Raw genomic sequence first — 65,748 nt, 5'->3', positions numbered from 1 at the left:
GAAAGACAGAAAAGGAGATGCCAATGGAATATTGTATATAGCATCAATTGCCCTCTCCACTGATGAATCCTGCCTGCTTCCAAAGTCCTACAGTTAGGTGGAATAAATCCAAGTGTTTATATCTAGCTTCATATCCTGCTACATAAAAGTTTATTTGAGCCTGGTGCAGGCATGAATAATGCAGCTTCTAAGAACCTGAATCTGAGTGGCATCCAGATGAGTTTCTGAGACCTTGCAATCTCAAACCACAAGATTCCTGCCCTGTAGTTGCTATCATCTTTGTCTTTACTTCCTTTTTTATAAACAGGTGTAGCTCGAATGACTTACTTGAACATTTCTAGGTTTATACCAGCCTAGAAATCCTCACCTGTATCTGTAAAGTGGGCTCTCACTCTTTGCCTACACTAAATTGAAAGCAACACATGAAGAAACAAATGTATGGAAGAATCAACACCAGCAACAGCATATGCTGCTTTTAAATTCAGATGTGAGGTTGTAACTAAGATATTCATGCTCATACTTTCTAGGGATGGCTAAATACTCCATCCCTGAGAGCTTTAGGGGATAAATCTAGGAGCTCCTAATTTAGGATTGTGAGAATACAGGTAGCAAAGGGAGTTTATGGGGGATTTTTTTTGTAAACTTGTAGTAAATGTGTAAGATTTCACATGCTGGTTTGGAGATGAGGAAAGTGTCCACTTTTAGATAGACCTGATCTTTGCCGACAGCATTACTGCAGATTAGCAAAGCCCATTTATAGGAAGTATCACCTCAGGCTTGCACCATACACCTACCTTATTCTAGTTCAGCTTGATACCTTTCTTGATTAACTGCTGGTACGAGATCATAACAGCAAGTTGTATCAGTCTTGTTACCAACTGGGGAATAGCTTAAGTATAAAAAACTTCAAAGGTTCTAACTTGCACTGCATGCAGTGTCCACCTTCTCACAGCTGGGCCTGAGACAGCAGCTGCCTCCAAGGTTGCCATGTATCTCCTTCGTCACACAAAAGTGGGTGTGATTTTGTGTGTGTGCGCGCGCGCGTGTGTGTGAGCTTAACAGGAGTGGCATTGATAGATTTGCCTTATTTCCTGAGTTGTGAGTCACCCTGTGTTGAAAATGATAGGCATCTTGTGTAGCTATGACTAGGAAAAAAAAATTGAGAATTGTTATTTATGATATGCTAGTACAATCCCTGCTCTGCTCTTCAATATTTTGAGTGCCGAACTTAACCAAAACGTTACCTTCACGGATTATCTTAGCCTCATCTCTTCATGAAGATGGGTATGAATTCCCAGTTACTGTTTCTGGGTGCTCAGTGAATTCTGGGCCAAAGGTAAGACAGTTGCAGTGGGAAAGATTGCTGTGGCAGCCACTTATTGACAACTTTATAGATGCGTGAAGCCATTCTGTTTTCTGACACCCTTCCCATTTTCTCAGTGGATCAGCATGGTCTTTGAGTATCTTGATGGGCATTGTCAGCCACTGGAGGAAAGATGGGAGAAGCTCACCACCCAAGAAGGGTGAATGTAGCAAGTAATCAGCTGTCTTGTCCCACAATAGTTTCTTTTTAGTGCTTAATTTCCAATCAACATTTGTATCTTCAGTTATTATTTTACCATTCAGTATCTTGAGGTGGTATGAGCAAAAATATATGAATATATGTAATCTAAAAGAAATATAGGCTTGTATCATGCCTTTGTAATTCTCTTCAGCTTCAGTATCTATAAGCTATGAGCAGACAAACTTCTTCCCTCTTTTGGGGTGTTCTTTACTACATAGTAGCTGATGGCTTCATTAATACTGGCTATTTGAGTCTTCTGGGGCTAACATTTATATTTTCCTGGGTGAAAATGCCATAGTATTCTCACCAGACATAAGCACAATGCCATATCACTGCTGCATGTTGTCTTTTTAGCTTCTCTCTACATGTGCTTGCATGTTGGAAATCTAGAAATGCTGCCGTATAAACTGCTACATTGATTACCTAATACAGGTGGTTTTCTGCATCCTTTCCTGCTCAAAACTCCCACTATCTTGAAAGTTAGCAATGGCTTTTAAAAGGGGGTATTGGAAGCACAAAGGATGCAGGGGGCAACTCTTCAGTAGTTTACAGGCTGCTGTAAATTAACGTCTTCTCAGCAAAGAAATGTAGCATTTTAGCAGTAACTTCCTAGTGAAAACACTGAGCGTGCTTATCACTTGAGATTTTAAGGGGGGGGGGGGTAAAAAAAAAAAGAAGTGTCAATCTGTGTAATTGTAGTCATCTAATTTTGACACTTAACCAGTAATATTCCACAAGGTATGAACCTCAGTTTTAGCTACGTGTTCATGATACGCCAGCCGACGCAGAACCGAAAGGTGAACAGCCATGTTTTAGCATTGCAGCTACACAAGAAATCACAGTTTTCAAGAGGTTCTGTTTGGGTTTTATTTCTTTATCTCTTAAAATTTTGGTTTTAACTGCTGAAGTATTTTTCGAGATAGTTTCCTGAGGCTTCCTTTCACCAACCAAAAGAGTCTTGTAGCCTTCTGCACTGTGAAAGGCAAGCCCTGTGGAGAAATACAGGCTTTGTGCTTGCCCAGCAAATTAGCAGAAATTTCATCCAAGCCATAAAAGCCTCTTACGTTATTCTGTGTTGAAGTAATTAAAGCAATTAGGGATGGGAGCTTCAGGAATAATGAGGTGTCTCTATCCTCTGTTTTACTCTCTCCCTGTGTTTCGCAGGGATCGAAGAGTGCTTTTTTTTTCAAGGCTCAGCTCTGTCTCTTTAAACCCATGCAGTCTAAGCATCATGTGAGATTGAGTTTATGGAGATAGCTCTGGAGTGTGAAGGATTTACTTTTGGTAGCAAGGAGTAATGCATGTCCCTCTGGGCATGGACACTTGCAAGCAAGTCTGATACCAAGAATTAAAACAAACCACAAGATGGTACCAGTACATCAGACTCTGTAGTACAGTGGGGTTTTTAGCTGTTGTCACTTGTGTTTTATTCTGCGGGAGAGGAGTTGGGGAATATCAGATCACATGGGGAATTTTAGAAGTAATATCACTCAAGAATCATTTTGTCAAGTCTAACTTCAAAGTGCACTATGATTTGTTAACAAAAATGTGTTTTCTTCTGTTTGCCAACATGGTTGTTCCATTCTGTGATAAGTTAAACTCAGCAGTTAATTTGTTGCACTGCCTAGCTGCATGAATTCATCCAGTGTACACACGTACCTGTGCAGCATTTCTTTGGGTTTTGTATTTGAATTTGCAGTATTGATTATTATTTTTGTATTTTACTTTGCCTCTGTTATTGGAATTGTAGTAAACATAATTTATACATATGATTTTACAACTGTTTTGCAACTGAAAAGTCTTCTTTAAATTGTAAAGTTTTATGGATGGATACTCATTAAAATGGTATAAGAGTTATATTAACAATTGTTTTGTGTTTTGATGCTCTCTGTACATAAATATATGTCTATTTATCTGTTTAATGGTGCTTGTGTCTTGCAATTTTGGATACATTTTAGAATAAAGTTTCATTTTACAAGAAGTATTTGTATTTTCACCAGCTGTGTCAAGAAAACAACCCTTTTTTTCCCCCTAAAATAATTAGGGTTACAAAAAAGTAGCATGTGAATCTCTGAAACATTTAGAACTTAAGGCAGTCATACATCTTTTTCAAGAATATAGAGGTATACAGTCTACAAAGGTGCACAGCGACACGTTGTAGTTGATTTACTGCAGTAACTGACACCTGTATACATTCTGGAGGCCTGTCCTACAGCTGCTGACTCCATTAGTAAGAAAATACTGGTTGAAGTGTTAACAAATATCACATTAGTCTTACTTCCCACAGAACACTAAAGCTCTGCAGTCATGCACTCAACTGTTCAAATACAGAAGGCATTTTGTTAGAAACCCAAAAGCCAATTCTAGATTACATGCTTCTGTGGAATTTTGGGTCATAACTGGATCTTCTTTGCTACCCTCTTGTTCTATACTGTTTCTCAGAATGAATTCTGACCTGGATGAAAAGCAGGTCTGGGACAGTTACACCACTAGTTGAGGGGACTGCTAGCTTGCCTTTGTGATGTATGGTTGAATAGTACTTCTTACTAGCCATAGTGGCTTTACTTTACACAAGATTTATTCACATCTAATACTGACCTCGTCTTTTATTAGTAAAATGACTTGCTTCTTCTGGTACAATTCTACAGGCATTGCACTGTGGCTTGCTCTTCACCATGCTGGTGAGATACACTACTGCACAGCACAAAGCTTTTTTAAAGTTAACATTAAGTACAAATGCATGTTATGAGGAGATAACCTAATGTTCATTCTGGTTTTGCTTTGTAAATGTATTTAAAACAGTCCTTCATATTTCAGTTCTTGTCCTCAGTATTTCAGTTCAAAAGGAGAAGCCTTATGTATTGACAGTACTTTTTACAACTGCATTAGCAAGCCAGCAGTTGTGAAGGGAAGTCAGTTTCTTAGATGGTTAACCAGACTTCAGAAGTTCAGTTCTTTAATTCAACATCTGTTCTCAGCTGAGAATAATAATTTCACCAAAGTTAGTGACTGAGTGGTGTATGGGCTTGGATGTAGAGGAGGTAAGGTAGCCTCCATCTGCCTTTGACCATTTGTTCCTCTCACCACTAGGGGCATCAGTAAATCGAAATCTTGATGGTTCACAAAGATGCTTTTCAACCCTCAGCCATGCAGGGTTGATCCAGCTACTTTTACCTGGTGGTGATACCAGAGGTGCTGGTATAGCCTACTGTGCTACAAAAGGTACTTTTCAAATGGGAAGTCATTGAATGGCACAGATCTATTCTGTGAACTTAGACCAGTAACACGTTTGCTAATTTTTCAGCTGTGAAAGGAGATTTATCTTGCAGGTATTTTCTGAGGACAAATACACTGAAAACTGTAAAATACTCAGTTACTCCAATGGAGCCAAAGGAGTATAAGGGACACAGAAAAAGGAATCAATGAAGCCAACTGGAAAGCAGGCTTTAGAGACAGTTACCTCAGCAGACTGGGTCTAAGAAGAGGAGAAATGCAGCTTAAAAAAGCAGAGGGTTATTTGCAAAAGGTGCATTTTAGTCTGCGAGGTTCCTCAACTCACTCTCCAAGTGTGTCTGCCAAGTGTCCAAAGCAGTAGTGTGCATTGCTCATTTGGGCCCTGGGTAGCCATTCCTGTTCTTGAAGGGTAGCATCTGTTTCAACGGAGGTACTTCAAATGGCATCCTTCCCCTCAGTAAGTATGTGCAGATCTGAGGTGTGTGTTCCAAATACCAGCTTTCCCTTACACCATCAGAAGTGAGAGAAGTTACCTATTCTATTACTCTAAAACTCCTCCATATGAGGAGTGGTCAGCTCAGCTGACCACTTACCCTCAATCATACTTCAGAAAGTTTAAATATGTGCAGATTTAGACTTTACTTTTACTTCTCTGCGAAACTAACACCTTTGTAGCTCCCAATCTCACAGCAGACAACAGATACATTATGGGCTATTAAGGGCCATTATCCAGAATCCATGGTGTGAGAAGTTGATACCAGAGTTTTTGTCATATGGACTAAGCAAAGGAGAAAATACTGTTTACAAACCCTATTCAGGTAGCAGGACTGAGGTATGACACCACCACTTCCAAAACAGTGTTTCTTTCCTTCACAGCAGCCAGTCAAAGAAAGAAAATCAGTGCAAACTTTTTTTCTGAAGCAGCAGAATAGAAATAAATCCAAGGGGATAACACAGCATGCTCATTTTCAGAGCCAATATCCTCTGAAATGTAACTACTGTGTTGCTAAAAGAGTATGTGACAAAGAACCAGAGATCTGCTGTAGTGCAATGATAGTAACAGACCATGGGAGAAGAAAATCCCTACTGCGCTATCTTGGTGAGGTAGGTTTGTTAAACCCCAGATTTTCCTGGATGTTAACACTGGATCTTTCATGGTATAAATTCATTTCTGTATGCTTTTAACAAACTTGGGAAGCCTGTCATTGCAATAGTGGGTGACAAGTCATAGCTAGATGATAAAGAGGAAAGGCTGAAAACAGTCTTGGTGCTCTACTGAAAACCACACTATTGACAATACTGGGAATGGGGGGTGAGGGGGTGTGTGTGCAATGTATCACAAATATAAGTCACAGTCTTTCCTTACAGATCATTTGCAGGTTACACAACACTGCTATGTTGAAGCAACAAGTTTGCTCCACTGAACAATCCTGCCTTAACACCTGATAAACCCTGCTGGTGAGCATCTCCAACCTGCTCTCTTGACATAGTTGAGCCTTCCATAGTAATAAAGCTGTATCCATAATCATAGTCAAAAGTTGACATTCCTGATGATTCAGAAGCATTTGCTCTACTATTCTTCAGCAGTACTTGTTGATGCACTAAGTCTTCATTGTATTGTCATAGTTTGCAAGACCAGCAATATCCTGCAGTACTTTACCAGCCATGAGAGGAGAAGGAGGTAAGAAGTGGCGGGAACCCTCTGTAAGGTTTCCAGTTATTAACTTCTGCAGGAGCACCTGACTGGAACTGCGACCACCGAGGCAGGTGTCAAAATGTGGCAGCAGTGATGGTGATTCACTAGGCCATGGAACCTTCCTGCCAGGCTCAGCAGCGTCTGGAGATGGGAATGTGTCATCTCCAGGCCCATCTGCCAGGCTCTCAAGTTGGTGACAATATGAGAGAGCAAGACTTTAAAAAAAAAAAAGAAAAGAAAAGAAAAAGAAAAAGAAAAAAAGAAAATAAAAGAAAAAAAAATAAGGGGGGGGAGGTAAAAAATCGTCTGAGCCAGATTACAGTTATTTCAGTGGTGAGGTGCGTGCCAAAGCCCAGCAGCACCACAGGCTCTGGGTGGCTGACGCCAGGCCTCAAGGGGTCCCGGAGTAGGAGAAAACCGCACAGGACGCAAACGGGAAGCAGGGCGGTAAAACTGGGCCACAGTCGCGCTGCCGCCCTGCTCTCACCTTCGGGCCCCGCGGACGCGCCGCGCTGCCCCTGTTCGCGACCCAGCTGCCCAGGCACCCTCCCCGGGGGGATCCTTCCCTCCGCCTGACAGCGGCGGAGGCCGGGCCGGGGCGATTCCACCTCAGCCCTGGAGCGTTGGGGCGGGACCGACCCGCCCAAGCCCGGTAGGCAGTGTCGAGGCCGGGCTCTTGCCGGCGCTGCTGCCTCTCCGTGCCCGGAGAGGGAGCTTCGGCCGGCGCTGCTCCCCTCACTCCCGGCGCCATGGAGCGGCGCGGGGCGGCAGCGGCGGCGGGCGGCGATGTCTGCATGTGCCAGACCGTCTGCCCGGCCCACGCCAACCACCGCGGCGAGCTGAGCGCCGGGGAACTCCTCAAGTGGATGGATGCGACTGCCTGCCTCGCAGGTAGAGGGACGGCAACGGCCCCGCGGGCGGCCGGCGCCGAGGGTCTGAGGGCGGCGGCTGGCGAGGAGAGGTGCTTGAGGGCGGCGGGGAGAGGCCGCCCGGTGACCCGCCTCGGCCCCTCAGAAATTTTCCTTAAACTCGTGGGCTGTGTGAGCAGAGCGTCTCCTTTGCCGAAAACCCGTTGCCCCGTCCCTATATTGGCCGATGACAGGAGAGGAGGGGGCGAGATTTTGTTCCTGGGGAGCTGGGAGGGAGGGGGGCAGTGCTGGAGGGGAAGATTTCAGGGGGGGAGTGCGTGAGATTTGATGGTTCAGATTAGGAACCGGCATCAGATTAGGAACAGGCATCAAGGGAGTGAGAAATTTTGGGGGGCTGGAGAGGAGTGTCACATCTCAGGGGAGAGTGAGGAAAAGAGAGACAGGGGCGGTTAGGATGAGAAAAAAGCCGGAGAGGGAGAAAGGGGCTAGGGAAAAAAATCAGAAAGGAAAAGTACTAATTTAGGAATATTGGCACATGGGTAGGAGAAAAAAAACCCAACAACCACAAATCCAATCAGTGTGCAGAGCACTGTGTGCCTGGTTTAACTCGGCTTCGAAAACTTTTATAATCTCCTCAGCTAACTTCTGGAAGCGAAAGCGGCATCAAAAGCACGAAGAAAACCCAAGGCTCTGCCATGGGTCTGTCACTGAACTCCGTTTCCAAGTACAGCTGCATACATTAGCAGCCCATAATGAGCCTTGCAGAGAATAGCGGGTGTATATTTGGGGAGCTCGTGTCTGCACGGCGTCTCCATGCGACGCGGTGACCGCGGAGCACACGCTGCGTAGGTGTGTGCCGCGCTCGGTGCGGCTTTATGTAATCCGCTGTTCCTACATAGGAAGAGTTGGGATCCTGGAGAGCTTGTCCCACACAATAACCCAGAAACTACCTAGCACGCAGCGAGTTCCCAGTATGATTTTTTTTTTCCTTTATTTTTTTTTTGAGATTTATTTTAGCATGAAGGAGTCATTGGATTTCAGCCCTTCAATGATTTACCCGTTAACTGCTTTTTGGCAGAGAGACTCTGAATTGACCTCAGCATCCCCTGAACTTGAATCCCTGCTCTGAAGTGGCACAGCCCCAGCTGCCACAAATTTGTCTTTGCTCTCTGGACCTCAGTTAAGCTGTGGTGATCTAAATCAGTTACAAATCTGCCACCAAAGATCACCTTTATAGTTGCTTTTAGTTAATTAGGCTTAGGGCAGCAGCAGTCATCACTGCCAATCCTGTTGCACACAATGGATTTTTTTAACGTCTTTCCTCACCTTTTTTTTCCCCTCCACAGTAAACTCAGCATACTAGGCAGGAATTTGTGTGGCTTTGCCATCTTTCACCTGCATTACTGCCAGCAAGTACAGTTTTGAGTGCCTGGGATTTGCACCTTCTTCATTTCATTCCCTGGTGCTCCAGGTGTGATCCACCTTGCTGGCTGCTTTCTGACTTTTAAAGCTGTTTATGATTATCTCCACCTTACTCATCACGTTGCACCTATCACAATGCCAACTCCATCCTCTTAGTTGTTAGTGACCTCCTCTCTTTCAACACATCTTTCTGTGTTTCTAGTAAGTGCCTTCATATATTTTGCTCTCATATTTTCAAAGGAAACTGCTTAGTTGCTGAGACAACTAATGCACCATCCTCTAATTCCTCCAAATCTTTTCTTAAAATGCTCACTAAAAATACTGCTGCTTGGGAGAAGCACTCCTGCCTATTGTGTACTGCTGTGTTCTAGCTTTCCTGCTTGTCCTCTTTTTTTGCCTCTTTCACTCAGGAAGCTCTTCTGGAGCAAGGGCTCCCTTGCTGTAAAAAGGGGGCTGTTAAATATTAGCAGGAAAGATGTTTAGCTTTTCCAGATTAACTTTCATAATTAATACAAATAGGGTGCATTATTCTTCACAATCACATGCATCCTAGGGAGAGGAAGAACACAACTTGAACTTTGTTAAATATATTTTCCAGTAATAAATACTTGGGTTTGATGTTTCACATCATGTTGGTTATTTGTTGTTATTTAATTCCTGTGGTTTTAGTACAGCACTGGGGGTGCTTTCCACTGCTGTGACCACACTAATGATCCAGTAGACATTTCTCCTATGTCTGAGAATCCTCAACTGACAAAACTTCTACACTGGTTTAAGATAAACAAGATTCATGATACCCTGTTTTGAGGGAGATTGCTGAGATTTCTGTAGGCTTTTTAATGCTTTGTGGCTCTTTTTCTCTTGCACCATGCTTGTCATGGCTGTTTTACTGAAATGTTCATTTTTAAAGACCTGAAGTAGAGCTTTCCAGAGTGAGTGGGATCATTGTCATAATTTATTCTCATCTCCTAATGTTGCCTTTATTTCATGGTAAATATTAACTTTAATCTTATTTAGCTTCTTTTTTCCCCCTAGGGGTCCACTGCAGACTTGCATTAAGGTGATCAAAAGAAGACCTGTAATCTACTGTGTTTTGTCTCTGTTTCTCCTGCACAAGTGTACAGGGGAATACCTTCCTGCAAATGCAATGTGTTAATTGTGTGTCCATGTGTCTCTTTTGAAGCTGAGAAACATGCTGGTGTATCTTGTGTGACAGCATCTATGGATGACATACAGTTTGAAGAGGCTGCCAGGTACAAAAACCAGCTGACAACAGTCAAATGTTTGCATTCTAGAAATTCTTTATTTGGCAGAGGTAAATGGAGGCATTATAAAATCTGAGGTGGCACTCTGGTGGACTCACCAGAGTCACAGGGTTAAGTGTCAAAATTGGTCTTTTCAGTCTGTGATAGCCTCACCCACTAAGAAAACAGATCAATTTCACAGGTCGTGTTACGTTGATGTGGCAACCTAGATGCCTGGTGAAAAACTCATGGCCCAGTGATCTTTGGTTCTACTTAAGAGAACGTTTCAGGGCATTACTTATCTCTGTTAAATAAGGAAGACATACCTATAACAGTCATTGTATAATATTTTTTATTGCTGTAAGTGTCCAGAGAAGGGCAACAAAGCTGGGGAGGGGTTTGGAGCACAAGCCCTGTGAGGAGAGGCTGAGAGAGCTGGGGTTGCTTAGCCTGGAGAAGAGGAGGCTCAGAGCAAACCTTATTGCTGTCTACAACTACCTGAGGGGAGGTTGTAGCCACGTGGGGGTTGGTCTCTTCTCCCAGGCAACCAGCAGCAGAACAAGAGGACACAGTCTCAAGCTGTGGCAGGGAGGTTTAGGCTGGATGTAAGGAAGAAGTTCTTCACAGAAAGAGAGATTGGCCATTGGAATGTGCTGCCCAGGGAGGTGGTGGAGTCACCATCACTGGAGGTGTTTAGGAAGAGACTGGATGGGGTGCTTGGTGCAATGGTTTAGTTGATTAGATGGTGTTGGATGTTAGGTTGGACTCGATGATCTCAAAGGTCTTTTCCAACCTGGTTAATTCTATTCTATTCTATTCTATTCTATTCTATTCTATTCTATTCTATTCTATTCTATTCTAGTGTTCTTTCAGTTTATTCCTTACCATCTCTTCCTTTCAGCTCTTTTTAAAAGATGTGTTCATGTAACAAAACAGAAATCTTTTGCATTATCACTGAATAGTGACTCAGTCTTCAAGATAAAAGAGGATTTTAGTTTTTGTTTTAACCATTTTTCACGATTTACCAAGAGATGAAAGACTCTGTAAGAAGAAACAGAACATTTATTCCTAAACTATATTTTACAGAAATGTTGTTGGTTTTCTTCTTCTTCTTTTTTTTTTTCCCCCCCACACCTTGCAGTCTAGAAATTAATGAGTGCTTAAATGGGATGGACTCAGTTGCACAGACCAGTGCACATGCTGTTGTCCTGACTGTGAGCCAAGCAAAACTGTGTGTTAGATGTACAGCAGATGTCAATCTAAAATAGTTTACAGTACACAAGTGTAAAATAGGCATTCAGTCACACTTCTGAACAGAAGCTTTTGGGAGTAGTGTCCATTAGCATGAGAACTAGAACAGGAAACAAAAGTGAGCATGGTCATACTGAATCTAGAACTCAAGATAATTGCTTGGTCTGTTTTACAAGTGTTTTAAAGTGCTTGTCCTGCCTGTAATTGTTCTCTGGTTTTAAGTTTGTCCTTAGGAAAAAGCCCTGTCTGTGAAAAGTGTAATCAGAGTCCTACAAATGAATTCAGGGTGATGGTTTTTCTTTCAGACATTGTATTTCAGACTTCAGTAGCTTCAGAGGAATTTTCTCTCTCATTTCTGAGAGCAGAACAGAACTTCTGAAATACAATGAAAATACTTCCCTTACAAATTTGTTTCTAAGTATGTCTCTACTTATCCTTGCACTTGGAGTGGCAGTGTTTCATTCTTGACACAAATGTAAGCTACAGGTGTGTTAACAGTGATGTGGTTTCATTAACTATTTTTTCAGCCTCAGGTCATCCCTAACATCCCCTTTTTAACTTAGTGTGCAGTTTCCTAAATTTTGCCAGATCTTGTTGATTACACACGTCTTGCATACACAGATTCATTAAGAAGAGTGTGTCCAGCAGGTTCTCCTTCTCCTCTATTCTGTTTCTGGAGTATTGTGTCCAATGCTGGGCTCCCCAGCTCAAGAGAGACCCAACAGAGAACTATGAGAATGATCAAGGGGCTGGATCATCTGTCTTATGAGGAAAGGCTGAGAGTCCTGGGGCTGTTTAGTGTGGAGAGAAGACTGAAGGGGGAATCTTATCAATGTTTACAAATACCTGAGTGGTGGGTGTCAAGAAGGAGCCAGTTTCTTTTCAGTGGTGCCTTGTGATAGGACGAGGGACAATGGGCACAAACTAGAACACAGGAAGTTCCACCTCTATGTGAGGGAAAACTTTTGTGTGGGGCTGAAAGAACACTGGAAGAGGCTGCCCAGAGAGTTTGTGGAGTCTCCTTCTCTTTTTCAAAACCCACCTGGATGTGTTCTGTGTGGCCTGTCCTAGGTCAACCTGCTTTGACAGTGGGGTTGGATTTGATCTCCAGAGATCCCTTCCAACCCCTGCCATTCTATATGTGATTCTGTGAAATAAGAGAGCTCTTGTATCTCACTATAGTGATATTAAAAGATGGTTCTTTAAGTCACCTGCTGTAAGGTTTCATTTACCTAACTCAGGTTACCAAATGGTAAGCACTAGTTCTGCATATATTTTTCCCAGTTGACATGGAAACAGATATTTCCACAAGTCTGTATATTGCAAAACCCGGTTTTATGCCATGACAACAACTAAGTCCTTCTTATTTGTCTTTTAATGTCTGCCATTTCAGTGGTATTAAGAACATCTGATTTTAAATTGCATTTATTTAAATTTCATTACTACTCCATATATCAGGCATATCCAGTTCACTCTGATACATTTCAAAAGCTTTCTGCTGGTTACAAGTGAAGGTGTGGTGTTCTGTGACTTCTGTCTGCCCAAGCTGATCAGTTCTCTTGATAAATAAATCAGTATGACCAAAGTCAGATGTGATACAGTGTAAAACACTGAATTTTGAAACATTTTCTGAAATTTTTCCCTATCCTACTGTCTGACCATCTGAGCTCTGACATCTTTATTTTCTGATATGACTGTGGACCTCAGAGGGCTACACTTTCCTACAATAGAACTTGAGTCCAGCCCTGTAGACTGCTCAGAACACCAGGAATTATGGAAGCCAGTCAGGGAATCTAATGTTTGTGGAATCCAAATCCATGTTATGTGTATCTCTGCTGAGTGAGATCACATCCAGCTTTGATCTTTTGTTCCCACTCTGCAGTTTCCTCAAAGACAGACAGACCCAGACTTACCTCTCTCAACGTCTCTTACGCAATGTTATTGCACAGAGGAAAAGAGGCCACCAGGGAGGTTTCTCTGACAAAGGTGAAAGAAACAATCTTTGTACAGAAGAATAGTGCCCTGCTGGTAAACCTGAGAGTGAGGCCTCTGCAATCCCTTCTGGGACTTCATGGACAATCCAGCATCATGATGTTCTTGACAGGAGCTGTGATGTCCTCTGCAAGCATCTGTAGAGACTGAACTCCCCACCTGTCAAGGAAAGCCTCACACTTGCTATCAGTATTAGAAGTTATCTAATGAGTATGATCTTTCTTTTTTTTTACCTCACACTTGTCATTACCTCTACTGCTGTGTTACTGTAATCCTCTTGGGAGTTATGTGACAGATACAGAGTCTTCAAAGATGTTTCAGGGTACTTGACTGAGTTCTGTCTTTTAGGATTTTGAAAGCCTTTTTACAAGGCTTGTTAACTTTGAAGCAGGGACACTTACTAACTGTTTTTCTTACAGTTAGAAATTTTCCCTGTAGTTGAGTGAGATTGCCCTCTAAACTTCTAGACCAATAATGGTGAGGCCTTGATCTGGCTAAATTGAAGAAGGTAAGACACAGCTGCAGAGAACAAAGGGGCTAAAGTAATAAAGATTCATACACTAAGAAGCTGGCTTGAACATCACCAAGAGACTGTAATATTCTTGGAAGGTCAGAAAGTGACAGCAGAGACTGAGAAGTAAAAGGGCTTTATCTATTTGATTCCATGCATATGTAAACAATTTCCCAGAAATTTAATGGGTGTGTGTTGCTGTAAGTGTGTATAAAGCATGTAGAGACCATCTTTGGTTATGCAAACTGGGAGTGCTACCCCTTCACGTCTGGTGCCACTAATAAAGGCAATACCTGCCTTTAATAGCTATAGGCTATTAGGTTTTGAGTGATCTCCCTGTGTCAACTTCTATTCCAAACTTAAATGTGAATAATGTGTTAGTGTTCTGATCACATTCTCGTTTTTGTAAATGAGCTGGTGCTTCTCTTAGCAATGCAGTTTAGAACCATTACATTAATGATTGTGCTTTTTGTTTGCACTGAATGATAAAGAAACTCCTTCTGAATACATTCTTCAGAAGCTGTTAAAGGCTGTGTATCTGCAGATGGTCTTAATTCTTTCTTTAACCACTGTCCACCCTCATATATTCAAAGGCTTCCCCTTGTCTTCTTGAGTGTGATCAAGAAAGAGAAAGTTTCTGTGTAGTTGCCTGTTCCTGTCTGGTACTGTAAAGGAGCATGATTCCTATTCCCCATTCTAGTGTTTGTTAACAATGTGTTTGAAGTTCTGGCATTGAGAGAAGCACTCTGAGAAAAGCCTTACCTTTAAATGTCAAAATCTTATTCATTAAATTAGGAAGAAAAGAGAAGGCTTTTTCTTGGTTTTGTGTGTGTGTTTTTCTGGGTTTTGGTTTTTTATTAATAAATACAGTCGTAAGTGTGCCAAATCCTTAGCTGTAAATGCCTGCTTTATAGGTACTCAAGTGGTCTGAGTTATATTATCCTGTCTCAGATGTAGCTAGATGCATTTTGCCTGCTGTGGGACTGATCATAGCAGGTGTAAGGTAGTTTAAATTCTCTGAAGACAGTGGCCTGGTGCCCACTTACTTTGTTATTCTGACTTGCCATGTACATCATGTCCTTTATACTGCTCTGCTCAACAGCACAACTTGAGGAAGAGCAGCTTTTCCAACCTTTCATCATTGCCTTGTCTTAGGATATTAGGGGTTTGAAAATAAGGGTGGCCAACATGTAAGAGGTAATTTAGAAATTCCAAAAGGAAATAAATGATTTTCTCAATTAAATTTCATTCATGTTAGTAAAAAGATAGGATCCTCTTCAGAGAGTCCATGTAGGTAAATGGGGAAGAGTAGTTCGCAGAATCACAGAATGTTAAGAGTTGGAAGGGACCTTGAAAGATCATCTAGTCCAACCCTTCTGCCAGAGCAGCATCACCTATACCAGATCACAGTGGAATGCACCCAGGTGCATTTTGAGTATCTCCAGAGAGGGAGACTCCACAACCACCCCGGGCAGATGTATGCTATTAGGATGGAAGGGAGATCTTGTGGCCCTGTTCTTGGCCAGATCTTGGAAACTGGACTTTATTCCTGCCCCTCAGATCAGAACACTTTTTGTGTAGGATTATTTATCATAGTATCATCTTAGTATCATAGTATCAGTCAGGGTTGGAGGGACCACAAGGATCATTAGTTCCACATCCCCTGCCATGGGCAGGGACACCCCACACTACATCAGGCTGGCCAGAGCCTCAGCCAGCCTGGTCTTAAACACCTCCAGGGACGGGGCCTCAACCACCTCCCTGGACAACCCATTCCAGGGCTTCACCACTCTCACAGTGAAGAACTTCCTCCTCACATCCAGCCTGAATCTCCTCAGCTCCAGTTTCATTCCATTCCCCCTAGTCCTAGCACTACCTGCCATCCTGAGAAGTCCCTCCCCAGCCTTCTTGTAGGCCCCCTTCAGATACTGGAAGGCCACAATAAGGTCTCCTCAAAGCCTTCTCTTCTCCAGACTGAACAGCCCCAACTCTTTCAGTCTGTCCTCATAGGAGAGGTGCTCCAGCCCTCTGATCATCCTCATGGCCCTTCTCTGTGCATGTGTCTGTATGCTGGAGGACACAGATGGAGTGTATCTTGTGTGGTTTTTGCAGTGAGATACAGTCAGTGCATGATTAAGCTGCATGATTACATATTACAAGATGTTACTCTTCTTAACAGAGTTGGACAAATTATTAGCATCAAAGCAAAGGTGAACAGAGCATTCAAAACCAGCATGGAGGTAAGAGATCATCACTCTTATTCCTAATGATGTTTAAAGAATAGAAGAGGGGTGGGAGGAACGGAAGAATTCAGTGTTGGTTACTTGTTTGAGAAGGAGCTTTGTGCAGTTACCTAAACAATAACACTGCCTTATGAAACTCTGGTTTCATAATGGTTATTGCATGTTTCTTGTAAAATAATCCCTGTCAAATTGGAAACTAGACCCTGAAGACTTAAAATCCTTGGCAGGTGTAATGGACAAGATGGAATAGGTGTCATTGGTGCCATCCAAGGCTCTTCACCTCTAAGCAATCTGTGCTTCAGTGCTTGGATCCATGAATAGTGGAGTTCTAAGTGTTTTTTAAACTTGTGATACAAAAATATTTATCTCAGGTGTATATATGTTACAACTTTTCATATTGTAACATTATGCAATGCATTTCCCAATCACTTACTTGGAATCAGAACTGCACCTTAAGGGTACTTTGCATTGTGCCCAAATCCATTTCTCATTGGTGTTAATGTCAGTGATGCAACTTCAGTTAATGCATTCCAAAAGGTTCTGAAAATTAGGGAAAAATAAGGAGCTTTGATGCATATCAAGCCTGTCTCACAGGATCAAAGTCAGTGTTTTACCTTCAAATATTTCATTGTGCTTTACACATCTATACAGAATGTTTTTCTCACACAGATCTCAGAAGGGTTCAGCTGGGGGCTCCACATGACACACAAGTATATCGAAAGAGATACACATAAAACTAAAGTATCTTTCAGACTTTTTTATTCGACCTTAGAAGAGATGTTAAACATACATCCACAACTTCTGTACTAAAATACTTATCAGAGCTTATTGTGATGTTCTTATGTGTTCAGAGATGTATTGGTGATCATGGAGTATGTTTTTTACCTCTGTTCTTTAAGAGACTGGAAATGTTAAGTATGATAAACCCTGCATCATTTTGTCTCACCTCAGTTGTCAATTATGTAAATACCTTTTTTGTCTCCTTCCTCCACTACCTCCTTCCTTGCAGGTTGGCATCACGGTCACAGTACAGGACATTTTGACTAACGTTGAGAAAATGGTGAGCGTAGCATATGCAACATACGTAGCCAAACCAGTTGGGGATGAGAAGGTATTCTTTCTGTTGTTTTCTTCTGTGTTTGAAGTTGCTGAGACTGAGTTTCTGTAAAGCAACCCCACTTCACTGGTTGTGAAACACAGGAAAACATTCATACCTGTTTATTCTGATCAGTAATGTGAAACCAGCATGAAGCCTAGACAGTATGAAGTTATTTTCCCCCTCATCTCTGCTCTGAAGTTCCTAGAGTGTATTATTGTTTCCTCTTTCACAATTGCTGGTAGTAGAACTGGTGTCTTTGTAAGGGCTGCAGTACTGATTGGCAGGGAGATTGCTGTGGGTCTGCACAATCTCTCTCTGCAGAAACCAATGTATATACATCTTGAAAGCTGCAAAGATGCTGGAGGTGGGGCTTCTTTATCCTTCAGTCTCTCTTTTAAGGAGGTTTTTCAGCCATCACTATTCAAATAGAACACATTATTTTTAATCTAGCTGCCAATCTACATTGATCCTTTGCCATTTCTGTTAATTAGTTTTCATGACAATGTTGTTTCTGCTCCCCAGAATTTGGCTTCCCAGAGGTAATTTGAAGTCAATAACAGTGCTGTTTGGCCTTCACATTGCTGTGCCACACAGGCAGAGTTCTTCTAAAGGTTTTATATGAGAAAGGCCAAATATTCCTCAGATCCTCTTAATATACTCCCTTTGTATCTAGTATTATACTTTCTTGAAATGTGAGTGACTAGAATTATTTATCTGACTTTGCTGTTTCTCTGAATGTGTTTTGACAGTGTATGTGCCTTTTTAACATCCACTGCAGATTGGCAGAGAACAAAAGCAGTTAATATATTCAGTCATCCCTGCTTTTTTCTTCTGCAGTCATATATTGCATTTTGAAGAAGAAAGGGATCAGAATGGTTTTACCAAAACTATAGCCCAGTTTGTCTCTTAAAGGTTAATGGCTGAACTGGTTAGCCTGAAAGCACTAACATAGTATAAAGTAAGGATTATTCATTCTTTGTGTGATATATCCATTTCATCAATCCATTTACCTTTTGCTCAAATTTTTAGGTAGGTTAATTCAGGATTAAATTGATGATTAACTAAGATTAGGCTTAAGGCAGGAATGCCCTAGAGGGAGTTTGAGACCTCAGTTCAAATTCCATCACAAATTAAAGTCTTGGTGAAATTAAACCCATTTCTCAAATCCACTTCTCTGAACAACTGCTGCTAAAGTTGTGCAGAGACCAAACATTGTGCACTCGCTGTCTTAATCTTGTATCTGGACCATTTGGAAAAGCCTAGGCAGCTCTTGTGGAGGACTAGAAGGAGGCAAGGAAACTGAAAGAAGGTTTGAGTGAAGACTTAAAGGATGAAAAATATTAGCAGCACCACTGCAGCACACAAAATGTTGAATTTGTCTGTGCTGCAGTGTTTGTACATTATTTCAAGGTGTCTGAGGCTAGACCTTGCAGACAGATCACATGAGTCATTGTGCAGTGGCATCTCTGCAGTATTTATCTTGATGTCCTAATTTACAGAATACAGAATTAACACTGTTGGAAAAGACCTTTGAGATGATCAAGTCCAACCTATCACCCAATATCATCTAATCAACGAAACCATGGCACCTCGTGCCCCATCCAGTCTCTTCCTAAACACCTCCAGTGATAGTGACTCCACCACCTCCCTGGGCAGCACATTCCAATGGCCAATCACTCCTTCTGTGAAGAACTTCTTCCTAACATCCAGCCTGAACCTCCCCTGGTGCAGCTTGAGACTGTGTCCTCTTGTTCTGGTGCTGGTTGCCTGGGAGAAGAGACCAACCCCCACCTGGCTACAACCTCCCTTCAGGTAGTTGTAGACAGCAATAAGGTCTGCCGTGAGGCTCTTCTTCTTCAGGCTAAGCAACCCCAGTTCCCTCAGCCTCTCCTCATAGGGTTTGTGCTCCAAATACCTCCCCAGCTTTGTTGCCCTTCTCTGGGCACATTCTAGCACCTCAACATCTTTCCTAAATCAAGGAGCCCAGAACTGGACACAGGACTCAAGGTGTGACTTAACCAGTACAGAGTGACTTCCTGCTCCTGCTGGCCACACTGTTCCTGATACAGGCATTGGCTTTCTTGGCCACCTGGGCACACTGCTGGCTCATGTTCAGCCTACTATTGACCAGTCCCTTTCTGCCTGGCTGATCTCCAGCCACTCTAACCCCAGCCTGTAGCTCTGCATGGGGTTGTTGTGGCCAATGTGTAGAACCCAGCACTTGGATGTGTTCTGTCTCATGCCCTTGGACTCTGCCCATCTGTGCAGCCTGTCAGGGTCCCTCTGCAGATCTCTCCTACCCTCTAACAGATCAACACCTGCCCCCAGCTCAGTGTCATCTGCAATTTACTGATGATGGACTCAATGCCTCATCCAGATCATCGAAAAAGATGCTGAACAGCATGTGGCCCAGCACCGATCCCTGGGGGACACCACTAGTGCCTGGCTGCCAGCTGGATGTGGCACCATTCACCACCACTCTCTGGGCTCGGCCCTCCAGCCAGTTCCTAAGCCAGCACAGAGTGTTGCTGTCCAAGCCACGAGCTGACAGCTTGGCCAGGAGTTTGCTGTGGGGGACAGTGTCAAAGGCCTTAGTGAAGTCCAGGTAGACTACATCCACAGGCCTCTCCACATCCACCAGGCTGTCATCTGATCATAGAAGGAGATCAGGTTGGTCAGGTAGGACCTGCCCTTCCTAAATCCATACTGGCTGGGCCTGATCCCTTGGCCATCCTGTAAGTGCTGTGTGACTGCACTCAAGATAACCTGTTCCATAATCTTGCCTGGCACTGAGGTCAGGCTGACAGGCCTGGAATTCCCTGGCTCCTCCTTCTGACCCTTCTTGTGGATGGGCACCATGTTGACCAGCTTCCAGCCATCTGGGACCTCTCCAGTGAGCCAGGAATGATGGAGAGTGACTTGGTCAGCTCATCTGCCAGCTCTCTCAGCACCCTAGGATGGATCCCATCTGGCCCCATGGACCTGTGGGGATCCAAGTGGCTAAGGAGGTCTCTAACTTCTTCCTCCAGGATCACAGGGGAGCTATACTGCTCCCTGACTCTATCTGCCAGCTCAGGAGGCCAGTTGTCTGGAATACAACCTATCTTGCTATTAAAAATGGAGGCAAAGAAGGTGTTAAGTACCTCTGCCTTTTCCTCATCTTTAGTTACAATATTCCCCTCCATTTCCACCAAGGAGTGGAGGTTGTCCTTTCCCCTCCTCTTGCCATTAATATATTTATAGAAGGATTTTTTGTTGTCCTTCACAGCAGTGGCCAGTCTAAGCTCTAAATGGGCATTTGCCTCTCTATTTTTTTTTCCTGCATGACTTAGCAACATCCTTAAACATTTCATGGGTTACCTTTTCTTCCTTCCAAGGATGGTACACCCTCTTTTTTTCCCTTAGTTCTATTAGAAGTTCATCACCCATCCAGGCTGGCCGTCTGCCCCGGCGGCTCCTCTTCCGGCACATTGGCACAGCCTGTTCCTGTGCCTGCAAGAATTCTTTCTTGAAGTAGGTCCAGCCCTACTGGACCCCTTTGTTTTTAAAGGCTGTTTCCCAAGGTACCTTCTGAGTTAGTTCCTTAAGTAACCTGAAGTCCATCTTCCAGACGTCCAGAGTGGAGGTTTTATTGCTGCCCCTGTTAGCTTGACTGCATATTGAAAACTCAATTATCTCATGGTCCCTGGACCCCAGACAGCCTCCAGCCACCACATCTCCCACCAGCCCTTCTTTGTAAAAAGAAGGTCAAGCAAAGACTTACCCCTGGTAGGCTCACACAGCAGCTGGGATAAGAAGCTATCCTCCATACACTCTAAGAACCTTCTAGGCTGCCTTCTCTCTGCTAAGTTCCCAGCAGATATTAGGCAGGTTGAAGTCACCCATAAGAGCAAGGTCTGGTGATCTTGAGACAGCCTCTAGCTGCCTACAGAATAATTCATCCACCTCTTCATCCTGATTGGGTGGTCTATAACAGGCTCCAACCAGTATGTCTGCCTTGTTGGCCTTCCCTCTAATTCTCACCCACAGGCACTCAACCTGATCATCCTAGATCTCTACTTCCATGGCGTCTAGTGCCTCCCTGATGTACAGGGCCACCCCTCCACCCCTTCTCCCTCTCCTGTCTCTCCTGAAGAGCCTGTAGCCATCAATTACAGTGCTCCAGTTATGTGAGTTATCCCACCACGTTTCTGTGATGGCAACTACATCATCACTTTCCTGCTGTACCAAGGCTTCCACCTCCTCTTGTTTGTTACCCATACTGCATGCTTCAGTGTACAGGCACTTGAGCTGGGCTGCTGGTTTCACCCCCGACTCCTGTCTGGGGGGACTGGTTTCAGACCCTTCCCCTTTCAAATCTAGTTTAAGACAGTACACTTTGGATGTAGTTTACCATTGAACTGACATACAGGGCAGTTTGCACTTAAGGGAGAAGAAATTCTGAGGGGTGTCTGTGTAGTGAGTGGAAGTAATCTCTGGGGTACACTCTTGCATAGACTACAGCACTGATCATTGTCACTGGATTATTTTTATCATACAAAAATTCGATAAACCTTCATATTAAGATTTTTTTTTGTTTTTTAGATTACTTTTCATAAATGAGAATTGTCTTAAACTGTGTGTGGCCTGATGGATGTTTGTATTTAAAAGCTAAAAGCACTTTGTCATTGAGTTTTGACAAATTATTCTGAAAGGATAATGCAGAATCTCTTGAACTTTAACTCTGTACTTGTTTGTATTAATAGAACTTGTCATCTTGGACAGCTGACAGCAAAAGGTTGTAGAAAATGCTGATGCCATTTTAAGTTCAAAGTGTACTTTGTAATGATTATGGCACTCAGGATTTTTTTTTCTGTTTTCATTTGTATAGATTGAATTAGAACCTGTAAAGGTTCTGTCTAAAGAAGACCACTTGGAGCACACCCTGGCTATAGAGAGAAGAAAAATCCGACTGGGCTATGAGCAGGTCTTTCAGAATCTAATGCAGGAGAGTAACAGGGAAGGTAAATATTGTGGTCAGCATAAAAGATGGAAGAAATAACTAATAGGCAGCTGGAAGGGGGTTAAAAAGCAGCTAAAATGTCTGAGTAGAGCTCCTTGAAGTTGTGATAGAAGAGTGTGTGCCAGTTTTGTGAGGGTGTATAATGTAAGTTCTAACCGAGTGGTGTTTCTTTTCCTTTCAGAAATTCCAGATTTAATAATGCAAGATTAAAGGCCAAGCATGCATTAAATAGATGCAAAATGCAGATCTTAGTGTAGGTTATGTATGTAAGGATTAAGAGTTCACACAGAACTTTCCAATACGGAAACCCTCCCTGGATATATGAACCTCTCCCTGGAGGTGTTCAAGGCCAGGCTGGATGAGGCCTTGAGTGACCTGGTGTAGTGGAAGGTGTCCCTGCCCATAACAGGGGCACTGGAACTAGATGATATTTAAGGTCCCTTCTAATCTAAACCATTATATGAATCTAAGTCCTATGACACGAGTGGTAATGTGTCTCTTCAAGAAAACAAGAAGAACTATATTCATGCCATGAAATCATTCACAGCAAACAGAATGAACTTCATTACACAGAGGTCAAAATGGGTGAAAAAAAATTTAAATACCTTATGGCCAAATTAGAAAAATTCAGCCAAGTAACAGACTTGTCTATTTTTCTGATAATAATCTGTTCCCAAAGACAGGTCTCAAAACTTGCTCTCTTCCCCTGAAACAACCCAAAAACTTCACAACAGTTAAGAAATATGCTGGTATTTTGAAAGTTTGAACTATAACTCCATGTATAAACAACAGACATTATGTGACTTTACTGAAGAAAGTGTGCATCTATTGTAAATACAAATTCTAGTCTCCAGTAGAACAGGAGAGACTTGTTCACTGCAAGCAAAGAACTTACTTGTCTTCATGGTAACTGTCTCATAGGAGACAGCTTAGTACCGTGAAAGACAAACCAGAGGTTGATGTCTGGTTTCCACTACCTTGGCTGGAAACTTCCTTGAAGGACCTTATTGTTGTTAGCAATTTTCTCCCCAGGGGGACAGAAGAGCAAAATAAGGTAGAGGATACACTGTGTCAAGGCTTCTAGGTAGAAAAATATGTACAAAGCTTATCCAGAAAGTGAAGTTTGTCTCTGAGTCTGCCTTGTGCAACAACTTAAGTAGGTCCAAAGTGCAAATTAGTCACGTGTCCACACATTTATATAATCATAAAGTTAATTATGTCAAAAGTCAAAAGTACAATTCAGATCAAGTAGCTTCTAGCACTTTTAAAATGACTGTCATCATCTTATGTCTAAGTCTGTTCTTGCAAAATGTAACTGAAAAAACAAAGATTAGAGTAAGGATGTATGGCTTAAACATTTGGAAGTGAATTAGAAATGCTTAGGTAATGAAATGTGTTTATTGATTCAGATCTGTATTTCTCTCTTTCTTGTAAGGTTTGTATCATTATGAAGTAATCATGTCATACTCTAATTAGACACATTGGTTCAGGTGTCCATCATACATGGTGGTCAAAGTCTATCAAAGGTATTTGAATAAGTGATAAACTACTCTGACAGCATCCATTAGAGGTCATGCATAGCAACCACAAATAATCACAAGCACATGCTGAGGCTGTTGGCTGCCTGCATTCACAGCTAGCCAAGTTTCACAGTAACTGCTTCTGACACAGCTTCTTTAAAGGATTCAGTGAGGGCTGGGAAGGATCACTGTGCTGTGATAAGACTGCAGGGTGCACCATCCCCCACCTCTTACTTCTCTTGCAAGAGCAAGGCAAATCGTCAGCATCTTGCTTCCCTTGCAAAGAACAGAGATCTTCTGTGTCATTCTTTTTTCCTTCTTGTCATTGTGTCTGAAGCAAATTGCATGCTTCATTAACTAAGAGTATTTTCTTCCTGGCTGTAAGTTACTAGCTGAAATAACGCATTATTACCTGGCTGCTGTCTTTCAGATACTTTTGAAGAGGGAGATGCAGTTTCTGCTGACCTTACTCATGTACAGAGCATTGAGCTTGTCCTGCCTCCTCATGCAAACCATCATGGGAACACTTTTGGTGGTCAGATCATGGCTTGGATGGAGACAGTGGCAAGTATTTCAGCAAGGTACTTTTCCGTATGTATCTTTGCATATGGTTTTAAATAGATGTGATTTTAATAAGGAGGGTTTCACAGCAATTTATTTTATGAAAAATACAGAAGCAAACTTTGTAACTTTTCTTGCTCCTTGGACTGCAGGAGGCCTTTGAACCATTTATGTGGTGCAGTTCCCGCAGTATGCCACACCGTAGTGGGAGTCAAATATTCTTCTTCTGTTACAAATGCAGACCCTAAGACAAAAGAGGCTGTGTTATCCTCCTGAGAATCTCTGCAGAAATCTCTGCATTGGACATAGGAATGGAAAATGGGCCTCCTTGTGGCTGATTCAGTGTTTTCAAGGCAGAGTAAAGCCAGGATAAACCCAGTCCTAACCTTATATCAATTTGATATCCAAAAATAAACAGCCTTCTAAATGTTAATCTGGAAAGCCTTATGCCATAAGAAAGAATAAATCAGAGAAGAATAAAAGAAACAAATTCTGTTTTGTTGGTGCACACACAGAATGAATGTGTAACCTTCAGCACATCACTTAACCTTTCAGTCTCTCCGGGTCCTGCAGCCTAAAAGTGCTAATATTTTTAGCAGTTTAAAGGACTTTGACATCTTCAGGTAACAAATGTGAAGTATTTTTGTGACACCCCCTAGCATTGCTTGTCAATACAGCCTAGGCACATAATAATTTCATTTCTCTTCATCTGGAATCAAAGTTGTTTTTCTCCCTGCTTGTTCTTGGACACTATACAAAGCTTGTTTGTAGGCCACTCTTGAGTTCAGTCTGAATTCTCCTTGCATACCAAGTGACCTAAATCACTGCATGGATGTTAGATATGTGTTTGCTTTTAAACTTTAATAATTAAATTACTTCCCCATTCATTATTCATATAGTTTTGATTTATAGCCAGTAGTTGTACTGATAGCAACAGATTACTGCAATGGTTGGATAAACAGCTTGCTTTGGTAACATTAGAATACAGTGACCATACCCCAGTGTGTTTCTGGGTTTTGCCATAATATGACCCAAAATATGTACCTGTTTTCTCTTGGTAAATTTTACCTAATGAGAGTCACATTTATGTTTAAAAAGAGAAGGAAAACTCCAACAAAACAAGCACTGAAAAACATTTATTTGAAATAATGAATGTCAAACATGATTTGTCATGCTGAAAATTTCAGGAATAGTAGCTGGTGACAGAGGCTTGCTGAAAATAAAGATTTTGTAGTTTATGCTCAAGAAATAGCTAGTCCTGTTACAAATCTTTTGTGAGTCCATTCACAATTAGACCTGACCTTTGAATGTGCCAGTTAAGAGTTGATATGGCCACAAACTCTGCTGGAGGAGCAGAAGAGGAGAGCTAACCTCTGACAAATAGGTTTCTAAGGTAATTATAAAGGTTATTTACCTCCTTCTCCCCTCTCCTCCTCACCTCCACTTTTTTTGACTAGACAGCTGATGAAAATCTTGCAGATAACGATGAAGTAATTTGAAAAACAGTAACATTAGTTCAAACCAAATATGTGTTTTCTTATTTTTCTATACTTGCAGTGAAAGCACTCATGGCATAGTTTCCCAGGAAGAATGGAATATTTAGGGCAAATTTCTGGTTTTAATCCTTTCTTGTTTTCAATTATAATCGTGTTTGCATCTTTTTTAGTGAACATTGTAAATAAGATCACCAGTTAGCATTTTAAATCAGAAGAGGACATTATTCTTAATGAAATTACAAAGTTGTTTAAATGTATTAGTCTATTAAGAAGCCGCAACACTCAATTAATTAACTACAGATAATTGTGTTCATTTAACAGTGCTGGTACATTAGTTTGCAGGGTGCAGTAGAGTTGAAAGCTAGGAATGCTACAAAGCTGTATTTTCAAGTTTAAAAACTGCACAGTGAAAAATCTATTCTCACATGTGCCTGTGAGATTCTTACTGAGAAGTTTTGCACACGTGCATGAGGACAGAGTGTGTTTCTTGAAAGGCTGAAAATAAATGTTATTATTGTATATTGTTTCCTTTTCATGCACAGAGATCCTAGCAAAGAGTGGGGTTTTGACCACATTTAGAACTACTGAAGAAGCCTGGGTTTTGCCCACTCTGGAGAACTTGCAAACTAGATCTCAGTTCCACAAACCCTTAAGCTGTTACCTTGCTTCTGAGATGTTGGTGAAGGTTGGAGAAGTAATGAATTGTTGGAATTACCTAGTGTAGATGACAGTATTGCAAAACTTTTAAGAGTGTAGCTGGGTTTGATCAAGTGTGTATCTCTTTGTCCACAGTACCTAGTACAAAAGCAGCTTTTCCAGTGAAGTCATGAAAAGGGTACTTGCCAGGCACGGACAGTCTTCAGTACTAGATCAGCAAGGTTTTACCAGTGTGGCTACAGAATGTTTCACAAGCAGTTCAGAGAGATCCAGTAGAACAACCCAGCTGAACCTGAGTGCATGTAATTGAACACTGTAAAGGATCAGGTCTGAAATAAGAACAAACAGGTGAGCAGATGCAATATGCAATTGGAAGCACAAAGGGGCCAAAACAACTTGGATTTGTGTGTTTATAACACTGTTCTGCCCTCAGCTTTTGAAAGATAGCCAACAGCTCTATGCTTCTGAATTAAGCTCTCAGGTCAGCATCTTTGTATGCCTTTGTATGTATGAAGATAAGTTTCTCTGCTCAGCACTAGTTGTGAGCTTCATGTAGTTTAGTAAATCAAGCCAAATTAAAAAAATGAACCAAATCCAAATCTTCATCTGACAGTTAAATTAGTAGGTTTTGGAATTCTTATTTCATATAATACTAGGAAAAAAACTTCTGACAAACAAGCACAAAAGTGATTAAGAAGAATAAATTGACATTGCTTTGCTTGAACATTGTTTCCAGTGCTCAACCTTTCTGCTGAGGTTTCTTTTAATTGTTTAAAGGTTTCAGGATCTGGTGTTTTTTACATACTGAGCAATATCCTACTCCCCATGCAGTCATATAGAAATTAATGAAACTCAGTGAAATGATCTGTAGGTAAGGGATTCATGGTCTAGCTCTAAAATAAGGTAATATCAAGCAGCGAGAATTAATTAGTTGGTGTTTGCGAAGTGTGTTGAAAATGAAACATAACTTTCAAGCTTACCTATTATGTGACACTATAATCATGTTTGAAGCTTGAATTATATGCTCTTGGAGCTGAACATGTGAACTGCATTTCAGTGGGTTATGGAATAAATTACAGTAACATAGTGATCTTCTAGGTTGTATAAACCTTGTTGTTCTAATCACTACCCAGTTCAAACCTTACACAGGAGGTTCTTTAACAGGACCGTATTTTCCTCTCTGTCTCTCTTGCTCTCTTTTTCAGCCGCCTTTGCCGTTCATATCCCATCCTGAAATCAGTCAATATGTTTAAATTCTGGGGACCATCTGTCGTGGGTGACCGCCTTGTCTTCAATGCAATTGTGAACAATACATTTCAGAACAGGTGAAGCTCTTCATCTGCTTGTCTTTCTTGACTTCTCCAGCACCAGCCTAACCATGTGTTTCAGGTTTGACCTCTCAGTAGGGTTACTGAATGCATTATTTTTCATGTGGAGCTTTGGTGGATACCTCTGTCTCTGTCTATATCTATATCTATCTGTCTCTGTAGATCTAGATCTGGATCTGTCAGTATAATAATAGAATCATAGACTTATAGAATGCTTTAAGTTGGAAGGGTCTTTGGACCATCTAGTCCAAGCCTCTGCAATGTGTAGTGACATCTTCAACTAGATCAGGTAGCTCAGAGCCCCTTCCAACCTGACCTGGAATGTTTCCTCTGCCACCTCTCTGGACACTCTGTGCCAGAGTTTCACCACCCTCCATGTAAAAAAATTCTTCCCTGTATTTAGTTTAAATCTCCCTGGTTTTTTATTTTAAAATCACCAGCCTTTCTCCTATTGAAACAGGCCTGCTAAAAAAGATTGTTCTCATCATTCTTATAGGCCCCCGTCAGGTACTGGAAGGCTGCTATAAGGTCTCCCCAGAGCCTTCTCTTCTCTAGGCTGAACAACCCAACTCTCTCAGCCTGTCCTCCCAGGAGAGGTGCTCCAACCCCCTGATCATCTTCATGGCCCTCCTCTGGACCTACTTCAGCAAGTCCATGTCCTTGTGTTGAGGGCCCCAGGTCTGGACACAGTACTCCAGGTGAGGTCTCACCAGAGGAGAGTATAGTGGCAGAATCACCTCTCTTGATCTGCTGGCCACATTTCTTTTGATTTGCCTTCTGGTCTGCAAGTGCATGTATATCTGTAATTGTCTGTTTATCCCTGCATTTAAAAAAAACTCCACTCAGTGAAGCTTTAAGAAATTGTCTGCCTTTCACTCTCAGTTTAAAGAGCATTTGTAATCAGATGCCAGTCCTGCAAACTCAGACCATAAATATCACTGTGAAATTCAGGCATTTTCAAGCAACGAGTTGGTCCCACCACTTTGATTCTTCAGACGACTCCAGCTAGCTGCCAGAATCTTCCTGTCTCAGCATCTGTTGACAAATCTGGGTTCTATTTATTCCTGGTTACTGGCACCAGTCATGCTCTATTTTATTTATTTCTTCCAAGTGCTGTTTTGGGTGTACACAGAGGCCAGGCTTTGCCAGTGCAGTGTGGAATAAAGGCCTGCAGACCATCTGAAGTTATATCTTTATCTGAGTGTATGGGCAATATCATCATGAAACAGATTTTGGCATGGTGAATGTCTGCTCCTGGAATTTAGTTGTGTGGGTGTTGACCAATCTTGCATATATCCTGTCTGCTGATGGTTTCTCTCTCTCTTCTATGCATGCATTACTCTTCTGCAGTTTTAGGGCTACTGTTGTGTTTGCTTCAGAGAATGATGCTCCTCTGACCTTTGACAAAGGGATAGCACCTTCCTGCTAGGCTACTTCCACATCTACAGGAATGGCACTTAGGGCCAACACACGCTGTGGTTATACCAGGTGTATGACAAATACATAGAATACATAGAATAAACCAGGTTGGAAGAGACCTTCAAGATCGTTGCATCCAACCCATCAACCAATCCAACACCACCCAAACAACTAACCCACGGCACCAAGCACCCCATCAAGTCTTCTCCTGAAAACCTCCAGTGATGGCGACTCCACCACCTCCCCAGGCCCTGTTCCAGCAGGAGGACATGTTCAGAAGTTGCAGGAGGTGCAGCAAGACAAGATGCAAGAAGGCAAAATCTAAAGTAATCCCTGCTCCAAATTCTGTACATGGGACAAATTTTATACTGGCTTTGCTGTTTTATGTATTACTTTGTAGCTGTGTTTGGTCCCCACAAAATGCCAGCAGGGCATGAATTACCTTCATACTATGCTCTTGCTGGATGTCACATCAGTATCATCCTGTTTACTTTTTCAGTATGTTCTCATGGTATGCTTGCTGATGTTCTTGTTTTGCTACTTAGCTCGCTTCTTGTTCTTGTTCTTAATGCTATTTAGCTAATGTCACCTTTTCTTTTGTTTCTGAAATGCATATGTCCAGACCAAGTAATTTACTTTGCGTGCTACAGAAGGCATCTGAACCGGGCTTCCTGCACACAAGAAGGTGTACAGCCAGCCCTACTTAGTATGTCTGAGGGCTGCTTCTGCATCACTTGTAGTAGTTCAATAATCAATTTAAACTTTTATTTCAGTGTGGAGGTTGGTGTCCGTGTTGAGGCTTACAACTGTGAGGACTGGATCAAGGGCCGAGCCCGGCACATTAACAGCGCATTTCTCATTTTCATCGCTGTAAATGACAAAGGAGAACAGCTCACCTTCCCCAGAATCAAGCCCACTACAAAGGTCAGCACTCATTCTCAGGAGTCGAATGGATGCATGCATGAGATTATGTGGTCCAGCCCAGCATGTTGCATGCCCTGCTGCCAGCCATGGTAACCTTGACGGGAAAGCAAGCACAGGGCTCTGTGCTGAAATGCATCTTGCAGAAAGAAGAGAAAACCCCTAAGTGAAACACTTGCCTGTGGGTGAGAGATTTGTCATTAACTTCAGTCATCCAAAACTGAGAGGGGTAGTGAAGGGAAATCATCAAGGGAAATTCTGTAGATAGGTGATGGACAGGGAAGAAGAATGTGCTTCTTTCAATTTTTTCACCTGTCTGCATCATTCTTGTGCAATCTTCACTGACTGGAAGATGCCCAGACAGAAAAATCTGGCTGAAACCATCATCAAGTGAATGAAGTTGTAGTTATAAACCCTTTACAAACATGAGAAATAGAGTTAATAAGAAAGACTGTAGGAATCAAATCCCATGACACTGGTGGGCTTTCTGGTTCCTTTGACATGGAGATCTCAGTACGCTTTCCAGAAAGTGGTTCTTGAAGCACTAAGAGCACAGGATCACAGGATGTTAGGAATTGGAAGGGACCTCCAGAGATCATTGAGTCCAACCCCCGCTGCCAGAGCAGGACCATAGAATCTAGTGCAAGTTGCACAGGAATGCATCCAGATGGGTCTTGAAAATCTCCGGAGAAGGAGACTCCACAACCTCTCTGGGAAGCATGTTCCAGTGCTCTGCAACCCTCAAAGCAAGCCTCCTGTTGATGTGGAACCTCATGTGCTATAGTTTATATCCATCGTCCCTTGTCCTGTCACAGGGGGCAACAGAGCAGAACCTGTCCCCTCCCTCTTGACCCCAGCTCTCAGATATTTATAAACATTTATTAAATCCCCTCTCAGACTTCTTCTCTTCTCCAGACTAAAAAGCCCCAGGGCTCTCAGCCTCTCCTCATAAGGGAGTACTCTAGTCCCTTAATCATCCTTGTAGCGCTCTGTTGGACTCTCTTGAGTAGATCCCTGTCCTTCTTGAACTGGGAAGCCCAAAACTGGATGCAGTATTCCAGGTGAGGTCTCACTAGGGCAGAGTAGAGGAGTAGAACCTCCCTTGGTCTGCTGGACACACTCCTCTTAATGCCCCCCAGGATACCATTGACCCTCTTGGCCACAAGGGCATATTGCTGACCCATGGATATCTTTTTCTCCACCAGGACTCCCAAGTGCTTCTCCACAGCGCTGCTCTCTAGCAGATCACCTCCAAACCTATACTGGTGCAGTTTATTATTCCTTCCCAGATGCAGGACTCTGCACTTATTCTTGTTGAACCTCATTAGGGTCCTCTCTGCCCAGCTCCCCAGTCTGTCCAGGTGTTGCTGAGTGGCTGCACAGCCTTCAGGTGTATCAGCCAAGCCTCCCAGTTTGGTACAGTCAGCAAACTTGCTGAGCAGATTCTGTCTTCTCGTCAGTGTCATTGATTTTGAACGGGATTGGACTCAGCACTGATCCCTGGGGGACTCCACTAATCACAGCTTTCCAGCTGGACTTGGCAACATTGACCACCACTCTTTGGACTCTTGTTTTGTAACCAGTTCCTAATCCATCTCATTGCCTGTTCTTCTATCCCACACTTCCTGAGCGTGCTCAGAAGGATGTTATGGGAGACAGTGCCAAAAGCCTTACTAAGGTCAAAGTAGACTACATCCACTGGTCTCCCTGCATCTGCCCATTCAGTTACATCATAGAAGGCTATCAGATTAGTCAAGCAGGATTTCCCCTTGGTGAATCCATGCTGACTAGTCCTGATCACTCTATTTTCTCCCAAGTGCCTAGAGGTGACTTCCAGAATGAGCTCCTCCATCATTTTTCCAGAGAATTTTGAATATTGTTGTCAAATGATTTGCTGTGATGTCACCTGTCATGAGCCTTGCTGCTCCTATGAGGAGATTTACAGAGAGCCAGCACAGACAGAAATGAAATGATTATTTAACATTGGTGAACTTACATTGTATAGAGTACAAAGAAATAAAGGTGTCCTGTGTATCTCTGAGGCAGTAATGTTCACTACTGCTCATTACAGATTGTTCCAAGAGGAGAAACTGACTCTTCCTCCTGAAAAAAAACACAAACCATATCAGCTTAGCTTTTGTCAGAACAGGGAGTTTACACACTTGCCTGGAAGGGTATCTACATGATAAGGTCAAGATAGGAAGATCACAGAATCACAGAATGTTAGGGGTTGGAAGGGACCTCGAAAGATCATCTAATCCAATCCCTCTGCCAGAGCAGGGTGGGTATATCCATTCCTTCAGAGTCAAGCGGGTGAGCCTGTAAAAATGAGTATGTGCTCAAGGTAGTTTAAACTTTCAGTGGTCATTTGACTGAAAGGGACAGCTGCCATGGAAGTGCTCTACAAAACAGGCAAGAGATGTCTTCAAATAATATTATGTACTCCTTGGTTTAAAGAAGTCTGAGATGCACTAGTATGGAAATTCTTATTATTCCAGAAGCTACATGTTAGCCCTTACAAGCAGAAGAGAAAGAAACTCTGAAGTGGCATATCCTTTGAGTTAACAAGTCCTATTGACCTTTAATGTATTTTGGTGTGGTGTGTGCTCTTGGGTCACTTTGTGCTTCAGAAAAAACCCAATACCCTATCAGGGTAATAGCAAAGGAAGGGAAAGACATGCCACCTTGGAAGGCATATCACATGTGTTTGCACAGTGCTTTCTCTGTGTCCCAGATCCATGTGCATTAAAAATGAAATTCTTCAATGCTTCCTTTGTGCTTTGAACACCAGATGATGAAGGTGAATTGGATTAATAGCTTATTTGGTGAGTGGCACATTTAGAAAGAACAGCATGTGTGTAGTGCACTGCTCTGCTGCTGGTTCAGGACCAAAAAGTGCTAGCAGTGTGCACTTTTTTATTGGATTGTTTTTGCAAACTTAAGGGAATATTGTCAAGTCAAAAGTCAATCACTGACTGAGGTTAACCCAAGGAAAGTCCAATATACAGACCACAATTCTTTATTTATTTGTTATATGTCTCTGGCCTTTGTCCATCTGTAAGAAATAGCTTTTAATTGTCTTTTTAAAAGACTTTCTTTAGACTAAAATAATCGGATGTGTTACTGTCTGATTTGCTTTTTACAAAGGATGCTGTGAGGCGATACCATGCAGCTATTGCCCGAAGTAGGATTCGACTAGCCAGGTATTGTTGGGTTACAAGGGGAGCTTGATTTAAAAAAAGCAAACAAACCACAACTTTTTAGTGTGCCCTTCACTTCTTAAGTAGTCAAAGTCTCCTCAAACATAACTGTTATGTTAGCTTTCCAAATAATTTTGCCACAGTTGCAATGAAATTGATAGAGGCTTCTCACTTCAAGGTTATTTTGCTCACTAAGTTACTTTGCTTGCCCATCTGTTTTTGGCAAGAGAAAGGAGTTACTGCAAACCTATCTTGCAAGTGAAAATTGATAAAACATCTGTAAATAATTTAGAAAACCCTTAAGACTACAGAAGTGATTGTGGGTAGAATATATAGAAGGAAGCGTAAACAGCCAGTTCACATTCTTCTTCTCTTGCACTTTGTTTTAGAAAATGCATGATGTCTGCTAAAGAAGTCAAACCTGACCCTTGGGAGAGAAGCAACCAGGTAAACTATGGATAGTGTCCTGTTGTCTACTTGCATAAAATGGTGTATTTCTACACTTTTTGGGTGTCTAAAACAGTTGCACAGGCCCTATCAGTTTCTGTATTTAATGTCATGATAGCCATGGAAGAATATATAAACATGTCATAAAATTAATATAAAGCATAAAAAATATCCTTAAGACTGACTCTTCTAATAGTCTCTTTAGCAGCCAAGCTGTAAGATCTCCTGCAGATTTACATTCCAGTGTCCTCATCTTAAAAAAAGCTGCATTCTTCTATGGAGAATTGTTTGGGTTGGTTTTTTTGTTCCTTTATTGAGACACTGACTTTCTCAAATATTGCTGTCAGGAGATGATTTAATAAATACTAAAAATGGGGATAGAGGGACTTGGCAATGCCAACAGATAGATGAACAGTGAAATAGTGTGAAGTTTGTTTCCGTGGAAAAGAGGTGAACACATTATGGTCATTCATAGATGCTTTGCATCAAGTGGTATGTGCTTCTGGCATGGACATGCAAGGCCACAGAATGTGCCTAAATGTTTCAGTGTCTAAAACAGTGGCTAAATTTTCATTATGTTTAAGATCTCAGTGGCTCCCAGGAATTTTACTGAAAAAATAAATAACTGAGAATTATAATGCAGGAAGTGATTTGCAGTTAACAGTTGCATTGTCACTGTTTGAAGCAGCATTTCTTTTCTTCAAAGGAATAAATAAAAATATGCATACAGTGATACAAATGGCTTGTTTAAGATTTACTTATTAAGTGTAAACTTGCCATTAAAGACTCTAAGGCTGTATTCTGTTTATACACTGTTTAAATAAGAACTCCATTCACTGCAGTCAAGCATAAATAATGGATACATTTGCACTTTCTCTTCTCTGAGCCTGCTGTGTAAAGCAATTGCCAAGACAGACCACAGCTTGATAGCAGTGAAAAGGTTAATTTTCTAGTAGATTTTAATTACTTAGGGGGAAGATGGACAAAAACATTAATTTAGTGGTCTGAGAGGTTACCTTTATTATCTCTCTGGTGGTCACAGTTTTTCTGACTACTATATAATTGGAGAAGCCAAAAGGAGTATTTTGTTGTTGCTTAATTAGGGTTGTTTTGCCAATAGGCATGTGAGCACATAATCTGGCTATTGAAACTATTTAATTCAGAAACTACTGGACTGTGTTTGGAGATGTGTATGGGAAAATACACATTTGTTTGCAACTGACAGGTAATGACAGAAAAAGAGCCTCATTTCATCAGTGTTTAGTGAAATGTACCTTTATCCCTTCATTTTCTGAAATGTGTCTTGTGTTTCAGGCATATATAAGCTACAGCAATATAGCTGCACTGACACACCTAGCAGCAAAATCAGGATGGGACATAACCAGTACACTGGATGGTGTAAGTGTGTGATTGTGGGATAGCTCTGTAGCCACTTTAGTTATGTTTCACCATAAGAGGTGGGTGAAGAAAAGCAGTGTTTAAAATTTGTAAACAAATTCATTGCCTGGGCAATGTTTGGCTTTATTATCTCTGGGGCTGAAAACAGCAACTCCTAGAGTTTCCCTGAAATGTTGCACAACAAACTCTAATTATCCAGAGTGCTGGACATGCCTGGATGACCTGGAAGTGTCATAGAGCTCTTCAAAGATCTGAGGAGAAAGTTCTTCACTGAGAGAGTTGTTAGCCATTGGAATGTGCTGCCCAGGGAGGTGGTGGAGTTGCTGTCCCTGGAGGTGTTCAAGAGGAGATTGGATGTGGCACTTAGTGCTGTGGTCTAGTAGGCAATGAGGTGTTGGGTGACAGGTTGGACTTGATGATCCTTGAGGTCTTTTCCAACCTTGTTGATTCTATGATTCTATGAACAGCTGGTGGATGGAGGACTTGGAATACCAGAGGGGCAGACTTGCCAGCAACTGATCAGTTGTGCTTGTTTAGCAATAGTAGGATGCCCAGGGAGGTGGTGGAGGTGCCATCTCTGGAGGTATTCAAAAGCTGTGTGGACACAGCACTTTCAGGACATGGTTTAATAGCTATGGTGGTGTTGGGTCAATGGTGGGACCGTCATTGGATCTTAGAGGTGTTTTCCACCAAAAAAAACTTGCCATGATTCTATGACATCTCATTTTCCCCCCACATCTGTCCTAGTTCTGTGGTTTTGCCAAATGTTTTGATTCCAATGAAACGCCAAGGTTGGGCAACTTAGTTTAGGCAGTGCTGTTGGCAATCTGTGGGGATTCTTGTGTCACTGTGATATGCAAAATCAGTGCAATAGTCTGTAATATACCACCTTTGCAACATGGGAGATACTTGTAAGTAGCCTAAGCAGTATCTATCATGTGGTGGTTACAAGTGGACACTGCCAGTCAGCAGGTGGCAACGATTTACATACCATATTTTTCAGTCCCTGTCTTCTTGGAAGATCACTTGACTCTTTTTCTGTGCATGCTTTTCCTTTCAGGTATTTTGCTTCCTGCCCTTTTTCTATGAAAAAATTACAAAAGCCTGAAAGCAAAGCACCTCTCTGTCCATTGTTGGTGTTACAAGGTCAAAATCAGTAAGGAATCTTGTGAAAGCCAGTTTTAAGATAGGAAGATGCTGTTGAGAAAACCTGTAGTGAGATAATTTAGCTGGAAAAACTAATTTTTAACCTAGCTGCAGTGCATTGTCTTCCAAACTATCAAGAGATAGCTGTTAAGGTTTGGTTTCTGTAATATGGTTATTGACTGGCAAATAACTCCACGATCATAAAAATTTGGAGATACTTTGGGATGAGAAAAGACACCTAACAATCTTTCAGTCTGATCTTCTATATGTCACAGGCTATGAAACTTAGTGATATGCTCTATAAGCTTCTTGATTAAGAGCATATATAAGTGATAAGGACTTCCAGTGATGGCACATCTGCCAGCTCCATGTGTAGTTTGTTCCAGTGGTTAATAACTTTCAGTAAACATTACTGTGCCAAATAAAAAAGGACAGCACTCATGCTGAAAAAAGCAAGCTTGAGTGGTCAGACTGAAGCACTGAGTGGTTTTTTCTCAACCCTCTGCTGTTATTATCCATGTGAAACTTGCTTTTTGCATCCACTGGGACTGCAACAATCTCAGTTTGTTTCTTAACCCTAAATTCTTGAAACTGTAATAGAATCAGCACCAAATGTTGTGAAGAAGTTCATACAAAAACAACCAACCAATCAACCCCAAAGAAAACCCACAAAACCCCCCAGCCAACTGAAAAAACACCCAAACCCAACAAATCCCATGCATTTTAAATACCACATTACTTCTCTCTCAGCAAGCCACCAGGTACCTTCTAATACTACTGGAGTTGTCCCCTTTTTGGAGTTTTGTTAGTAAGATCTGCCTCTAAACCACTTAGGTCTTACCTGGTGGAAACTCTCGAGTAGCTTTTCCTAGCTGTTCTTTCACCTAATTGAAGTAGGTATCTGAAATCCAGTAAAATCTGGCCCAACCAGGATGTAGGATGAAAATCATGCTGATGCTGTCAAAGGCTGGGAAGTAGTCATCCATGCCCATTGTTCTGGACATTTCTGCATAGTCCAGCATTGTCAGTCACTAGATATTCCTTAAAGCAGTAGCAGGGGTCCAGGGCAGCATACTATATTTTGGTTTGTTTTGCTTTGTTTTTCTGGAAGGATGTCTGCACTGAACAGTGCCACCTCGATTGATGGGTGTTCCATTAGTCAGTCTTACTTGGCATCTACTTTCAGGCACAAGGTTGACTGCTGAACAAAGTGTGAATGACATCAGTAGGCAGAGGGTACTTTTGTCACTCTATGTGACTGTATCTTTACCTCTGAATTAACTCACTAGGTGGATTAGGTTTGTTCTTTGGCAAAGAAGACAAGAATAAAACTGATCTTGGACTTTACCTATACAATTCCTCCACTTGAGCATGATCTGAGATATGTGCTCCAGTCCTTAAATGCTGTTATGGGTACAGTTCTGCCAGCTCCAGTTAATGAAACTTACCACCTTGGCAAATGTTACTTTGGTTAATTTTCAGAGTCTCATGATCACTTTTGTCACATTTGCAAGTGTGAGGACAAGGAGTATCTCTTAAAAACCTGTGTCTAGCTGAGAACATTACATCATCTTGTCTTCAGCAATCCAGGCCGCCGCATGCATCTCACATCATGTTTACTGCAGTCATGCACCAGGTCTTGGTCCTGCTACTTAGGCTTTACAGAAGTGTAAGCACAAAGTAAGTACTTAGCCTTCAATGGTACACATGCATAGCAGCCTCTCCAGTTAGACAGATCTCTGCACTGTCCATAAAATGGTTCCTTGGGGAGAGGCTGAAAGAGCAAATAGGGATCAGGTAAGCAGTGCTGATTAGTGGTCTGCCTGAAGGCAGTCATACTTAGGAAAGGAGACTGTCAAAGACTTTAGACTGAACTGTATTTTGGGGTGAAATATTCTAGTCAGTAGATTTTGCAGAGCAGCATGGAGGGAACTTGTTTCATTTCCCCTGGAACTAGAAATGACCCCAATGTGATTGATAGTTCTTGAAAGTGGAAAGTGGCACCATGAGCTCTTTGACCTAGAGCTACAAGACTTGTAGACCTATAGTAATAACCTAGCCTTGCCAGTCCTCACTTAGCAGGGAGGTGTTTTAACAGCTTCACTTCCTACTTTGTTTTGTGATTTTTTCAGTCCTAGAAGACTCCTAAGACAACATGATTTCTCTTCTGTGTCTTAGAACAATATTGATCCATGCATCCCATAGCTGGTTTCTAGAGCTCTCAAGCTTCACATTTTATGCCAAGCTTTAAATCTGCAAAGTAATTTTTCTTTCTTCCTATTTCAAAACATGTAAATACAAAACCACAGAACATCTGTGTTGTTGCACAAATGTTCCATTAACCAAAAGATTGATAATTTCTGATACAGGAAAAAAAAAAAAAGGGAGGAAAAGAAAAAGGAGACAGAGATCATGAAGCTTGTGAATACTGTATAATTTAGAAATTAAAATCTGTTAAAATTTTTCAGGATTTGAGAAGCAATTTAGCATATCAAATGACAATTTGGGGATAAAGTTCACTAATTCTTCTATTATGCAGGGTTTATGAAATGTGCCAAGCCCTTCTTATGCAGGGATTGTGTGTACACAGTTATGTGCATGTTATTCCTTCTGAATTCTCTCTGTTAGAGTTTTAAGCCTATGACTAGAAATAGATCCAAAATAATCAAGACAAGAGACTTCAAGTGTGGAACAAGGATCATAGAGTCATATTGTCATAGAATCATTAAGGCTGGAAAAATCTTCGAAGATTATCAAGTCTAACCATCAGCTCATAGAATCATAGAATTGTTAGGGTTGGAAGGGACCTCAAGGATCACCTAGTTCTAAGCCCCTTGCTATGGGCAGGAACACCTCACACTAGGTCGTGTTTTCCCCATAGCAAACTCCTGGCCAAGCTGTCAGCCCATGGCTTGGATGGGAGCACACTGCATTGGGTTAGGAACTGGCTGGAGGGCCGAGCCCAGAGAGTGGTGGTGAATGGTGCCACATCCAGCTGGCAGCCAGGCACTAGTGGTGTGCCCCAGGGATCAGTACTGGGCCCCATGCTCTTTAATATCTTTATTGATGATCTGGATGAGGGCATTGAGTCCACCATCAGTAAATTTGCAGATGACACCAAGCTGGGGGCAGGAGTTGATCTGCTGGAGGGTAGAGAGGCTCTGCAGAGGGACCTCGACAGGCTGGACAGATGGGCAGAGTCCAACGGCATGAGATTGAACACATCCAAGTGCCGGGTTCTGCACATTGGCCACAACAACCCCATGCAGAGCTACAGGCTAGAGTCAGTGTGTCTGGAGAGCAGCCAGGTGGAGAGGGACCTGGGGGTACTGGTCAATGGTAGGCTGAACATGAGCCTGCAGTGTGCCCAGGCAGCCAAGAGGGCCAATGGCATCCTGGCCTGCATCAAGAACAGTGTGGCCAACAGGAGCAGGGAGGTCATTCTGCCCCTGTACACTGCACTGGTTTGACCACACCTTGAGTCCTGTGTCCAGTTCTGGGCCCCTCAGTTTAGGAAGGATGTTGACTTGCTGGAACGAGTCCAGAGAAGGGCAATGAAGTTGGTGAGGGGTTTGGAGCACAAGCCCTATGAGGAGAGTCTGAGGGAGCTGGGGTTGCTTAGCCTGGAGAAGAGGAGACTCAGGGGTGACCTTATTGCTGTCTACAACTACCTGAAGGGAGGTTGTAGACAGACAGATGTTGGTCTCTTCTCCCAGGCAGCCAGTACCAGAACAAGAGGACACAGTCTCAGGCTGCGCCAGGGGAGGTTTAGGTTGGATGTTAGGAAGAAGTTCTATACAGAGAGAGTGATTGCCCATTGGAATGGGCTGCCTGGGGAGGTGGTGGAGTCCCCATCATTGGAGGTTTTCAGGAGAAGACTTGATGGGGTGCTTGGTGCCATGGGTTAGTTGTTTAGGTGGTGTTGGATTGGTTGATGGGTTGGACGCGATGATCTTGAAGGTCTCTTCCAACCTGGTTTATTCAATGTATGTATTCTATGTGTGTTGCTCACAGTCATGTCCAGCCTGGCCTTAAAATCTTCCAGGGATGGGGCTTCTACCACCTTCCTAGGCAAACTGTTCCAGTGTCATGGGGAAGAATTTCCTCCTAACATCCAATCTGAATCTACCCATTTCTACTTTTATTCCATTCCCCCTAGTCCTATCATTTCCTGTCACCCTAAAAAGTCCCTCCCCAGCTTTCTTGTAGGCCCCCTTCAGATGCTGGAAGGCCACAATAAGGGCTCCTCAGAGCCTTCTCTTCTGCAGACTGATGAGCCCCAACTCTCTCAGTCTGTCTCCATAGGAGAGGTGCTCCAGCCCTCTGATCATCCTCGTGTCCTTTCTCTGAAAACATTCCAGCATGTCCAGATCCTTCTTGTAATAGGGGCTCCATCACCATCATTGCCATTAAACCATGTCTTGAAGTGCCACAACTACATACATAATTTTTTGAACACCTCCAGGAATGGTGACTCCACCACCTCCCTGTGCAGCCTGTTCCAATGCATGTATGGAAATTATATGTGATATCCAAACTAAACCTCCCTTAGTGCAACTTGACTCTGTTTCCTCTTGTCCTATGACTTGTTACTTCAGAGATCAACCCCTGCCTCACTGCAGCATCTTTTCAGGTAGTTGAAGAACACAATAAGGTTTTCCCTCAACCTCCTCTTATCCACACTGAACAATCCCACCTCCTTCAGCCACTCCTTGTTCTTGTTCTCCAGACTCTTCACCAGCTTCACTGATTGTCTCTCTAGAGACTTTCCAAAACCTCAATGTCCTTCTTGTCATGAAGGCCCCAAAGCTGAGCACACTATTCAAGGTATGGGCTCACCAGTGCTAAGTGCAGGGGCAGGATTACTTCCCTGCTCCCACTGGCTGCACTGGTCCTGATACAGCCCACTGTACTGTTGGCCTTCTTGGCTGCATGGGCACACTGCTGGCTCTTTTTCAGAGAGCTGTCAACCAGCACCACCAGGGCCTTCTCTGCTGGGCAGCTTTTCAGCCACTCTGCCCCAGGCCTGTATCATTGCTTGGGTTTGTTGTGATCTGAGTGCAGGAACTTGCACTTGGCATTGTCAGACCTCATACAACTGACTTGGGCTCATCAATCCAGCCTGTCCAGATCTTTCTGCAGAGCTGAGCCTTCCTGCCTTTGTGCACATCAACATTTCCACTCAATTTGGTGTCATCTGCAAACTTACTCAAGGAGCACTCAATCCCCTCATCCAGATCACTGATAAAGATCTTAAAGGAAATACTGAGCCCTGGGGAACAGACTTAACTCTATTCACCACCGCTCTCTGGGCCTAGCCATCCAGCCAATTTTTTTTTACCCAGCAGAGTGCAGCTGTCTGAGCCATGAGCTGCCAGATTCTCCAGGAGAATGCTGTGGAGGACAGTGTCAAAGACTTTTCTGTAGTCCAGGTGAACAACATCCCCAGCCTTTCCCTCCGCTGGATCCGCTAAGCAGGTCCCCTGGTCATAAAGGAGATCAGGTTGGTCAAGTAGGACCTGCCTTTTGTGAGCTTCTTCATGAAGAGAGATAAACTATGTTGTGAAATAGTTTTCCAGTGCTTCACACTAAGGAACAGGGAAGGAAAATACAGTATTTTGGAGAGAAGTGTTGAGTCCTTGCAGAAGGAGGAGGCATAGGCCAGTGTATGACTGATTTGCCTTGACAAAGGGAGCTGAAGTAGTTGAACTCTACTAATTGAATACAAACTACTGGACTGCACAGGTTGGAGATCAAAGAGGTAATCCATATGTGTCATCCAAAAATCATCCTTAGAGCTCAGAAAGGGCTCCTGTGAAAATCTGTTTGCTTTTTGATGTTTCTAGATAAGCTTCCCAAAGCTGCAATGTGCAGTGACTTGGCTTGGCTTATTTTGATACATTTTCACACTTACTCCATGTATGCTTGTCTCACCTAGTATGGCCTCAATTCAGCTTGATCCTTCTCACCAGTGCCACATCCAGTTGAGTCTCCTCTGTAGTTTCAAATTTCTGGAAAGCTTTAAGTGACCATCACCCTCAGATACTTTACATAAACCTACCTTAATAAAGTTGCTTCCATTCCTTCCTAAAATTGTATGTTACCTTTTCTTGCTCTCCCATATTTATGCTCTATTTCTGGGACTCAACCTGGCTCAAGGGCCAAGGCTAAGAAAATGGTAAACATTCTGAACTGGTTCTGACCTGCCCAGGTCTAAGAAGTCAAAACTCCTGTCATCAGTCCCTGATACCAAATTCACACAAAAAAATTTGTATTAATTCCTCAGGTTGTCCTATTAGGTTTTGCAGTTAGTGAACTGAGCCGTCCCTCTGTGAGCAGGCTTCCTATATCAAGGCTGAGAAGAGGTTTTTATCCTTCCCCCTGCCCCCAAAAGGCACCCGCAGTTTGAAGGGTATTTAGAGACTATATATGCCTAGTGTGATTAAGAGGTCATACTGGCCTCTAGCTCATTCACTTCCATTTGCAACCTAATGTAATTAAAACTGTGATGTCACTATGCTCTCAGTTTATTTGATTTTATGTTGTTCTGTACTTGCATGTGAAACTTGAGTACTCCTCTGTGAATCTTGAGTACTCATCTGCCTTTCACCTGTTGGATACAGTTTCATACTGTCACACCCCTGAGAAAATGTGCTTAAGCCATAAATGTGTAACACTGATAAGGGTTAAAGTATTTATATTAATAATACTTTGGTTTTAATATGTTCACTTTATTTTTTTTCAGATAAAAATATGGACTCATGAGGAGGGGGATGTGTTGTCACTCAAAGTTGAAATGAAGGTGAAGGTGCCATCACAGCGCGCTTTCTTGCTTTTGTCTGACTTCACGCTCCGCCAACAATGGGACAAACATTTCGTGTAAGAACTTACCTTTTTACTGTTCAAGCCCACTGACAGCTAACCTTTTCTGACACAAATATTTTTTGAGATGTTGACACTTTCCCACCTAATTAAGAAGAAATTGCTGTAAGGAGCTGACATTAAAGATTCATTAGTCAGACTACGGGCTGGGGTTTTTTTTTTACCTTAAAAATAAACTCTAGTTTCTCCTTAGTCTGTGGTCAAAATATGGTTGCCCTGGACTGTCAAAAGTGATAGGCTGGGGCAGAGGTTACCCTTTTGCAAAATGAAGGTAATTCTCTGTCTCAACGTGTATGTTAAAAGGTTTAACTTCAGTAAGTGGCATGCAGCTTGAGGTGGAGGTATTGTTACATGGTCTCTGTAACAATTAAGGTAAGGCTGTGGTCTCCGTCAGGTTGGATGAATGGAATGAAGCTGGAGGTGGGGAGATTCAGGCTGGACCTGAGGAGGAAGTTCTTCCCCATGAGAGTGGTGAAGCCCTGGAATGGATTGTCCAGGGAGGTGGTTGAGGCCCCATCCCTGGAGGTGTTTAAGAGCAGGCTGGATGAGGCTCTGGCCAGCCTGATCTAGTGTGGGGTGTCCCTGCCAATGGCAGCGGGGTTGGAACTAGATGATCCTTGTGGTCCCTTCCAACCCTGACTGATTCTATGATTCTATGATTCATATTGTTTGGAGCACTGATGCCCAGCTTCCTTGTGCAGGCAGAGTTAGAAGTAAAAAATTTAGGTTCTGCAGAATGTGTATTTTAAGAAAAATAGCATGAAGTATGTTGGAATTGGAATGAGTTTCTTAATTGCTGTAATAGGCACTTGAGGTTTTTTGCTTTCCCTTATATGGTGTAGAAAAATGATTAGGGAAGTTATATGATGTTGATACGATTCTGTGAATATTCTGTTAAAGGAGTTGAGGTTTTTTTTCCAGGTAGTCATTGTATCCTGAAATATCTGAGTGTGAAAGTGGAAATTTAGGGATATTTGAAAATTTACAGTCTCTGCTGAATTTATGGCTTGTAACAAATGAAAACTGATGAAGTGTTGATTTTTTTCCCCCATATCTACAGACAAAAATCTCAGCTTTCTTATGGCTACCATGCATCCTGACTGACTGGTCTAAATGGAATGCCAGCTTGGCAGTGCTTATTGCTGAGGCAGTAGAAGCTGAAGTTAAATCAATTACTGCCAATGTACAGGAAAACTGACCTGTTTTTTTGCAGTGAAAATTCAGTGATAGTGATCCAAGACAGTGAAAGAGAATGTCCTACCCAAGTGGTCCCATCTGAACAGAGCAGAACACAACTTTGAACAAAATTTCACAAGTGTTTGATGACTATCTTTCCTGTGGTGTGTCAAATGGACAATATTTGGTCACTCAGCAGGCAGTATGGTTTGCAAACCAATATAATTCCAAATAGGAATTGACAGTAAGTGACAGATGAGCTTTTATGACATTGCTTGAGCACCTTGCAGCATTTTTTAACCATTTTGTGGCACAGAGAGGTGGCTTTAGGTGAGGTGTTGCAGAGAACGTGTTTTGACCGTGTCCTCTCTTCTCTGCTGCCTGAACATGAAAATTGGAGGCTTAATGTTAGGATGGAATATATATATATCTATATATATAGATATATAGATATATATATATTTGTACTGTGTTTTTCATAAGAGATGTGTTGCATATATCAGGGTCAGCATGTGTAAATGTGTAAATGTATTTACAGAACTTGTGAGGTCCTGCAGGCTGTGACTGAAGATGAGAAAATCTATTATGTAACATCTGCACCCATAACGGGCCATAAACCCAAGGACTTTGTCATTCTTGTCTCTCAAAGGCAACCCTCTAAGCCAGGGTGAGTATGCACTTTGGAGCCACAGGTCTGATTATTGTTGAGCTTTATCTGTGCCTGTTGTTGACTGACAAAGATGATATTTTTATTTTTAAAGGCATTAGGTTAGAAGTTCTTTTAAAATACAGTATGTCAATGTCCAAGTTTGTATAGCCAGATTTGTATTGCAACGTGAGGGGGCAAAGAAGTAAACTCAGAGCATCACAGATTTGCAGTGTGGGACAGTATTGCTTGAGACAGTGACTAGTCAGGAGTGGGCTATAAGGGAAAATAGGCCACAATGCCAATCAGTGCTGGGCCCCATGCTCTTTAATATCTTTATTGATGATCTGGATGAGGGCATTGAGTCCATCATCAGTAAATTTGCAGACAACACCAAGCTGGGGGCAGGAGTTGATCTGCTGGAGGGTAGAGAGGCTCTGCAGAGGGACCTCGACAGGCTGGACAGATGGGCAGAGTCCAACAGCATGAGATTGAACACATCCAAGTGCCGGGTTCTGCACATTGGCCACAACAACCCCATGCAGAGCTACAGGCTGGGGTCAGAGTGGCTGGAGAGCAGCTAGGTAGAGAGGGAGCTGGGGGTGCTGGTCAATGGTAGGCTGAACATGAGCCTGCAGTGTGCCCAGGCAGCCAAGAGGGCCAATGGCATCCTGGCCTGCATCAGGAACAATGTGGCCAGCAGGAGCAGGGAGATCATTCTGCCCCTGCACACTGCACTGGTTTGACCACACCTTGAGTCCTGTGTCCAGTTCTGGGCCCCTCAGTTTAGGAAGGATGTTGACTTGCTGGAACAAGTCCAGAGAAGGGCAATGAAGTTGGTGAGGGGTTTGGAACACAAGCCCTGTGAGGAGAGGCTGAGGGAGCTGGGGTTGCTTAGCCTGGAGAGAAGGAGACTCAGGGTTTGACCTTATTGCTTTCCACAACTACCTGAAGGGAGGTTGTAGACAGGTGGATGTTGGTCTTTTCTCCCAGACATCCAGCACCAGAACAAGAGGACACAGTCTCAGGCTGCACCAGGGGAGGTTTAGGTTGGATGTTAGGAAGAAGTTCTATACAGAGAGAGTGATTGCCCATTGGAATGGGCTGCCTGGGGAGGTGGTGGAGTCACCATCATTGGAGGTGTTCAGGAGGAGACTTGATGGGGTGCTTGGTGCCATGGGTTAGTTGTTTAGGTGGGTTGGATTGGTTGATGGGTTGGATAGATCTTGAAGGTCTCTTCCAACCTGGTCTAGTCCTATTCTATTCTATTCTATTCTATTCTATTCTATTCTATTCTATTCTATTCTATTCTATTCTATTCTATTCATTCTATTCTATTCTATTCTATTCTATTCTAATTCTATTCTGTTCTAGCAGGCAGTTTGAAGAAAAAACATGTCCCAGAGGGCCTCTCAATTGGCTGAAGCACACAGATGGGAGTTTCTGTTTGTTTGGGGTTTGGGTGTCATTGTAATCCTGTTTAATGTAATTCCACGTTTGCTTATTGAAGGAGGTGCTTGGCATTGAAACCTCAACGGGACACAATTTATTGTATCTGCAAATTTTGCTGCAGTATGTGGGTTGAAAAAAAAATCCCTTGATCACTTTAGCACACATTGATTTTTAATTTTTTTTTTAAAATTCAATTTTGTTTTGTTCTTGCATAATGGAAAGTGGAGAAATGGGACAGTTCGGTGCACCTTACAATCCTTTATCCTCAGTTTCTCTTCTTCTATTCAGTAATTCTTCCTCTTAACAGAACCTGCTTCTAAAAGGCAGTATTCTGTACTGTGCTTTCTTGCTTTCTTGCCACATCTGGGAACTGAATCAGCTTTGCTGAGGCCATACTGCAAGGCCCCTTACTAAGGGTTGCTCCTAGGCCCTGATTTTGTGAAAGTTGGTAGAGGGGAGCAGGATAAATTAAAAAAGGAGGATGTTGTGGATGATGGCTCTGGCTTCCCACAGAAGTCTTTTTGATTTGAGTCTGAGAAAGCCTTAATAAGACCCAAGAGAGCTGAATCTTTTAACATGTATCTTTAAAGACACAGGAGCTTGTTTGCCTTGGTATGAAAATGACATCGTTGGTATAGCTGTGCACACTCTGTAGTCATTTACATCTTTTCTACATTTTGTTTGATTCTTTCCCTTGCTCTACAGTGAACCCTACATAATAGCTGTAAAATCAGTTACCCTCATGTCTGTGCCACCTTCTTCAGAATACTGCAGAAGTGAAATCTTTTGTGCCGGATTCCAGATCTTCAGTGACAGCAGCAGCTCCTGTACAGTGAGTAGCTCCACAGACCTCAGCTGTGTCTGTTTTTAAGAGAGTCTTACATGCACATATAATCTCATTTGACCTGACAGGCTAGAGCAGTGACAGCAATACAACAGAAAAAGTGAGTTATTTTCTCCCCAGTTCAGTGTGGTTATTAAGACATTCTTTACTGCACAAAGTGAAATCTGTCTTGCCCAACTTTGGCCAATCTGAATCCTAGCAATGAAATCTAAACTCAGCACTGGGGATGAACAGGCAGCTCCAGAGAGTCATTCATTCAGTCCTAAAATACACTTCTAGAAGGTGTGCATTAAATGGGCCTCCAGTGGTATCTATCTCTCTGCACTGGCTACAGAGAAAGTCAAAGGAATTAGTTCAGATTAAACGCTCACCTCTAACTCTCCTGTCAGAAATGATGCAATCTGAATCCCATCTCTGGACCAGTGATAATGTTCCTCTTTTTCAAGGGAAGACTGTCATGTTGTCCTTAAGACAGTGTATTTCTGACAGCTCTCAATGGCTGGGATTACTTTCATGGGCAACAGCTTTGTTCATGAAGCAAGTGTACTTCACAAGTTACACACAATGTTTCTTCCTGCACCTCTCTGTACATTTGGGCCCAATCCTGTTCAATATCTTTATTGATGATCCAGATGAGGGCATTGGGTCCATCATCAGTAGATTTGCAGATGACACCAAGCTGGGAGCAGGAGTTGATCTGTTAGAGGGTGGGAGAGCTCTGCAGAGGAACTTTGAGAGGCTGATGGGCAGTCCAACAGTATGACATTTAACACATCCAAGTGCCGGGTTCTGCACATTGGCCACAACAACCCCAGACAGTGCTACAGGCTGGGGTCAGAGAGGCTGGAGAGCAGCCAGGCACAAAGGGACCTGGTTGATAGTAGGCTGAACATGAGCCAGCAGTGTGCCCAGGTGGCCAAGAAGGCCAATGGCATTCTGGCCTGTATTAGGAATAGTGTGGCCAGCAGGAGCAGGGAAGTCATTCTGTCTGCCAGGGGAGGTTTAGGCTGGATGTTAGGAAGAAGTTCTTCATAGAAAGAGTGATTTGCCATTGGAATGTGCTGCCCAGGGAGGTGGTGGAGTTGCCATCACTGGAGGTGTTTAGGAAGAGACTGGATGGGGCACATGGTGCCATGGTTTAGTAGATCAGGTGGTGTTGGGTGATGGGTTGGACTTGATGACCTCAAAGGTCTTTTCCAACCTTGTTAATTCTATTCTATTCTATTTACCTACACCTGGCAGTAGTGAGGACACTGAGATCACCAACATGCTTTTTGCTAATTACTGCCTTCAGTTGCAGTAGCACTGTGTTTCTGTTACGACACTCATCTAGACTCTGCAAAAAATGGCTAACTCTTGCAATCCATAGGGGTTTTGTTTCATTTATTTTTGCTTAAACAGGTGTGTTACTTCAATCAAGTGACATCAGGTGTCATGCCTTACATAGCTGCAAATCTTACTGGCTCATCACATTCCATTGAAGACACTGCTTTAGAATGTATGAAGTTCTTGGAGCTGAAAGGCAACGAGTACTGAAGTTAAAAGAAGATTTCTGAAGAGACCTCTAGACATTATTGAGCAGTACTGGTTTAAATTCCTGCCTCTATCTTGACAGTTCCTCTACAGGTTAGTTACTTCAGATCATGTAGCCAATATTGTGCTTGAGTCTGAGAGTACCAAGCATTTTCTATCAAATTAAGATTAGGCCCTAGGGTCTAAATTCAGTTTTTAATTTGAAAAAGATTAAGGTACAGATTCTGCTCCTGATTGCATTAATGAATTTTATATAAATGGAGGCAGAACTTGGCCTAGTAGAACTGTAGCTCATGAGACTACTTCACCGTTTTCATGGTACACTGAGCGTGATGGCATCCAGTCCACTTACATCAATGACTACCACCCTGTACAATTTGCAGAGAAGTGGTGCTACCAAGTAGCTTATCCAGTGCTCTGACCAGGTTCTTACACACCCATTATATATGAATTTATTACAGCTTGTATAAATTAGGGTTTGCTAACGTTTGCAGTTCATCTGTTAATACTTGTAATTTATGGGTATCTTCCAATAAATTATTGTTTCTGCAGTTACAAATCATCATAGATTTTACTACATGATCTCTGTAATGGCTTCAGAGTTTGTTCCAGAAAGACTGCTTTGTCATGGTGATGGGAGCTGTTGGCCTCCTACAGAAGTGCCATGACCTCCTGCTGGCAAGTTCTGTGCAAGACTGTTCTGCTAGTGCTGAGTAAATGCAGAACAGTAAGACTATTGGATCCACGCCCTCACAGATGAAAAGGGAGAATGGTCTCAGAGGTTTTATTGTGAACTGTTGACTTTGTTATTCTGCTCTTTTTCTGCTCAAAAGAGCCTTGTTCAGGAAAGGAGTGCGATTACTGGCAGTTAGATCATAACATGAATGCGGGGGTGTGAAGAGAATCAAAGCATGTGACCTGTAGCTGTGTGGTTTTGTCTTACTGTAGTCTCATAATTGGCAGAGTGAGAGCTCTCGGGGTCTGCTACAGTCCCCACTTAGACACATCTTCAGCTTAACCTACAACCAAATAAAAGCTTTCATCAGTTAGAGCATGTCTGCATATTCTGCATATGGCATGTCTTCCAAGTGCAGCAGGAGAGACACAACTGATGTCCTGGAAGCCCTCTGGTTATGTCAGCCCTTTGAGTCACCTGGCCTCTCAACAAGATAAGTTTAGCTTGAACAGCTTGAACCAAAGGTTTGCTGAACCTTCTACACATAGCTAAGGCTGACCACTGTATGCTCTACAACGCAGGGATACCATGGCACTAGCACTACAAAAAGCAAAACAGGTCCTTGGTGTTTGACTCTGGTGGAGAGAATATAAATCCAGATTCTGATTTTGGATCACCATCTGTATCACATGGCTAAAGTGCAATACCTCAGCCTAGAGAGTGAGGACAGCAAAGTTGGGGCAGCTCCTTCCAGAGCACAAAGACTACTGAGGCCTCACCTGTCTCTTCCTGGCTCAGCTGGTAATGGCAGGGTCCAGGCCCATGTGGACCAGCTCAGCTCTCAGAGTCCTGCCCCACACTAGGTGTGTGCAAATGATAGCAGACACCCTTGAGTGGGCAGGTAAGTCTCTGTGGTCCCAATGTTTAGTGAACAGAGACACCTAATGTTCAGGTCTGAAAACATGCATGACTCATCAGGGAGAAAGTGCCCAAACACTGCCTGCACCAGGGATTTCTTAGCTATTTGTGTTGCTTCCTATGCAGCAGCTTGTAACTTGCCTTTAGAGACACTTTGCTCAGCCCTTCCAGTAGCCCCAAAGCTATCTGGAAAACATTATTTGGAATCTTTTTAATACTCGCATTCTGCTGAGCTCATGCCTACACGAGTTCTGCCTGCTGTCCTCAGTACTGAGACCTCAGCAATGCAGCCACTGGGGGTGCAGGGGGAGTGTCTTTCTGACATAGACCAAGAATTGTCTTACCAACCCCTGTGCAACTTCCAAGACAAGGATATTCAGGCTCCTGAAACACAAACTTTGCTTAAATTCTTACTTATTTTCCCAGCTTTTAAATGTATTTGTGGATACTATGCATCTCTACATGCATCACCTTTTGCAGCAGCTTTTCCAACACCTTTCGGTTACCAGTGCCTTTGTGAAATCATCTAAAAAGAAATTAGTAGGTGCATTTAACATGTAGCTTTGTCCACCAGTTAACGACTATTGCCAACCTATGCAACTGTCTCAGAGTATAGTTCAAGCATTTCAGTGCCTGATTTTCCTCAGTAGTCACTGAGGCAGAGGACAAGGGGGAGGTGTACATGCTTCCAGCTTCACCCAGGCATGGTGATTACCTGAAAACAGCTGCTGTATTTATACTGAAATGCTCACAGAGACTGTACCCTGTGATTTTCTAAGTCTAAAGTCCCCCCTTATTTCTTCTCAGATGACAACAATGCAGTAGTCAGGTGTAGGAGCCTGACAGTGCAAGACAGATCAAAGCAACAGGTATGAAACTCAGGGCTGCCTTATGCAGTGACAGTTGTTTCCTCAACGACCTCCAGAGAAGCCCTACGAGGAGCACACTGTGCTGAACAGAAGGTGGGGCTCAGGTGGGCAGGATGCATACTGCATGTGCACCACCATTTTGAGAACAAAGGTGAATCCAGCACTCCTTGCAGGGTTTCTTCTGCCACGAGCACACTCTCATTCATCCTGGTTGCTGAGCAGAAAGGGCAGTGACCAGCTGCAGGAAGGGAGCAGTCTTTCCTTTTCCTCCAATGTCCATGTCAGAAACATGTAACTTAGCAGTCTGTCAAAGGGATGCTATGCCTCCAACTGCAGCACCACAGCTGGGTGACTACATTTTACCTGGAGCCATAGACCTGCAGCAGCCATCTCCTCAGAAAAGACTGTGCTCACAAACCACAGCTCCCACACTGCACTGTCTAACACAGAATCACAGAATAGTCCAAGCATCCTGCTCAAGGTTTGCCTAGAGCATGCTGCAGAGAAACACGTGTGGAAGACTCCACAAACTCTATGGGCATCCTGTTCCAGCACCGTCAAAGTAATGAAGTTTCCCCTTTTGTGTTCTCTTGTGTTCTAGTTTGGGCCCACTGCCCCTTGTCCTATCACCTGGCACCACTGAGAAGAGTCCAGTCCCATTTTCTTGACCTCCACCCTTTAGATATTTATATGCATCTCTAAGATCCCCTCTCAGTTGTCTCTTCTCCAGGCTAAACAGTCCCAGATCACTCAGCCTCTCATAAGAGATGCTCCCGTCCCCTAATCAACCTTGTGGCCTCCAGTAGTTCCATGTCTGTCTTGAAATGGGCAACCCAGAACTGGACACAATACTCCAAGTGCAGCCTCATCAGGCAGTGGGAGGAGAGCCTCCCTTGATCTGCTGGCCACACTTTCCTTAAGGCAACCCAGGATACTACTGACCTTCTCGGCTGTAAGGGAATATTGCTGGCTCATGGTGAACTTACTATACAGCAAGACTCCCATATCCTTCTTTGCAGACCTGCTTTCCAGCAAGTCAACCCTTAATCTGCTGGTGCATGGGGTAATTTACCCCAGGTGTAGGACTCATGGACTTCATGAGGTTCTCTGCCCAGCTCTCCATCCTGTCCAGGTCTTGCTGAATGGCAGCACAGCCTTCTGGGGTCTCAGCCACTCCTCCCAGTTTTGTGTCATCAGCAAACTTACTGAGAGTACACTCTGTTCCTTCATCCAGGTTGCTGATGAAGATATGTAACACCAGACACCAGACACCAGCCCTTCATCTGACAAGTACTGGTATCACTAGGAGAGGCACAGTGCACAGCTCTAAGTTCCTATGGGTGAAAGAACATGCTACAATATCAAAGCATTTTAAAACACAGGAAATTATCTAAAAAGATGCTTTAAAAACAATATACCTATTCATACAATAGAACAGCAAACACTTTTAAACCTGGGATAAATGTCTGCTGCAAAATGTCCACATTGGAATGGTATTTCTTTGAGCTTTAATCCAACAGATAATTAAAAATGCTGTAATTAATTCTTCATTTCATCCACATGCACTCCTCTTTCCCACTTAAACTCTGATTATCATAAACATATTATACATGCCCTATCTTACTGAACTTAAAACACCTTTATATCCAAAATAGAAACAGGAATCCTAAAATTAGAGCTCTGTTTTGCTCTTCAACAGCCTTTTATTGAAAATAATTAACATGTGCCGATATAAAACATACCCACATGATTGAATTCCTCTATTTTGGGCTTTTCTTTTTGCTGTAAGAAAAGAATGTCCAAACTTAGTTTCTGTGGCTGGTCCAAAGCAGTTCAAAAGCCAGTCCTGACCTCAAGTTTGCACTCAGGTGTTGCACCCAGGTGATGTATGGACTGCAGGGATGCTTTCATTGAAAGGGCAACTGAATTCTCGAGAAGTAACAGCCTTACCACTGGGTGGTTTTCCCATTACTGCATAATGCAAGCTGAAGCTTTTGGAAGGCACATTTAAAATCTTTGGCACACTGAAACGCTTTGTCTGACAGTAACCACACCTGTGGCAGAGGACCAAGCAGCCTGACATGCAGGTCCACACCTTGCAGCGCTACACAGAGGCCCTGCACAGCACCTGCCACAGCTGTGTCAAGGTGTCAGCTCTGAATGACCACCGCGTGTCCGATGGGCTCGAGGTGCACTGCTCCAGGAACGCCGAGTGTCCTAGATCATCCCAGGTGAGATATCAGACACAACTGACAGCCCACCACCTCTGGCTGCAGAGGCTGAGTTATTACAGCATCTGAAGAGCCGCAGCAAGAACTCTGTTCCTGAGCTGGTTTCTTAGCTTTTTCTCCATTTAAAAACAAATAAATCTGCCATTAAGCAGGCACAAATAACACAAAGTTTTCTCCCAGCTCACCAAGGGATAGAAACTTGAGATTTTTGTGCACTTTCCTTTCGGCAGAGACATATCAAAGTAAAATACACATTTGCTGTATTTTTGTCCCCAGCTTTTCAGTGAGCTAGGAGAGTCTGGAGGCAAACTGAAGAGATGAAGGGGAACAAAAAAGGGCATTTTAGCAGCAGGAGTCTGCTGGGTGTCCTGGTACCAGCAATCCACTCTGTCTAGTCCCCACTCTGGAATGAAGCAGTGCAGTGCAACTGTGGTTCAGACCCAAGTGGCCTTCAAAAAGTAACAACTTTGGCCACTTTCACTTTTGGCTTTTGTGGTTTTGGTGCCTCTGTAATTTCTTCATAGTCTGCACTCATTCCACAGGCCCAGCGCCCAACCGTAACCTGATCTGCAGAGACAGGAGATTATGGAAAGGATAAGCATCACCATTACATCAAACCTCAGTGTTCGAGGAAGATTTGCCCCCCAAGGGCCTGTCATTAATTCTCCAGAGATCTGTTTGTTTAGTTCTGGCTCTGAAGCAATTTCTCTTTACACGGCTTTTTTATTTTAAATAGCATCTTACAAACTTCCCTTCCTTCCCTTCACAGACTGTTAAGCTCAGAAATCATCAGTAAATGTTTGCTCCCATTTGACTATCTTAAGAAACATTCAAGGAGCATGTAGAGGACACATTAGCTCTCACATAAATCCAAATAACTTCCAATTAAGATTCCAGAGTATGCTGAGCAACTCTGGCTGAGGTGAGGAGAAAGTTCTTCCCAGAGAGAGTTGTTAGCCATTGCAATGTGCTGCCCAGGGAGGTGGTGGAGTCACTGTCCCTGGAGGTGTTCAAAAATGGATTGGATGTGGCACTTGAAGCCATGGTTTAGTAGTCATGAGGTGTTGGGTGACAGGTTGGACTTGATGATCTTTGAGGTCTTTTCCAACCTTATTGATTCTATGATTCTATTCTATGAAATACCTTTCCTATTATACAGGTGATGAAACTAAACCTAAGGAGGCACAACAGAACAAAACTCAAACTTCTCAACTCAGCATCATACTTTTGCTGTTTAAATGCTGTTTAGACTAATTTCCACTACTTTCCTAGAGAAAACACTGTTAAACAACTGGTATTTCTTTTCTGTATGGCAACATAATTTTGAGAGCAACAAATCAAATCAGACCAAGAATATCACAGGGACAAACAATCGTTTACTTGGATTAACTTCTGTATGTTAAAGCAGGCCAAATAACTCCACCTGAGGAAGTTATAAACTGGTGCCAGCAACCAGCCATCTTCCTGTAGTCTGACAGTACTTTGCATTAGAATAGAATAGAATAAACCAGGTTGGAAGAGACCTTTGAGATCACTGAGTCCAACCTATCATCCAACACTCTCTGTTATAAATGCAGTAGTGGTTTGTGATTTGTGTTAGAATGCAGTGTTCAGGGGGGGGGCTTGTGTCAGTTGGCTTATTTTGAGAACAGAGGGTATATGTTCAGATTGTTTTGACTTCAGACAGGAACCTCATGCCAGCTTTCTCAGGAGCCATGGAATGTTTACCTTAGGTAAGTCCTGTGCTGCAGCTGTACTTGTGTGAGAAGATGTGGTTCTTCAAAGAATACTGGAGAAAGACCTCCCCTGCCTCATCTGCGACCCCTACCACAAAGAAGCCCAAGAGTTGCTAGAACTCATTATCATATCCCTGCCTTCTATTAAGCATAAGCATGCATATGTAGGTGGTGTAGCTATATAAAGAAAAGCTAGGATTTGTAAGGTGCTTTTTGGCAGAGACTGGAGGTATCTGTGGGGGGAAGTCTCTGCGTGCCGGTGTGCCATTTCTCTCCCTTTTTTATTCTCTCCTGCTGCTTGCTTGCTTCTTTTTTTAATAAAACAGCTCTCACAAGGAACTTGGAAATTTTCTTGTTCAGCCCATTTATAACACTATCTAATCAACTAAACCATGGCACCAAGTGCCTCATCCAGTCTCTTCCTGAACACCTCCAGTGATGGTGACTCCACCACCTCCCTGGGCAGCCCATTCCAATGGCAAATCACTCTTTCTATGAAGAACTTCTTCCTAACATCCAGCATAAAACTCCCCTTGCACAGCTTGAGACTGTGTCCTCTTGTTCTGGTGCTGGCTGCCTGGGAGAAGAGACCAACCCCCACCTGGCTACAACCTCCCTTCAGGTAGTTGTAGACAGCATTGACGCAAACTGAACTTCAAAGAATACTACAATCCTTACCAGCGTTGTCCCAATTGCTTCAACTACATTTAACCAGCAAATCTAGTTTTGAAACATCAGTGTAAAGGTGAAGAGGTCCCTTGGGAAATTACACAGCAGTTGTCAGTCTCCATTATAGACATAAAACTTCTCAAAAAAAGGACAGAAAAAAAAAATTCAGGTCTGCCTCACAAATGATTTAGAGCCTTACTACCAGAGAGCAGACAGACCTGCACTCGCCTGATCTAACAACAGCACACTGCCATTTCCTGGTAACAGCTGACCCAGCTTTGAGCAATGGGGTTCCCTGCTAACATTTCTTTTCTCCTGCTGCATCTGTACAGGTTTCTGTTACAAAAAGTGTTAACCAAACCAAAGTATTTTGCCATGAATGTACCATGCAGGAATCCAGTAAGGACCACGTCACAGGCTTTCAACTTGGCAGTCACCTGAGTGGGCACTGTTCAACAACCTGCAGAACCACAGACTCATTTAAGGTGGGAAAAGACCTCCAAGATCATTGAGTCCAACCACTGAACTAGCACTGCCAAGTCTACCTCTAAACCGTGTCTCTAAGCATGTAGAAATCACAGGCACAGCAACTGTGCCATCACTTCAGTAACAGGATCATTCTTGTTTGATGCTTCTGCTATTCTTACATATATGTTTTTTTTAATACATAATGTAATTTTTCCACCCACATGGGTAAGAAAAGAACATGCAAGTAGGCAGCTTATTAACTGGTGAATCCAGCTGGACACATCTCCTGTTTCCTCCTCCTCCTCACTTGTCTTGAATGACTTGAAAACTCGCCTGCACAGGCACCTCTTGCAAGCTGCCAGTAAGACCACTCTCTAACTGACTTTACATTCAGTTCTACCACTTGACACAAAATCATCAAAAGAAGAAGCCAGTTTTCTTCTGCAGCTGCTAAGTTGTAGAAGATCATAAGCAAATATACATCAGTTCACACTGCCTTCCTAAAGCCTTAATTCAGATTTTTCTTCTAACAGAAAGTTAAAGTTTTGCATTACACCTCTATGCCTATCTCCCTTAACCTAACCATTCCCAAAGAAAGGTCAGCTTTGCTATTTGCAATTTCTCTTCTGAAATCCCTTTTTTCCTGAACAAAGTCAGGCAAAGCAGTAAATAAACAGTATTCAGCTGTGCACTCAAACACCACTGCACACCTCCCTGCATCTCACCTGCATTCTGTTTCTCTGGACAGTCTTTTTTGAAGTGTTCCACAGAGCCACAAAGTTTGCAGCCGCCACCTATTAAGAGAGAAAGTAGTTACAAACAAACAACAAAAATGCCCACACACATAGCAACCCTCTTACACTCTACTTTCCTCTTATAACTATAGTGAAAAATCTTGTTTTACTCATCCGTAGTGGCAACTTGTAAATAAGATAAAGGAGTGAAATGTGCCTATGGACAGGTCTGTGCCCCTAAGCACTCTAACATGACATGGTGGAGCAGGTTAACACAGCCACCTGCAAATGTGGCCTCCCATCTCTGTCAAACAGAGTGGTTTGTAACCACACTACCCCATAATGTGTCATGTATTAGAAGCTCCAGTCACCACAAACTGAGTATTTCTGACGTGCTGGAAGCCCTCTTTGAGAAACAACCTCAATTCTGATGAAATCCTTACTCAGGAACATTACCCAGAGGTCCGAAGCAGACAATCCAACTGCAGGTACTGAGGCATGAAATACAAATTCTACTCATAATGAAAACCCTGAAAGTCATTTCCCCACCCCCACAATGTAACTGTTCTGTAAGATCACCCTTTTGAGTTTCCCAGACCGGAATTTGTACGGGGAGACAGGATGCTGTTAGTACGAAGAGAGAAATGAGAGAGATCAGAATGCAAGTGAAATCTTCAAATTTATATTTCTAACATCACTTAAAGTGAAAATGTCCTCTTTCTAGTCCTTTCTGTTTAACACTGAGCTTACAATTAAAACAGAAGTTCCCAGATAACTGTGGCAGTGTTAGGCTATGCCTTTAAAATTTTGTTACAGATTTTGAGCAGAAAAGTAGAAAAATGTAAATTAATCACTGTTGGGTGTAAGAAGGAAAACTAAAGAAAATTCTAACCAATTTCAGTGGAGAAATAACTGCTATAGGACTGGCTCTACCAAAACAATCAATCTTTCTTCTTCTGGGGGCTTCTCTTCTCTGTTTGCTTCACTCAGGAGGGGTTAATCTGCTTTCACGGACCTTGGCTGCATTATTTTGGTTAAGACTAACCACTGCTTTCTCTCTGCCCCTTACTCCCTTTTGGACAGGGAGTGGGGGGCAGAGGGAGAGTGTCCCTGGTCTCTGACCAGGGGCATTTTCATGTTGTTTGTTAATTGTAAATCCTGTATATTTTGTACATATTCATTGCATTCCATTGTAGATTGTAGTTCTGTTTGTAAGTACAGCTCCATTTGCTTCCAACTGAGTTAGTCTGGCAAAGCGAATGCCGGGGGGCGTGGATTTCAACCCAACCCAATAACCTATATTTACACTGAATTCTACAGAACTAACCTGCTTCTACCAAGCCTAAATGATGTTTGGAAATTCCTTTAAATCACCTGCACTGTTACTTCATTTCATACCAAGTAAGAATGGAAAATGTGGTTTTGTTTAAGAGAATTAGTAAACTGACCTTCAGCATACAGTCCCTTGGGATTGTCTGGACATGACCTTGATAGATGCCCCATCTCAGCACAGATGAAACACTTGGCATATGGAAATGGTCCTGCAAAAATCACATACAGTTTATGATCCACACTAAAAATCTTGTCATCACAGACAACTGTGAAAAAAAGGGTAACGACAATATTTCACCACACTATTACACTAAAACCACTGTGCTTTCTTAGGGTCATTGTTACAATGTTGTATCCCTTTAAACATGTTAACCTATCTTTTCAGAACAGTTAAATTACTAGACCAAAAAGAATAGAATAGAATTCACCAGGTTGGAAAAGACCTTTGAGATCATCAAGTCCAATCTATCTCCCAACACCATCTAATCAACTAACCCATGGCACCAAGCACCCCATCAAGTCTCCTCCTGAACACCTTCAATGATTGTGAGTCCACCACCTCCCTGGGCAGCACACTGCAATAGCCAATCACTCCTTCTATGAAGAACTTCCTAACATCCAGTATGACCCTCCCCTGGTGCAGCTTGAGACTGTGTCCTCTTGTTCTGCTGCTGGTTGCCTGGGAAAACAGACCAACCCCCACCTGGCTACAACCTCCCTTCAGGTAGTTGTAGAGAGCAAGAAGGTCACCCCTGAGTCTCCTCTTCTCCAGGCTAAGCAACCCCAGATCCCTCAGCCTTTCCTCAGGGATGTGCTCAGACCCTTCCCCAGCTTTGTTGCCCTTCTCTGGACTCATTCCAGCAAGTCAACATCTTTCCTAAACTGAGGGGCCCAGAACTGGACACAGTAGTCAAGGTGTGGCCTAACCAGTGCTGAGTAGAGCAGCACAATGACCTCCCTGCTCCTGCTGGCCACACTATTCCTGATGCAGGCCAGGATGCCATTGGCCTTCTTGGCCACCTGGGCAAAAAGGTTGCATTTCAGGTGTTGGAGAACTCACACCAAAGCATCTCAGACCTAACCCACGTACCAACAGCTGGATCTACTTTTGCTCTGCATTTGCCAATGTCATGTTCTGTGGATCCGCACCGGTAACAGATTCCTGTACCCATATCTTCACTTTCAAGTACTGCAGGACAATCAGCAACACCATGGCCAGGTTCTCTACAGTGGAAACACACCTTTGAAAATAAAAAGTAAGTTATATGCATCTTCACAGACAGTGGACATAGCAAATCACAGCACTTATGGGTAACAACAGAAAGGAATTAATTTACTCCTATTACCTGACTGTCATCCATAGCCAGTTACAGTGCTTCTCTTGGCTGAAACCTTGAGGGTACTGTCAGCCACCTATCTCCTAGTGTTGAGAGATGAGGTTACTCTAACAAAAAAGATTCTGTGAAAGGCACTCAAAGACCTGAAATTCTCTGTCTGAAAATGCCTTCTGGATTTTTAAAGCTGAACTCTACCAAGGGATTTTTTTTCCCCCAGGGAAAATTCACTAGACATAAGAGACACTGTAAATCATTCACTCATAACTCAGTGCCCTGGATCAACAATAACATTTATTGACTAGAGCACAATTCCTCAAGCTCTTTGAAGTACTCCTGTGGCAAGTGCTTAGGTAAACAAATAGAAGCAGTTTTACACCAGTCCTATAGTTTGATAATTAAGAACTGCTATGAATATACCGGTGATTCTGTGATTTGTGTTAAAGGGTGATTGAGGAGCTGCAGGAGCCTGTTTTGAGGACAAAGCGGGAGCTGCATATTTTACAGACTTAAACAGAGAGAGTGTGTTTGGCTAATTGGAGATACCAAGGCTGAGGAGAAGCTGTATTAAGATAAAGCTCCCTGTTTTCCCTTTTGCAGTGTGCCCAGGCAGCCAAGAGGGCCAATGGCATCCTGGCCTGCATCAGGAACAGTGTGGCCAGCAGGAGCAGGGAGGTCATTGTGCCCCTGTACACTGCACTGGTTAAGCCGCACCTCGAGTACTGTGTCCAGTTCTGGGCCCCTCAGTTTAGGAAGGAGGTTGACTTGCTGGAATGTGTCCAGAGAAGGCCAGTTGGTGAGGGACTTGGAACACAAGCCCTATGAGGAGAGACTGAGGGAGCTGGGGTTGCTTAGCCTGGAGAGAACACTCAGGGGTGATCTTTTCACTCTCTGCAACTACCTGAAGGGAGGTTGTAGACAGACGGATGTTGGTCTCTTCTCCCAGGCAGCCAGCACCAGAACAAGAGGACACAGTCTCAAGCTGTGCCAGGGGAGGTTTAGGTTGGAGGTTAGGAAGAAGTTCTATACAGAGAGAGTGATTGCACATTGGAATGGGCTGCCTGGGGAGGTGGTGGAATCACAATCATTGAAGGTGTTCAGGAGGAGACTTGATGGGGTGCTTGGTGCCATGGGTTAGTTGTTTAGGTGGTGTTGGATTGGTTGAGGGGTTGGACGCGATGATCTTGAAGGTCTCTTCCGACCTGGTCTATTCTGTTCTATTCTATTTCATAAACACTCAGTTCTGTTCAGAACTGGGGATTTGTTTTTCTTTAGATAAGAAGCCTAGACAACTGAGCATGCGTGGAAGTGGACAACTTTGAGGATGACTCATTTACTTCACCTTTTGATCCTCAAGAGGACCCTTACCATGCAGTGTGTGCATGAGCAGGGATCTGCCCACCTAAGACTCATTATCATATGCATGCCTTCTATTTAGCGTAAGTTTGTTTACATAGATGATGTAACTATATAAGATGAAGAAAGCTATTGTAAAGCTGCTGTGGAGGTGAAGTTTAGTACCTTTGCATGCCCAACCAGTTGCTTTGGTTGCTTTTAGTGCTTCTTGTTGCCTTTTTATGGTCTTTTATTGCCAATAAAATTGTGACAGAAACTTTTACCTGGAGTCATCTATAACAAGAACTTAGATATCTCAGGTTAATTATCATAGAATCAATAAGGTTGGAAAAGACCTCAAAGATCATCAAGTCCAATCTGTCACCCAACACCTCATGACTACTAAACCATGGCACCAAGTGCCACATCCACTCCAGCAATGGTGACTACCACCTCCCTGGGCAGCACATTCCAATGGTTAACAACTCTCTCTGTGAAGAACTTTCTCCTCACCTCAAGCCTAAACTTCCCCTGGTGCAGCTTTAGACTGTGTCCTCTTGTTCTGGTGCTGGTTGCCTGGGAGAATAGACCAATCTCTTCCTGGCTACAACCTCCCTTCAGATAGTTGTAGAGAGCAAGAAGATCTCCCCTGTGCCTCCTCTTCTCCAGGCTAAACAATCCCAGCTCCCTCAGCCTCTCCTCGCAGGGCTTGTGCTTGAGGCCTCTCCCCAGCCTCATTGCCCTTCTCTGGACACATTCAAGAGTCCTCCTTAAACTGAGGGGCCCAGAACTGGACACAGTACTCAAGGTGTGGCCTAACCAGTTAGTAGTAACACTTTTTACTGTGTTCCCAGATTACAGTCAGTGGAAGTTTATACTGAACATAAAAATTTGTGTTTTCAGATGCCCTCATTAGGAGTATGCTGAAGATCTCAATCCAATTTTCAAGCAGAAGACATTGCAGAAAGAGACCCTGAAACAGGAGGAATATTGTACTGATCAGTGACATATAGAAGTGCATCGAATTAGTTTCCCCAGGAGACAAGAGGGGCTGGGAATTTATCAAAGGGTAGCAAGAACAGCGTTGAACTGGAAAAGCCATGCTAGAAGTTAAGGCATAAGCTGATACTCATTGTTTCTTCCAAAGCAGAGCTACTTCAATTCACTTTATTAACCTGAAATACGACTGAGAACACGCTACGCTTCCAGCAGGCAAGGCGCTCAGCTTCCTCACTGAACCACCTCCTGGCAGGATCAGAATAAGGAATTTCTGTGCTTTCCACACAGAGCTTTACCCAAGTTTTTAACACACTTCACGAATATACTAACACCCACGACTTAAGGCAGAACTCACCATAGCATTTTTCTTATTTTCTTTTCTCTTCAGCCTCCTATCCTCCCGCCGCTTGTCCTTCTTCAAGGCTAGCGCTACCTCCTTCTCCAGCTCGGCACTGTCCGCTTCGGCCACTTCGCCACTCTGCAAGCTTTGCTTCAGGTAAGCCGCAAACCCGTTAACGTCTTCGTTCAGATAGTCCTTTTTCTTTTTGTTCTTCTTTTTCCTCTTCTCTTGCTCCTTCTTCAGGGAGAGGGGGCCCGAACGGCCCTCCTGCCCCTGGGGGCCGTTCCCCATCTCCTCCCAGGGTGTCGCAGCCAGCGCCTTTGAGCCGGGAGGACCGCTTCGTCGAGCCCATCGGGTCATGACAGAGCCGGCAGCCACCGGGGCAGCCCCGGAACAGACGCACACACTTCAACAGGGCCGTCCGCACACACGCTCGCTCCCGGCGTGTAGAACACACCCTTCGCTGCCTCGGCGAGGCGGCTTTCCGACACCGTTCCCACGGTGCCCACCCCCAGCTACCGACGCTTGTGCTGCGGGCGCGGCTTACCGAGCGCGGCGCGGCCCGAGAGGCTCCCCCGCAGCTAGAAGGGACAGGCGGGAAGGGGGTCCCGGCCTGCAGCGGCGCGAGAAGGAGCGCTCCCCGGAGTCGGCCGCAGCACCACCAGGCAGCCCCACGGAGCTGCCTGCGCCGCCAGGCCACGGCCCTGCCGCGCGCCGGAAGTGACGTATCCCCCGCGCGGTCCGGCCCTGACGCCGCTTCCCGCCGACCGCAGCGTCCCGGCGCCTGGCCGGGGGTTGCACGTTCCGGGAGTTGCACGTTCCGGGATCTTACCGCTTCGTGTTCCCCCCGCCGGCCGCGACTCGAGTGCGAGCGTACCAGGTCGCAAGAGGCTGACTGATCGTTCAAGACCCTGAGGAAAGGAGCCGGAGCCAGGTGCGCTGAGGGACTGCCTCACAGGATCACAAAGAGTTGGAAGGGACCCAAAGAGATCATCGAGTCCAACCCCCCTGCCAGAGCAGGACCATACAGTCTATCTCAGGTCTCAGAGGAACGCATCCAGACGGGCCTTGAAAGTTTCCAGAGGAGACTCCACAACCTTTCTGGGCAGCCTGCCTCAGTGGTCTGTGGCCCTTACAGTAAAGAAGTCCCCCCTTGCCTTGAGGTGGAACCCCCTGTGCTGCAGCTTACATCCATTGCTCCTTGTCCTATCACAGGGAGCAAGTGAGCAGAGCCTGTCCCCTCCCTCCTGACACCCAGCCCTCAGATATTTATAAGCATTTATTAAATCTCTAAGTCTTCTCCAGACTAAAAAGCCCCAGGTCCCCTCAGCCTCTCCTTGTAGGGCACGTGCTCCAGTCTCCTAATCATCCTCCTTGCCTCAGTCCTCTGGTCCACTGTAGGAGGTCCTTGTTGTCCCCAGAGAAGAGGGGATGCAGGAGCCAGGCATGTTCTGGGGATGTCTGGTGCTCTGGTTCACTGCCTTTCACAGTCTGTGCTTTCCCAGTGGATTGCTCTGTGGCTCAAGGACTTGAAACACCCTGTGCTGAGCAGTCCATGAGTGGGGAAGAATCATAGAATCAGTTAGGGTTGGATGAGACCACAAGTATTGTCTAGTTCCAACCCCCCTGCCATGAGCAGGGACACCTCACACTAGATCAGGCTGACCAGAGCCTCATTCAGCCTGGTCTTAAACACCTACTGCCACAATCCACCCTGTGAGCAAAGTCAGTTTGTTCTCATCCGTAGAGTAGCAGTGTGGTTGCCTCCTGCCTCTGTGCTAAATAGATAATACTGTAGTCCAATTATAATTTGGAGGAAATTTTGTCATGGCTAATTTCTATGGATTGATTGAAATTTTGTGACATCTCTGTGTTAAGGAAGGTGTTAGGTTATGTCTGGATTCAATCACAGAATTTTAGGGGCTGGAGGGGACCTCATTGAGTTCAACCCCTCTGCCAGAGCAGGATCACCTATAGCAGGTCACACAGGAACACATCCAGGTGGGTTTTGAATATCTCTTGAATATCTCCAGAGAGGGAGGCTTCACAACCCCTCTGGACAGAACTTAAGGTCTTTTGCAGCCCCATGGTTATGTGAGTCTGTGTGAGGAAGCAGACACACAGGGAAATTTTTCAGTAACAACATGCTTAACCACTCTTCATGTTGTAGTATATAGAATAATGAGTCACCAGAAGCATATTGTAACAAGGTACTAGGATCATGATGGGGTGCAACAACTCTACTTTGATTTGATTGGTAATAAACTTCCCCAAATGAGTCTGGTTTGCCAATGTTGGTAATTGGTGAGTGATCTCTCTCTATCCTCGTCTCCACCCATGAGCCTGTCCTCTTTACTCTTCCATGTCCAGCTTAGGAGGAGAGAGATAGAGCACCTTTGGTGGGCACCTGGTGGTCCAGCCAGGGTCAGCCCACCACACTCAAATGCTAGTAGGGTGATACCTACATCTGTTTCCTGTATAATCTCCTTGAAACAGATGTGACCTTAGAATGAGTGCACCTGTGGTTTGTGAAGGCAATTAAAAAAGAGCAAACCCTCTTCCAGAGAAGTTAGCTTTATTGCAAGGGTGAAAGGATTGTGGGACATAGCCCTTTGCAAACATCTGTGCCTCCTGGGGTGCAGCCACGGGAAAGTGGGGGATATGAAGGTTGGCAGGAGCTGCTATCCAAGCACCTTTCTTGTGCTTCAATTCAATTCTATTCAATTCAATTCAGTTTTCAGTTCTGTTCTATTCTATTCTATTCTATTCTATTCTATTCTATTCTATTCTATTCTATTCTATTCTATTCTATTCTATTCTAGGACACAGTCTCAGGCTGCGCCAGGGGGGGTTCAGGCTAGATGTTAGGAAAAAGTTCTATACAGAAAGAGTAATTGCCCATTGGAATGGGCTGCCTAGGGAGGTGGTGGAGTTGCTGTCATTGGAGGTGTTTAGGAGGAGACTTGATGGGGTGCTTGGTGCCATGGGTTAGTTGTTTAGTTGGTATTGGATTGGTTGATGGGTTGGACACAGTGATCTTGAAGGTCTCTTCCAACCTGGTTTATTCTATGTATTCTATGTATTCTATTCTATGTATTCCATTCCATTCCATTCCATTCCATTCTCTATTACCTTTCTTAGTAATCTTGAGCTGATAGTATAAGGACAGCTGGGCACCATTCCTTCTTTATTAGTTATTATTAACACTTTTGTCTTCCTAGAGAGTCTGCCTTGCTGTACTCTGCTGACTTTTCCGGGGCTTCGCGTCCACTAGAGGGAAGTGTGCACAAAGCATACATTGATCATACATTGATCTTGCTCTTCAGCTGCCTCAGTGCCAGTAAAAACAAGCAC

At 43.3% G+C, this 65,748-nt stretch overlaps 2 protein-coding genes across 2 annotated transcripts; one reads left to right on the top strand and one right to left on the bottom strand.

Annotated features, from left to right (window-relative positions):
* Positions 1-7,243: 7,243 nt before the first annotated feature.
* ACOT12 (acyl-CoA thioesterase 12) lies at positions 7,244-48,895 on the top strand. The gene is made up of 15 exons (XM_009910696.2): positions 7,244-7,385; positions 9,969-10,038; positions 15,963-16,023; positions 17,036-17,137; positions 21,996-22,128; positions 24,078-24,228; positions 27,567-27,686; positions 29,882-30,032; positions 33,177-33,232; positions 33,619-33,676; positions 34,991-35,074; positions 42,966-43,099; positions 44,817-44,945; positions 47,082-47,208; positions 48,622-48,895. The coding sequence occupies exons 1-15, from the start codon at positions 7,244-7,246 to the stop codon at positions 48,754-48,756; spliced, it is 1,653 nt and encodes a 550-aa protein (XP_009908998.2). The 3' UTR covers positions 48,757-48,895.
* Positions 48,896-53,437: 4,542 nt separating this feature from the next.
* Positions 53,438-62,786, bottom strand: ZCCHC9 (zinc finger CCHC-type containing 9). The gene is made up of 5 exons (XM_054178631.1): positions 62,410-62,786; positions 59,477-59,627; positions 58,503-58,595; positions 57,046-57,114; positions 53,438-54,014 (listed from the first exon to the last, which is right to left on the bottom strand). Exons 1-5 carry the CDS (start codon positions 62,752-62,754, stop codon positions 53,899-53,901), a joined length of 774 nt encoding a protein of 257 aa, XP_054034606.1. The 5' UTR covers positions 62,755-62,786; the 3' UTR covers positions 53,438-53,898.
* Positions 62,787-65,748: the final 2,962 nt, after the last annotated feature.

Source organism: Dryobates pubescens, chromosome Z (genome assembly GCF_014839835.1).
Source record: "Dryobates pubescens isolate bDryPub1 chromosome Z, bDryPub1.pri, whole genome shotgun sequence".
NCBI lineage: Eukaryota > Metazoa > Chordata > Aves > Piciformes > Picidae > Dryobates > Dryobates pubescens.
Note: the sequence above shows the minus strand (reverse complement) of the source record. Positions and strands in the feature narration are given on the sequence as shown.

What these genes read in the sequence shown, in the direction of transcription:
- ACOT12 (XM_009910696.2), top strand. Translation starts at nt 7,244, where the DNA reads ATGGAGCGGCGCGGGGCGGCAGCGGCGGCGGGCGGCGATGTCTGCATG. An exon ending in AGGCAACCCTCTAAGCCAGG is followed by an intron (nt 44,946 to 47,081) that starts GTGAGTATGCAC and finishes CTTGCTCTACAG; the next exon opens with TGAACCCTACATAATAGCTG. An exon ending in ACAGCAGCAGCTCCTGTACA is followed by an intron (nt 47,209 to 48,621) that starts GTGAGTAGCTCC and finishes TTGCTTAAACAG; the next exon opens with GTGTGTTACTTCAATCAAGT.
- ZCCHC9 (XM_054178631.1), bottom strand. Translation starts at nt 62,754, where the DNA reads ATGACCCGATGGGCTCGACGAAGCGGTCCTCCCGGCTCAAAGGCGCTG. An exon ending in AAAATAAGAAAAATGCTATG is followed by an intron (nt 59,628 to 62,409) that starts GTGAGTTCTGCC and finishes TTATTTTCAAAG; the next exon opens with GTGTGTTTCCACTGTAGAGA. An exon ending in AAAAGTAGATCCAGCTGTTG is followed by an intron (nt 58,596 to 59,476) that starts GTACGTGGGTTA and finishes TGATTTTTGCAG; the next exon opens with GACCATTTCCATATGCCAAG.